Source organism: Epinephelus fuscoguttatus, linkage group LG5 (genome assembly GCF_011397635.1).
Source record: "Epinephelus fuscoguttatus linkage group LG5, E.fuscoguttatus.final_Chr_v1".
Lineage (NCBI taxonomy): Eukaryota > Metazoa > Chordata > Actinopteri > Perciformes > Serranidae > Epinephelus > Epinephelus fuscoguttatus.
The window spans coordinates 25,854,759-25,922,265 of NC_064756.1; the positions used below are offsets into that span (position 1 = coordinate 25,854,759).

General features: G+C 41.9%; 3 protein-coding genes and 1 pseudogene across 3 annotated transcripts; all 4 read left to right on the forward strand.

Annotated features, from left to right (window-relative positions):
- Positions 1–13,923: 13,923 nt before the first annotated feature.
- LOC125888226 (extracellular calcium-sensing receptor-like) lies at positions 13,924–18,185 on the forward strand. The gene is made up of 6 exons (XM_049575438.1): positions 13,924–14,117; positions 14,359–14,656; positions 15,415–16,209; positions 16,310–16,537; positions 16,717–16,840; positions 17,278–18,185. Exons 1-6 carry the CDS (start codon positions 14,086–14,088, stop codon positions 18,183–18,185), a joined length of 2,385 nt encoding a protein of 794 aa, XP_049431395.1. The 5' UTR covers positions 13,924–14,085.
- An 11,447-nt stretch (positions 18,186–29,632) lies between these two features.
- On the forward strand, positions 29,633–33,645 carry LOC125888222 (extracellular calcium-sensing receptor-like). Its single transcript, XM_049575434.1, has 6 exons — positions 29,633–29,826; positions 30,006–30,303; positions 30,971–31,768; positions 31,869–32,096; positions 32,280–32,403; positions 32,738–33,645. The coding sequence occupies exons 1-6, from the start codon at positions 29,795–29,797 to the stop codon at positions 33,643–33,645; spliced, it is 2,388 nt and encodes a 795-aa protein (XP_049431391.1). The 5' UTR covers positions 29,633–29,794.
- A 9,316-nt stretch (positions 33,646–42,961) lies between these two features.
- Positions 42,962–48,840, forward strand: LOC125888224 (extracellular calcium-sensing receptor-like). The gene is made up of 6 exons (XM_049575436.1): positions 42,962–43,155; positions 43,397–43,694; positions 44,474–45,268; positions 45,369–45,596; positions 45,768–45,891; positions 47,933–48,840. Exons 1-6 carry the CDS (start codon positions 43,124–43,126, stop codon positions 48,838–48,840), a joined length of 2,385 nt encoding a protein of 794 aa, XP_049431393.1. The 5' UTR covers positions 42,962–43,123.
- A 12,134-nt stretch (positions 48,841–60,974) lies between these two features.
- On the forward strand, positions 60,975–65,684 carry LOC125888227 (extracellular calcium-sensing receptor-like; annotated as a pseudogene).
- Positions 65,685–67,507: the final 1,823 nt, after the last annotated feature.

The following is a 67,507-nucleotide window of genomic DNA, read 5'->3' on the forward strand; positions in this document are numbered from 1 at the left end:
TCAACAACACCCCAGTCTAGGTTTGCAATTCTTCTCCACTACCAACAATAGCGTGAGCCAAACTTCTTAAGTGCTTCCTGAGTCATCAAAGGGTTTGCCAGAAATTCATTGAGGCCCACTAAAAGTTCATGTACTAAGCCTCTTCAAACTCTTTGTGCTGATCCCGGACCCTCTTTCTTTCTCCCAGGCTCTTCCTTTGGCGACTTCCATTGCTTTTGCACCCCAGTAATTTACTTGTCTGTTGCTTCAGGAGACCCCTAGACAACCAAGACCAGAGGACCTCTCCCTTTAGCTTGATGCCCTCCTTCACTTGCCCAGCAACAGTTTGCAAGTACCTGGTTAAAAAAGTAGAGCATTTAGAAACTGAAAAGATGTATGGGACCAAAACAGAGCTAAAGGGAGCTGGGGGAGATATAGGCAACAATACAGGTGTAGTGACATTTAATGCTCGACAAAACTAAAGATTAAAAGGTGACATGTCAATTTTTGAAATTATAGCCTTGTATTGTAATCTGATTTCAAAAACATGCCGTTTTTAACCAAACACAAAAAATCAGTATCATAATATAAAAAATTATTGCATCAAATATGCTAAACATATACTGACACATAATTCTGAAGTACACAACATAAATGTATGCACAATCTTTGAAAAGCATATCAAGGTTAAAGCCCCATTGTGAAAAAAATGTATTTACTTTGAGTGTATTTAAAATTGCTCCAATTTCATCGTTTATAGGAAAATGATAAATCCCTGGCAATATTGCAGTCAACTTGTTTTCACCCCATTCATTCTTATGTTTCTTTGGTTTTAGCCATGGAGGGAGAAGGGAGGGATTGTGGCATATACACTGAACAAAAATATAAACGCAACACTTTTGTTTTTGCTCCCATTTTTCATGAGCTGAACTCAAGGATCTAAAACATTTTCTATACACACAAAAGACCTCAAATATTGTTCACAAATCTATCTAAATCTGTGTTAGTGAGCACTTCTCCTTTTCCGAGATAATCCATCCCACCTCACAGGTGTGGCATGTCAAGATGCTGATTAGACAGCATTATTATTGCACAGGTGTGCCTTAGGCTGGCCACAATAAAAGGCCACTCTAAAATGTTCAGTTTTATCACACAGCACAATGCCACAGATGTTGCAAGTTTTGAGGGAGCGTGCATTTGGCATGCTGACTGCAGGAATGTCCACCAGAGCTGTTGCCCGTGAATTGAATGTTCATTTCTCTGCCATAAGCTGTCTCCAAAGGCGCTTCAGACAATTTGGCAGTACATCCAACCGGCCTCACAACCGTAGAGCACGTGTAACCACACCAACCCAGGAACTCCACATCCAGCATGTTCACCTCCAAGATCGTCTGACACCAGCCACCCGGACAGCTGCTGCAACAATCGGTTTGCATAACCAAAGAATTTCTGCACAAACTGTCAGTAACCGTCTCAGGGAAGCTCATCTGCATGCTTGTCGTCCTCATCGGGGTCTCGACCTGACTGCAGTTCGTCGTCGTAACCGACTTGAGTGGGCCAATGCTCACATTCGATGGCGTCTGGCACGTTGGAGAGGTGTTCTCTTCACGGATGAATTCCGGTTTTCACTGTTCAGGTGTGTGGGACATGTCACCCACTGAGCATGTCTGGAATGCTCTGGATTGGCGTATACGACAGCGTGTTCCAGTTCCTGCCAATATCCAGCAACTTCACACAGCCATTGAAGAGGAGTGGACCAACATTCCACAGGCCACAATCAACAACCTGATCAACTCTATGCGAAGGAGATGTGTTGCGTTGCGTGAGGCAAATGGCCACACCAGATACTGACTGGTTTTCTGACCCCCCAGATCCCCCCAATAAAGCAAAACTGAACATTTCAGAGTGGCCTTTTATTGTGGCCAGCCTAAGGCACACCTGTGCAATATTCATGCTGTCTAATCAGCATTTTGATATGTCACACCTGTGAGGTGGGATGGATTATCTCGGCAAAGGAGAAGTGCTCACTAACACAGATTTAGACAGATTTGTGAACAATATTTGAGGGAAATGGTCTTTTGTGTATATAGAAAATGTTTTAGATCTTTGAGTTCAGCTCAAAAATGGGAGCAAAAACAAAAGTGTTGCGTTTATATTTTTGTTCAGTGTGTATGTAACCAATACAAGTCACAAGGTCATAAATTATAAAAGGTTCTATATGCAACATTCTTGCTATAATATAGCATGCCACCATTTACTTTGGCAAGACATAGTGAAGTATTGGCATCCTGAGCAGAGAACAAAGTCACGCTACCTCTGTTTGTGTTTTAATTAGAGCCTCTCTGTGGTTTGTTGTGGAAAGCCAGTCTGTATGTGCATATTAGTGTATTTGTGTATCCCAGTAGCCTGTTCACTGCTGCTGCTTTGCACTGTGCACATATTATAGTTAGTGCTACTATCAGGATGGCGTCATAGTGGCAGCATAGTGCTTGGGTTAAGACTGTTAGCTCTGTCAGCAATGTTGATGTTGTCTAGTGCTGTTTATGGACTTAGCACTGCTAGCTGCTTGCCGTCCTGACAAGTCATACGCTCTGAAGTCTGCATAGAGCCACTTTAATTATGGTGGAAATTACAAAGTACTTTCTTAATTAAATATGTCAATATGGAACTGAACCTCAATAAAATGTAGGTAGGAGTGTTTTGTTTTATTTTTTGAGCTATTATTTTTCCTCTGAGATTCTCAGGTACACAATGTTATCACCTTAACTTTATAGATTTAAGATTCAAGGTTTTTATTGTCATTTTCACTGTGCATTTTCATACACAAGAGAACGAAATTATGTTTCTCAGTCAGTGACAACAGTGCAAAAATAAAAACATCAATAAAATCATAATAAAATATAGCATAATAAAATAATGAATATAAATAAAAACAATGTGTATAAATTGTATCTAGTTAAAAGAAGCAGTCCATTCTTTCAAAGTGCAGGTAGTGCATTCAGTCTCTTGACTTGGCAGGTGACTAGCTGTCAGGGATAAGAGTGTGTGGGTGTGTATGTGGGGATGCAGAGCAGTCCATTGATAAGTCTAATGGCCTGTGGAAAGAAGCTTTTCAGCTTCCTGCTGGTTTTGCAGCTGATGCTTCTGTACCTTCTCCCTGATGGCAAAAGGGAGAAGATGTGGTGGGAGGGGTGGAGTGGGTCCATGATGATGGAGGTGGCTCTGCTGATGCAGCACTGCTGGTATAGCTCCATCAGGCAGGGGAGTGGGGCACCAGTGATTTTGCTGGCTGTCTTGACCAGTCTGTTGAGCTGCATTTTTTTCCTGCGCACTGCAGCACCCGAACCAGGAGGTGAAGCCCTATGTCAGGATGCTTTCCACGGTGCCCCTGTAGAAGGTGGTGAGGTGTGTGGTGGGGAGGCCGCTGTTGAGCTTTTTTGATGACTGCTGTGGTGTTCGTGGTTGAAGTGAGGTCATCATCAATGTGAACCCCCAAGTACTTCACTGCTGACCTTCTTCACGGCAGCCCCGTCGATGTGTAGTGGTGCATGATCCTGTTTGCTGGCCCTCCTGAAATCTATAATAACCTCACTGGTCTTGTCCACATTGAGGAAGAGGTTCCTCAATGTGGCACTCAGCTGTTTCACTTCTTCCCTGTATGCAGACTCATTGTTGTCTTTAATGAGGCCCACCACTGTTGTGTCATCTGCGAACTTCAGGATGTGGTTGCTGCAGAATTTAGCAGTGCAGTTGTAGGTGAGCAGGCTGAAGAGCAGAGGGCTCAGGACGCAGCCCTGCGGAGAGCCTGTGCTCACTGTGATGGTCTTTGATGTGCGGCTGCCCACCCTGACTGTCTGCTGTCGCTGAGTCAGGAAGTTGTAGACCCAGTTGCAGATGCCGTTGTCTACTTTTAGCAGCTGCAACTTTTCCATCAGTTGCTGTGGGATGATGGTGTTGAAGGCACTGCTAAAATCTATGAACAGGAGCCTGGCGTAGGTGTTTTTCTGCTCAAGGTGAGACAGTGTGAGGTGGTGCATGGTGGAAATTGCATCTTCTGTGGATCTGTTGGTTCTGTAAGCAAATTGTAGAGGGTCCAGGTCAGCAGGGAGACCGTTTTTAATGTGCTGCATGACCAGGCATTCAAAAGACTTCATCACTAGGCGTGATGGCTACAGGGCGCAAATCAGAGAGGCCGGCGAGATTTGTTTTTTTCGGGACAGGAATGATAGTGGCACTTTTGAGGCAGGTGGGCACCACAGCCTGACAGAGCGAAATGTTAAAGATGTCTGTGAAAACATCCTTCAGCTGCTCAGCACAGTTTTTCAGAACACGTCAAGGGATGTTGTCTGGCCCTACAGCCTTGTGTGGATTGATGCTAGCCAGGGCCTTCTGTATTCTAGTTGTGGTGAGCTGTAATGTATGGCTGTTCGGTGCTGGCAGGAGTCTCTGTGCCTGCGTGGTGTTTTTGGCCTCAAAGCGCGCATAAAAGGTGTTCAGTTCATCTGGAAACAAGAGGTCAGAGAGGCACATCCGCGGGGAGGGGGGTTTGTAGTCAGTGATGTAATGAAATCCCTGCCACAAACGACGTGAGTCCTTAGCATCAGTGAAGTGGCTGTCCAGTCTTTGTACGTACTGCCTTTTTGTCCCTTTAATTTCCCTGGCCAGATTGCTTCTTGCAAGTGCATGTGCTGCAGAGTCCCCACCTTTGAATGCCTCGTCCCGTGCTCTGAGCAGTGAGTGCACTGTTCCCCTGTCAGCCATGGTTTCTGATTAGCATGCCTCTTGATGGTTCTGACTTCTGTTACATCCTCAATACACTTGTTGATGTAGCTGATGACAGTGTCTGTGTATTCCTGTAAATCTGTCTTCCCATCATGTGTTGCTGCGTCTCTTAAGATGTCCCAGTGTGTGGTGTCAAAACAGTCTTGTAGTGCTGCTGTTGCATCCTGTGGCCACCTTCTAACCTGATTGACCACTGGCCCGTCCCGCTTCACTCTGGGTCTGTATGCTGGTGTGAGTCTGACAATTATGTGGTCATTTTTTTTAATGTTTGTATAAGCCAAATGAGTGTTGTTCCCTCTGGTAGCAACATTCACATGTTGGTAGAATTTAGGCAGAACAGATGTGAGACTTGCCTGGTTCCAGTTGCTATGAAGAAAACGTCTGGGTGCTCCTGCTGCTTCTCACTGATGTTGTTGTAGAGCTCCGACATAGCTTTCTCCATGTTTGCTCTCGGTGGTACATAGACAGCCGTTATGAAGACAGCCGACAGCTCCCGCGGCAAGTAGAAAGGTCGACATTTCACAGTCAGTAGCTCTATATGTTGAGAGCAGTGAGTGAAAACCGTGTCAGAGTCCTGACACCACAACCTGTTGATGTAAACAGCCAGGCCGCCTCCTCTCCGCTTGGCAGTTAGCGCAGCTGATCGGTCTGCTCGGTGTAGCATTAGCCCCTCCAGCTGTACTGCAGCGTCTGTGATGTTGTGATTCAGCCAGGTTTCGGTGAAAACAGTAACACAGCAGTCTCTCACATCTCGTTGGGAGGCTTTCCACAGTCTGATTAAGGCCATTTTATTGTCGAGGGATCGGACGTTTGACAACAAAAGTGTGGGTATGGCTGGCTTGTGTGGAACAGCAGCTAGCCGAGCCCAGACCCCACCGCGCTTGCCCCACTTCCGCGTCCTGTCACACTGCTTACGGTGCCTCGCCCTCGGCTGTGCTCCCGGGGTGTGCCTGTGGCTCCTGTGGTGAAGCAAGCTGAGCTCGCCCAGTACACTCAGCAAGCGTTTGTCACAGCCACAGACTCTGTTGTTAATGTCCAGCAGAAGCTGATGCTCATACTGTCGCACAAACATACACTTAACATCCACACACTGCTCAATCACTCCATTCAATCCACTAACACTCGAAAGCACTGTATTTCCACTGAGAGAGGCCGCTGCAATCGCCAGTCGCGCCGCCATGTTGGCAGGAAGCAACCAAGCACCAAGGAGCCTCCATGCAAAATGAAAGAGGTGGGCAGCATTTCTGTTACTTGTATTTAAAATATGTTTTTCATTTACTTTGGATATTTCATAATCTGTAAATAATTTTAGAAGAAAATTCAAATGTAATTTGAAACAAGGCGCTTTAAAGTCCAGTCAGTAGTTTTGTATTTTCAAAATTCCCCCTAAAAAGTCTTTCTCAATTATTCATAAAACTAACAATAAAAAGTCTTGGTCAAAACCTAGTGTATTACTGGACTGTGTACGAAAGAATTCAAGGCTTTTGCTTAGAAGTAGTATTTCAACTTGAACCAGGAAGTGGCAGCATTCAGTCAGTCTCAGACTGATGGGCTTTCATTCTAGCATTAATGGTGCAGTCAAGCCCAAAAAATTCTAACTAAACTACACAATTAAAACTAAACATCATTCTGATCAAGCTTCTTTGTGCACGCTTTAACATAACCCTCTCTTCAGTAGCCATCGGTGATGTACATCCTGATGTGAACAAGCAGCAGCCTCCAGGGCTGAAAAATTAAGCCAGCACTGAGGTGCAAGAAACTGCATTTCCTTGAATGGCCACTTAAGGCTGGCTCCACATGCAAGTTAGTCCTCATAGACATCCATGTTACGACATTATATCAGTTCTTTGCACAGCAATACCATATTTGCAAAAATTACAAAGTCTGCCACAATGTTGCTGGGATTCACTGGACCACAGATGATTTGTCATTTGTTAAAGTCTAAACAGGACGTGAAAGCTTTTCTTCTCTGCAAGTTCTTTGTTCTTCAAACAAAGATGGCCATTTCGCCCTTTTCTCCACAGGATGCCATTCTTAGACCTCAGTGAGAGACCAGTCTTCAAACCTGATTGGACAGCACTTTTACAGTGTCATGTGACTCTGTGATGTCACCAGGCAAACTGTGAGAGAATTTCTGCTCTCTCACACAGTCTTCCTCTTCCTCCTGAGCTATTGACCAGCTCCTGTTACTCCTGGTCCCTTGACCGGCAAAGATGCCCTCCACTTCCTGAGCTGTCGACCAGCTCCGACTCCTGAAATTGCTCTACAGACTTTTCTCCTAAGACAATCTTGCCCTCGGTCACAGCAGGAGCAAAACCTTGGAATATGAGAAGATAGTGTGCTGAACACAAGGTTTGCAACTATCTTTCCAGCAACAAGGAAAACCAAGTTTAGTTAGCACCCTAACGTCTAACTCTGAAAGGACACCGAGCGACTGGCTTCCTCGGATCTGCACCTTCGGACACAACAGAGACTGCTTCTGAAACAACATCTCTTTCCAGCTTTCCTCTGCCGGCTAACAAAAGCAGCACACCACAAAGCGACTCTTTCTTCTATCCATTCCATGATTGGGAATGCAACAACTGGGCAAAGTGTTATTACAGTTTTACAGGTTAAGTAAGTCTGTTTAACTTTGCCAATTGTGATTTAATTCTGTTTATTGAGTTATTGTTGTGATTGTTTGCAGTTGGGTTATTAGTTAGTTGGCTTCGCTAAAGCTAAGTGAGGTTAGTTTGCCAATGGTTTTCACAGACAGAGTATGCAACTAAACAACCTCTGCACTAATCAAGATCCTTTGTGTCACACACACACACACACACACACACGCAAACAGACGACCAAACGCATGATTCACTCTGGGGTTGCACCTGGCAAAGATAACAAAAACATCAGTTAATGTAATGTTAACAAAACTGTACTGGGGTCATCCCTATGTTTCCTGGGTTCTATGTTCCCCACTTAACCCTGCAAAAAAAGCTTTTATGTTCCCCGCTTACACAAAAAGGGTGGGGCAACACAGAACCCGGGAAACATAGAACCCTGGAAACATAGAACCCTGGAAACATAGATACGCTCCCACTGTACTAACTTAGGGGCACACACACACACACACACACACACACACAGAGGCTTGTGTATATTAACCCTCTACTGCATAGCATTGCCCTCAGGCAACAAACCACATTTTCAGACCTCACACTGGCCCTTTAAAAGAAAACAAAATGTTTTTTTCAAATAATGTTACCAGACACATTTCTGGTTAATGAAATGATGAGTTGAAGGTGGTGTGCCATTCATTTGGGGGCGGGAAACCCCCTTTCAGGAAGCAGCACCACATGGGACAGATCGCCACTAGTAGGTAAGATAAATATCACTATTTTACATGTTTACATTGAAATAACTGTACATAAAAAAATACTTGCATGTGCATGAACATGTAAATAAGTATATTTGATTGTTTGAGTACTTATTTTGTTTTTATTTATACAGTAAAACTGTTTATTTTCATTCGTCGCCTCAAGGCAACACTGTGCAGTTAGCCCAATTTTTTTCAGGCAATATAATGCATTAGCATATGTGTGTAGAGATGTGTTTGTATGCATTTAAATGATCATAGTCAATGTTTTTTACTTTACAATCTACTGATACTTACAGGACATGGACATAAGAACATTTTACAGCAGAAAGCAGCAGGAATGTGCAGTTAGGGACATTCCCTCAGAGTGTGAGGACAGTGAGCTGTCTGACAGTGACAGTGAGGGAGTGGATCAGGAAGAATGGATCCCTGAGTCAGGTTTGAGGGACACTTAGGGGCTCAAGGGTCAGTTAGGGGTCAGTTGGTAAAATAATTGTGTGTGTGTGTGTGTGTGTGTGTGTGTGTGCGCGCGCGTGCGTGCGTGCAAGTGTTCCCGTTGCATTTACTTCTTTCTAATATGTGCTTCCTTTTTCTTCTTTTCAGGAGAAAACCAGCCTCAAGACAGCGAGTCTGAGACAGAGGAAGAGCAAGGAGATGAAGGTGAAGAGGAGGGTGAAGTGTCTCACCTCCCAAGATGGAGAAAAGTCCACAACGCCAGCATCAATGCCTACCCAGAGTGACAGGGCCAGCTGCCAACAGTTGATGTTGACATGAAATGTATGAAATGTTGACATATGAAATTTATGAAATGTTTACATTGTTTATTTGTTGTTTGTTTATTTGTTTATGCTTGTTCCATTAATAAAACTTATTATAGAAAACCTTGGTGTTTTATTACCCTCGTCGCACAATGTTGCCTTGAAGCAACAAACCAATATTTGTTTGGGGGGGGCTGGGGGGTCAAATTTTGTGATTGATGTATTATCAGGGACCCCAAAGCTCCCCCAAAATAGGGTGAAATATTTTTTTCCCAAAAAATTAAAAAGTCATGCAGTAGAGGGTTAAGTTCAGAGTTTGTGTGTTTTGTTGCTTTGCTTCCTTTATGAATACATATATTGAATGAATAGTCAACCTCTGCTATGTCAAGAACTCCAAACTCCTTCAGACTTTGTTATTAATTCCGTTATGGTTATTAATGTTATTATCAATCAAAATTCCAAATAGATAGTTCATTGCACTTTATGAGACTGATATCATTAACTGGCTATCAATTTTTCCAGTGCAGTTAACCCCCCCTCAGCATAAAAATGAGCCTTGTCACACCACAAAAACTGCTCAGGAATGGCCCGACGAACGTGACAACAAGCTAAAGTTACTTTGCCCATAGCAGTGTTTGGGTGGGTGGAGGGTGTCAAGTGGCATCCACATACATGCCATGACCAAAGGTCTCCTAGCAGAACATTGCACTGTGACAAAATGATCAATGTCTTCTCCTGTTAGGGGTTGCGGAAAGACTGGAGCCTGTCCCAGCTGGCATTGGGTCTCAGTCAATCACAGGGCTGACAAATAGAGACAGACAAGCCATTCACGCTCACACTCAATTTACAGTCACCGTCTTGGTCTGTGGGAGGAAATCAGAGTACCCATAATGCATTCACCAGTCATATATATATATACTGTATATATACTGTGTATACATGTATATATAATCGCCTCACACTTGGCTGCAACTCACCCCAGTGAGTGCTGGAGGTCACAGCCAGATGAAACCAAGAGCACCACACTGTCTACAAAGAGGAGAGTCGCATTCCGGAGGTCCTCGGACACTCTCTTGCCCTCAGTTGTGCCCTGAGATCCTATCCATCAACGTCACAAACACAGGTGGTTACAAGAGACAACCTACCAACAACCCACAGGAACCGTGTCTGATTTTGTACCAAGAGTAGTTTGGTTATATAAAAAAAACCTAATGGCGTGTAGCAAGGGTCCCAGTATCTTATACCCCTGCAGTACCCCCCACAGGACTGCCCTGGGGACACAGTCCTACGCCTTTTCTAAGTCCATAAAACACATGTTATACAGCCAAGAAAGAATGCACATTGCTCCTCATGGATCTGTGGTTTGCCATCAGACATAGCCTCATTTCCAGTACCCTGCAGTAATGTTTGTCATGAATGCTGAGCAGTGTGATTAAACCTGATGATTGGTGTACAATTATTGGTGTCCTTCTATAAAATTGAGAACCACCTTCCCGGTCTGCCACTGTGCTGGAACTGTCACGACCACCACGCAATACTACAGAGGTGTGTGAGACAATATCAATCCAGATCCCTCAGCATCTGAAGCTAATGTCAACCAAACCTGGGCCCTTGCCACTAAGGAGCTTCTTGACTATCTGATTTCTACCAGGAATATGTGTGAACTATCCACTAATCTTCAAACTCTGCCTTCTCTACAGAGGACATGTTGGTGGGGTTCAGGAGTTCTTTAAAGTGCTCTCTCCACCATTTGACAATCTCTTCAGTTTAGATACACACTTTTCATATCCTGCCAACAACAGCCATGTGTCAAGCCCTGTTTTCCTTTCCTAAGTCCTCTTATGGTGTGCCAGAACTCTCCTAAGGCCAACTGAAAGACCTTTCTTTATAGCCTCCCCAAACTCATCCCACACTTAGGTTTTTGTTCTGGCAACCATTGCCCACAATGGCAGCCCCTCTGGCCCCTCAGTACTTATCTGTTGCTTTATGAGACCCAGCCGAGGCCAAAAGGCCTCCTTTTTCTGCTTGACAGCCTCCTTCACCTGCCCAAGCACCAAATATCAGACAGGTAAAGTTAGCAACTACGTAGTGAACAAAGTCAAGCATTTGGCAGCTAAATAGTTGGTGGAGACCAAACAGAGCTAAAAGGAGGATCAATGTCAGACTTACATTGATCAGGTACAACAGCCATATCAGCTTTATAAGGTGATGATGTTCTGTGTAATGCTTGTTTCATTGCCCCCATCCATCCATCCATCCATTCATCCATTGTCATCCGCTTATCTGGGGCCAGGTCACTGGGGCAGCAGTCCAAGCAGAGCACTCCAGATGTCCCTCTCCACAGCAATGTTTTCCAGCACCTCCTGGAGGACCCCAAGGCGTTCCCAGGCCAGGTGAGATATGAAATTCCTCCAGCGTGTCCTGGGTCTGCCCCGGGGCTCCCTACCAACAGGACACGCCCAGGAGGCATCCTGGTCAGATGCCAGAACCACCTCAACTGACCCCCCTTCTATGGAAAGGAGCAGCAGCTCTACTCCGAGCTCCCTCCGGTTGAGCAAGCACCTTACCCCATCTCTAAGGCTGAGCCAAGCCACCCCATGGACAAAACCCATTTCTGCCGCTTGTATCTGCAATCTAGCACAGCGACCGGATTGCATGCTCCATTCTACCCTCACTCGGGAACAAGAACCCAAAATACTTGAACTCCCTCACTTTAGGCAGTAACTCTCTGCCAGCCTGGAGGGGGCAATCCACTGGCTTCTGGCAGAGAACCATGGCCTCGGATTTGGAGGTGCTGTCTCTTATCCCGACCACTTCACACTCAGTTGCAAACCGCCCCAGTGCATGCTTGAGGTCATGGTATGATGAAGCCAATGGAGCTACATCATCTGCAAAAAGCAGAGATACAATTCTGAGGTCCCCAAACTGATCCCCTTCCTCCCCCCAGCTGCACCTCGAGATCCTGTCTATGCATATCATAAACATGATCAGTAACAAAGGACAACCCTGGCAGAGGCCACACCCACTGAGAACGTGTTTGACTTTGCGCCAAGTAAGCAGACGCAGCTCTCACTTTGGTCATACAGGGACCAGATGTCTGGTAGCAACGAGCCCGGTACCCCATAGTCCCACAGTACCCCCCACAAGATCCCCACAGGGACGTGGTTGTAAGCCTTCTCCACAAAACACATGTAAACTGGATGGGCAAACTGCCATGACCCCTACAGTAACCTTGTAAGGGAAAAGAGGTGGTCCACTGTTCGACGGCCAGGACGGCAATCACATTGCTCCTCCTGAATCCAAACTTCGACAATCAGTCGGAGCCTCCTTTCCAGCACCCTGGAGTAAACTTTAACCGGGAGGCTTTGCAGTGTGATACCCCGATAATTGGAACACGCCATCCAGTCCCCTTTTTTAATATTGGGGAACCACCACTCCGGGCTGCAACAGTGCAGGCATCATACCCGACCTCCACGCGACACTGAAAAGGCATGTCAGCCAAGACAGCCAAACAGTGTCCAGAGCCTTCAGCATCTCAGGACGAATCTCATCCACACCTGGTGCCTTGCCGCTGGGGAGCTTTTTGACTACTGAAGCAACCTCTGCCAGGGGTATTGCCGAGAGTTTCCCCAAGTCTTCAGGCTCTGCCTCCTCCACTGTGGATGTGATGGCCGGGTTCAGGAGTTCCTGTAAGTGCTTCTTTCACTGCCCAATTTTATCCTCAGTTCGGGTCAGCAGTTCTCCTTCTCTGCCGAGCACAGCCTGAGACAAACCCAAGAGGTTTATAAGGTGATAATGTTGTATGTAACACTTATTTCACTGCCCCTGAGAGGCCCTTTAAACAAAACAAAACAAAACTTGAAAAGTGCACTCAGATGCAGGTCAAGGCTGATCGCTGCCACTCTAGATGATTGATGATTCCAACAGATGTGGTGTAGCATGTTTAAGAAGAGTCTAACAAGCTAAGAAAAATATGTAACTTGTTTATTTGTGACGAAGCTGTGGTGTGTTGCACAGAGCAATCTGAGTTCACTGTGTGTAATGTAATTATGAGGATGAATGCATTTTTAAAACACAGCCACAAATCTTTGATCCACGTCATTCATGACTGAACTTTTAACAGCATTAGCTTTATCTGTCAACTACAGTATGTTAAAGTAGAAAATAACAACAATGAACAAAATTAAAATAGACAAACATTAAAATGTTTAACTACTATTCACTTACTTTGGGTTGAAACACCATGTGGTGGATGTAACAAAACTGGGTCGCAGCCATGATGGCCAGATCACAGTGCAGTAGCGCTCGGTGGAATTGGCCCCACCCTGCTCCCTTACTGTCAAGATGGTGTCCAAAATGACAAAAAATTGACTTATTTATATGGTATCCTGCCTAACTTTAGTCGATTATAACATATCAGATATCAAAATAATTTGCAGATGCTCCGGTTCAAAATAAGACCAAACATTTATATGGATGTCAGTTTTTAAACCACACTTTAACCCACACACCACACTCACTCTGGCAAACATAACAAAAAACATTACAGTTAATGTAATGTTAACAGTACTGTTGTGGGGTATTTCAGTTTGCCTAAAGACTCTTATTTTCTAAATTTTTCATCACCTTTACCCTGCATTACTTTTCATTTTTTAAAATTATAATTATCAATTGTAAGTATAAATGCACCTCCATAATGTTCAAGGATTATGATACAAAAAAAGAAAGCCTCACATTATTGAGAGCACAACTGAATATTCTTATCCAATAAGATATACAGTAAAGTTATTCAGAATGGGCTATGGCCGAGAACTGTTCATTGTTTGGACACCTTCTTCTTGCCCCACCTTGTAGGTCCTCAGAGATAAATCATCACTGCACTGCTCTTATGTTCTATTTATTTATTTTTTTTGTAAAGGCTTCTCCAAAATGTATAAATACGAGTGTGAACTTTTAATTCACATTAAGGCACATATTAAGCCACCCCGTGGTTTAACTCTCTTAGACAATATGGTATCTGTGCAGAGGTGGCCAGAGAAGTGTTGGGCACTCTTACAACTGTTGCTGGTGGTGTCTGTCACTCAGGCTGAGGAGCTGGTTTGCAGACGGAGAGGGGATCCTGAGAACCCCCAGCTATCTAATGATGGAGACATTTTCTTAGGGGGAATCTTCTCTTTCCACAGAAGCTGGAAAACCAGACAGGACAACTACATGCACAAGCCACTGCCACTGCAATGCACCAGGTAAATAATACTGTTTAAATCTATTTAGGTTTTAATAACTTTGTGGAAGTTCGTAAAGATACAAATCAGGTACTACTGATGATATAATAAAATATAAAAGGTTTTCAAATTGAGTATTAAAATAAGGAACATTGCCTCTTGTATGTATTTATACCATGAATAGTTTTTATTTCCTGTGCTACTGTTGTATTCCAAGAATAAATTGTTTGCAGTTCCAATATTTATATCTATCAACATCTAGTTTGAATTTTAGAGCTTTCCAGTATGCCCAGGCCATGCGCTTTGCCATAGCGGAGATTAATAACAGGACAGACCTGTTGCCTGGCATCTCTCTGGGCTATAAGATCTATGATTCCTGTCGCTCCATGGCCAGAGCTGTGAGGGTTACCCTGGCTTTGGCTGATGGTAATGAGGTGTTATCTGCACCCTCAAAAGCACCTTGTACAAGACCAGCTCAAGTGCAGGCCATTATTGGAGAGACCTCCTCTTCTCCTTCCATGGCTATAGCCACTGTAATGGCAAGCTTTCATATTCCAGTGGTGGGTAAGATTGTTCAAAATTAATTAATGAGATTCACTTTAGTTATTTTTTTAGTTCAGTCATTTTAATGTAAACAGCAATTAATTGATAATTGAATATTGTTGGTTAATTATCAACACTGCAATATTTATGTTAATTTAACAGTTTATTGTTGCACATATTTAGTATTTCTTCAGATTTTAAATATTTAAAATTTAAGAAATTGTTTGAAAAAACATGATATTGATGGACCAGATATTTGTAACCCTTTGTTAATGTATATTGATTGGTTTGTTAACTGTTTAAAGCCGTTATTTGGATGTTTATTAGACAGTTGCAACTGATGATTTTAATACTTTGGAAAATGGTTAGTAAATATTGTGTAGGGCATCTACAAAATATGCAAGATTATATTGGACAACCATATAATGTTTACAGATGGTTTAAAAAACATTATTAACCATTAAGAAAGTGTTACGAATATCTAGTCTGATGTTATATATATATCAGTTCATCATCATTTTCATCATTTTCAGAGCATATATAGTGATAAAGTGTTAAAATAAATATTTATGGCATTGCTAATAGTAAGCATAATTATTTAATATTTCATTGTTTGTTAACAGTAACATTATTAAACTATTCACTGAATTACATAAACAATAAATTGACCTTTTATCAATAATGAGTATTATCGAGTGTTACCACATTGTAGTGTGCTGTGTACATTTTTTATATTTTAATTATTTATCTCAGGATATTGTTTTTTTTCTTCTAGATCAGCCCCTTTGCCACTTGTGCTTGTCTCAGTGATAAAACCAAGTACCCATCCTTCCTCAGGACAGTACCCAGTGACGACTACCAGAGCAGAGCCCTGGCACAGTTGGTCAAGCACTTTGGTTGGACTTGGGTTGGAGCTGTTAGAACAAATGATGATTATGGGAACAATGGCATGGCCACATTTATAGAAACAGCCCAGCAGCTGGGCATCTGTCTGGAGTACTCTGTGTCTTTCTTTAGAACAGATCCACCAGACAAAATGCAAAAGATAATTGACATTATCAAAGCTTCCACTTCCAAGGTGATTGTCACTTTCCTTGCCCTCGCGGATATTGTCATGCTAATGCATGCAATGTCTCACTACAACTTGACGAGGTACCAGTGGGTCGGTAGTGAGAGCTGGATCTTTGATCCCCAAACTGCAGCCATAGATAAGCATCACATTCTGGATGGTGCCATAGGCCTGTCTATCCCCAAAGCACATGTCAGTGGCATGAGAGAGTTCATGTTGGATGTGAAGCCTCTCAATTCATCAAGTAATGAATTGTTTACAGAGTTTTGGGAGAAATTATTCAGCTGTAAATTCAAGCAGTCAAAGTCGTCCACAGAGAATTTGAGAGGATGTACTGGACATGAAAATCTGACTGGAGTGCAGAACAGCTTCACTGATATGTCGCTCATGCCTATCTTAAACAACATCTATAAAGGAGTGTATGCTGTGGCCCACGCACTTCACAGCATTCTTAGTTGTAACAAAACATGTAACATGAAGGTACAGCTAGATCCATATACGGTGAGTTCATAAATAAATTACAAGACTATCATGGTGTATCTCCACCAGTCCTACAAGCTGTTTGTCAGATAATGATCTACATTGATTCATGTCTTTTTAGATTTTACAGCACATAAAAAGGATTCATTTCAAAACAAAGGAAGGAGAGGAAGTTTACTTTAATGAGAATGGAGACCCAGCAGCAAAGTATGAAATTATAAACTGGCAGCCAACAGAAAATGGCATTGTGGACTTTGTCATAGTTGGTTTTTATGATGCATCTTTACCTGCAGACAAACAGCTGAATCTACAAAATAAGTCTTTAATTTGGGCAAACAATTCACAACAAGTAAGCTCATGTAATGTTTATATAGTCTATTTTAAATGTTTAAAAGTGGATATGTTACAAGATGTTGTATCATAATGCTTGTTTAAGATGCATCAAACTGCATAACAGAACCTAAAAATAACAGCAACTTGTCAAAGTTGATGACAGCATATTTTGTCATCGTCATTTTGTTTTTGCAGGTGCCTGTGTCAGTTTGCAGTGAGAAGTGTCATCCAGGAACTCGCAAGGTACTCCAAAAAGGAAAGCCTGTCTGCTGCTATGACTGCTTAAGATGTGCAAATGGAGAGATAAGCAACATTACAGGTATAGTATCTCTCTTTCTGAAACTGTAATGAATGAGAGTGGGTGAAATTGTGAAATAAAACAAAGCAAATACAACCAAAATAAAACTGTCATACGGCTATCCATTTATTATATGGTAATTATGTACTGTATGTCTTCTATGCATGGAAACATGTCTGTGGATATTCTCATTTATTCAGGTCATAGTTATCTCAAGGCAATTGATTATAAAGCAACTGGAATTAGTTTTGTCTGACCTAGCCAGACTTGTTCCAGCCTAGTCTGACAAGCATGAACTAATGGAGCCTCTTGGATAAGAGGTGAAACGTCTTCTAAGACAAAACTTAGTCCAGTCGATTCAATTGCCTTGAGATATGCATGGAAAATAAGCAATATTGAGACAAGAACCATCAAATGTACTGAGCAAGTCTGACACCTGCTTTAAAATCATTTTTCAGATTCTATCACCTGTGTGCGATGCAACCCTGAGTTCTGGTCAAATGAGAGAAGAGATGCCTGTGTAAAGAAGGAGGTAGAGTTTCTATCATATGAAGAGATAATGGGAGCATTGCTCACTGCAGCGTCCTTGCTGGGAACATGCATCACTGCTGTTGTGGCATTCATTTTCTTCACATACAGGAAAACTCCTATTGTTAGGGCCAACAACTCTGAGCTGAGCTTCCTGTTGCTTTTCTCCTTGACTCTGTGTTTCCTGTGTTCTCTGACCTTTATCGGCCGGCCCTCTGAATGGTCCTGCATGCTGCGACACACAGCATTTGGGATCACCTTTGTTCTCTGTATCTCATGTGTTCTGGGGAAAACTATAGTGGTCTTAATGGCCTTCAGGGCAACACTTCCTGGTAGTAATGTGATGAAATGGTTTGGGCCTGCACAGCAGAGGCTCAGTGTTCTGGCATTCACTTTTGTACAAGTAATCATATGTATCCTCTGGTTAACAATTTCACCTCCTTTTCCATTCAAGAATTTTAAACAATTTAAAGACAGAATCATTTTAGAGTGCACTCTGGGTTCAGCTGTAGGCTTTTGGGCAGTTCTTGGGTACATCGGACTTCTGGCCATGTTCTGTTTTATTCTTGCTTTTCTGGCTCGGAAACTGCCTGATAATTTCAATGAAACCAAATTTATCACTTTTAGCATGCTAATATTCTGTGCAGTATGGATCACCTTTATTCCAGCATATGTCAGCTCCCCTGGGAAGTTCAGTGTTGCTGTGGAGATATTTGCTATTCTGGCCTCCAGTTTTGGACTGCTCATTTGTATATTTTTTCCAAAATGTTATATTATCTTACTGAAACCTGAGAAGAATACAAAAAAGGAGATGATGGGGAAGGGGGCACCAAAATAAAAAAATCATCATAGAAAATGCAATTAAAATTTTGACATAAGAATTAGAGATAACAGCTTTGAATACAACATGATCAAAAATTATATTAACTGATATGGTTTGAACTATATATTTCATTTTTATGTGTGTCTGTGTGTGTTTATGTGTGTATATTTTGTACTATATTTACACTTTAAAGAAGTTGTAGGCAACATTCAGAGCATTGACGTAGCAGCAAACAACTATTCGTTTTAAAAAGATACAGTAGAGTAACAGCGTCTCAAGCAGAGATTGAAGTTACGCCCCCTCTGTGTGTGCTGTAAACTGAGCTTCTTTGTTCATAGTCATGGTGGCTGGTCTGGCTGTACGTGTATCTTAGTCCATTTGTCTGTGTTCCACTGGCATTATTGTCATTATTTTCCAAGCGTGTACTGCCTCATCTGAAATTTGCTTGGGGACGAAAAATGTTGCATCCCTCTGGCTCTGGGCAAACTGCAACTGCTCTGTACGTCACTTTCACCATCAACCTTTTATATCCCTTTTTTTTTTCAACTGTGTGCCACATGGTGGCAGCAGGCGAAGGAAGGCTGTCCATGCGTCCCTTTTTAGGCAACAATTTCTAGTGTTCCCAGGTAAGATGAGATATGTACTCACTCCAGCATGTTCCGGGTCTTCGCCAGGGTCTCCTACCAGTTGGACATGCCTGGAAAACATCAAAAGAAAGCATTGGCTTGACTCTTAGCTTCCTCTAAATGTCTGAGTTCTTCACCCAGTCTCGAAGAGTGAGCCCAGCCATCCTATAGCGGAAACTCATTTCAGCCACTTCACAATCTCATTCTTTCATTCACTGCCTAAAGTTCATGACCATCGGTAAGGGCTGAAACGTAAACTACTTGTTATTTCCAAAGCTTTGCCTTACAGCTCAGCTCCCTTTTGACCACGATATTGCAATGGCTCCATCATGCTGCACCAATCCGCCTTTCTATCCCACGCTCCATTTTACCCTCAGTGCTCTTTCATTTGGGGCCATAAATTCTAACCCAGGGGAAAAAATCCACCATCTTTCAGCAGCAAACCATGGCCTCAGACCTAGAGGTGCTGACTAATTCCAATCACTTAGCACTTAGCTCAGCAGTCTCGTGAATCCAAAGGAAAAAACATCATCTAAATCAACAGAAACACAACTTGGAGGACCCCTGACTGCACACTCTGCTTCTATTGGCTGCGCCTTGAAATCCTGTCCATTAAAGTCACAAACAAATTTAGCAAAGAGGAACAACTCTGGCAGAGGCTAAAACCTAGGAAAACCTGGTTGACGTTGTGTACTGTCCCAGACCTCCATGCAAAACTAAAGAGACATGTCAGTCAAGACAGCCCAACAATGTCCATATCCTTCAACATCTCAGGGCAAATCTCATCCACACTTTGTGCTTTGCCATCATGGAACTTCTTGACTACCTGGGGACAACTTTCAAAGATATGTTTCAAAGATAAGTTTTGAACTCTGCCTCCTTCACAAACAACATGCTGGTTGAGTTCAGCAGGTCCTCAAAATGCTCTTTACACAATTCAGAGTAAGTCCACGTTTGCAATTCTTCTCCACTGCCAAAAAAAGCTATGCCAGACTTCTTGAGCTCTTCCTGAGTAGTCCAAGTAGTTTGCCAGATATTCATTGAGGCCCACTAAAAGTCTATCTACGAAGCCTCTTCAAACTTTTTCTATACCCAGGCTTGTGCTTTGGCAACTTCCATCACTTTTGCATCCCGGTATTTGACTTGTCTGTTGCTTCAGAAGACCTCTAGACAACCAAGACCAGAAGACCTCTCCTTTTAGCTTGATGCGTTGCTGGTTAAAAAAGTAGAGCATTTAGCAACTGAAAAGATGTTTAAGACCAAAACAAAGCTAAAAGGAGTGCTGGGGGAGATATAGGCAAGACTACAGGTGTTGTGACATTTAATGCTCGACAAAACTAAAGATTACAAGGTAACATGTCAATTTTTGAAATTATAGCCTTGTATTGTAATCTGATTTCAAAAGCATGCCGTTATTAACCAAACACAAAAAAACCCAGTATCATTATATCAAAAATAATTTCATCAAATATCCTAAACATATATTGATACATATTTCCAAAGTATGCTACATAAATGTATGCACAATCTTTGAAAAGCATATCAAGGTTAAAGCCCCAGTGAGAAAAAAATGTATTTAATTTGAGTGTATTTAAAATTGCTCCAATTTCATTGTTTATGGGAAAATGATAAATCCCTGGTAATATTGCAATCATCTTGTTTTCAGCCCATTCATTCTGAGACTTATTTGGTCACAGTCACAGAGGGAGAAGGGAGGGATTGAGGCATATATATGCAACAAATACAAGTCACAAGGTCAGAAATTGCAAAAGGTACTGTATGCAACATTCATGCTATAATGCAGCATGCCACCATTTGCCATGGCAAAATATAGTGAAGTATTGGCATCCTGAGCAGAGAACACAGTCACACTACTTCTGTGTGTGTTTTAGTTAGAGCCTCTCCGTGGTTTGTTGTGGAAAGCCAGTCTGTATGTGCATATTAGTGTATTTGTGTATCCCAGTGGCCTGTTCACTGCTGCTGCTTTGCACTGCGCACATATGACAGTTGGTGCTACTATCAGATGGCGTCACAGTGGAAGCATAGTGCTTGGGTTTGCTCTGTCAGCACTGTTGATGTTGTCTAGTGCTGTTTATGGACTTAGCACTGCTAGCTGCTAGCCGTCCTGACAAGTCATACGCTCTGAAGTTTGCATAGAGCCACTCTAATTATAATGGAAATTACAAAGTACTTTCTTAATTAAATATGTCAATATGGTACTGAACCTCAATAAAATGTAGATAGGAGTGTTTTTTATTTTTTGAGCTATTATTTTTCCTCTGAGATTCTCAGGTACACAGTGTTATCACCTTAACTTTATATATAGAGCCTCCATGCAAAATGAAAGAGGTGGGCAGCATTTCTGTTACTTGTAATCGAAATATGTTTTTCATTTGCTTTGGATGTTTTATAATTGGTAATTTTAGGGAAAAAAAAATACATGTAATTTGAAACAAGGCACTTTGAAGCCCAGTGATTTTGTATTTTCAAAATTCCCCCCAAAAAGTCTTTCTCAATTATTCATTAAACAACAAAAAATCTTGGTCAAAACCTAGTGTATTACTGGACTGTGTATGAAAGAAGTCAAGGCTTTTACTTTGAAATGAGGAGTATTTCAACTTGCACCAGGAAGTGGCAGCATCACTCAGTCTCAGACTGATGGGCTTTCATTCTAGCATTAATGGTGCAGTCAAGCCCAAAAAATTCTAACTAAACTACACAAATAAAACTCAACATCACTCTCACACAACAAATGGTACCTGCTTTCCCTGGAGCTGTACCCACTGATCAAGATTCTTTGTGCACGCTCTAATATAACCCTTTCCTCTTCAGCAGCGATCGGTGATGTACATCCTGATGTGACCAAGCAGCAGTCTCCACGGCTGAAAAATTAAGCCAGCACTGAAGTGCCAAAAACTGCATTTCCTTGATTGGCCACTTAAGGCTGGCTCCACACGCAAGTCAATCCTCATAGACATCCATGTTAAAATGCGCAAATTTACAGAAGAAATAAACATGTTACAGTAAGAGGTGTAAATCAGTTTCATCCCGTTACGACATTATATCAGTTCTTTGCGCAACAATACCATATTTACCAAAATTACAAAGTCTGCCACAATGTTGCTGGGATTCACCGGACCGCAGATGATTTGTCATTTGTTAAAATCTAAACAGGACGTGAAGGCTTTTCCTCTCTGCAAGTTCTTTGTTCTTCAAACAAAGACGGCCATTTTGCCCTTTTCTCCACAGGATGCCATTCTTAGACCTCAGTGAGAGACCAGTCTTCAAACCTGACTGGACAGCACTTTTAAAGTGTCATGTGACTCTTTGATGTCACCAGGCAAACTGTGAGAGAATTTCTGCTCTCTCACACAGTCTTCCTCTTCCTCCTGAGCTATTGACCAGCTCAGATGCTTGTTCCTTCCGGGCCCTTGACTGGCACATATGCCCTCCACTTCCTGAGCTGTCGACCAGCTCAGACTCCTGCAATTGCTCTCTCGACTTTGGTTCTTTTTCTCCAATCTTGCCCTCGGTCACAGCAGGAGCAAAACCTTGGAAGCAGAGAAGTTAGTGTGCTGAACACAAGGTTTGCAACTATCTTTCCAACAAAAAGGAAAACCAAGTTTAGTTAGCACCCTAACGTCTAACTCTGAAAGGACACGAGCGACTGGCTTCCTCGGATCTGCACCTTCGGACACAACAGAGACTGCTTCTGGCACAACACCTCATTCCAGCTTTCCTCTGCCGGCTAACAAAAGCAGCACACCACAAAGCGACTCTTTCTTCTAGCCATTCAAGGATTGGTAATGCAACAACTGGGAAAAGCGTTATTATAGTTGTACAGGCTAAGTAAGTCTGTTTAATGTTGCCAATTGTGATTTAATGCTGTTTATTGAGTCATTGTTGTGATTGTTTGCAGTCAGGTTATCGGTTAGTTGGCTTCGCTAAAGCTAAGTGAGGTTAGTTTGCCAATGCTTTTCACAGACAGAGTCTTGTATGCAACTAAACAACCTCTGCACTAATCCGGGCCCTTTGGGCCACCCACACAGACAACTAAACACACACACAAAGATCAGTTAATGTAATGTTAACAAAACTGTACTCACTTACAAATTGGCCTTCAACAGAACTACACCCAAAGAGGCAACTCAACTCAACTTTGTCTTTTTCTTGACCACACGGTCAGGCAACCCTCCCCAGATCTGAAGCCGGTTTTGATTCGGCCATCTTGTAGAGCCTTTGGGTCTCTCTCACACACACACACACACACACACACACACACACACACACACACAGAGGCTTGTGTATATTAAGTTCAGAGTTTGTGTGTTTTGATGCTTTGCTTCCTTTATGAATACATATATTAAATGAATAGTCAACCTCTGCTATGTCAAGAACTCCGAACTCCTTCAGGCTTTGTTATTAATTCGGTTATGGTTATCAATGGTATTATCAATCAAAATTCCAAATAGATAGTTCATTGCACTTTATGAGACTGATATCATTAACTGGCTATCAATTTTTCCAGTGCAGTTAACCCCCCTTGGGAATGGCCCAAGGAACGTGACAAAAAGCTAAAGGCATCAACCAGGCCTCCAGTTTTCCCTGGAATCAAATCTGATCAAGCATCCGTGGGATGTACTGGTACCTCAGAGGTACCCCTAATCCATGGTGGGGCCTTCCTGGATAGGTCTTGTCTCTGACATGTCAAGGCATGGACACATAATCTCTGGAAGATGTGTTGTGGTGTTTGGCACCGGGGTGCTAGCTTCATTTGAGACCAGTCAGTTGTGAGGTGGGGTACCAGCACTTCCAAAGATGCTCAATCAGATTGGGGTGTGGGAGATTTGGAGGCCAGGTCGACACCTTGAGCTTTTTGTCCTTTTTTTTTTGGTTCCTCAGGCCATTCCTGAGCAGTTGTTGTGGTGTGGCATGGCTCATTTTTTTGCTGGGGGGCCACTGCCATTGGGGAGTACCATTGCCATGAGGGGGGTTACTTTGTCCACAGCTGTGTTTGGGTGGGTGGAGCGTGTCAAGTGGCGTCTACATGAATGCCATGACCAAAGTCTCCCAGCAGAACATTGCACTGTGACAAAATGATCAATGTTACTCACTTCACCCGCCACAAGTTTTAATGATTTGGCTGATCGGTGTATGTATGTATATATATGCATATATATTATTCATTACATTCATTCATTATATACATTCAATCCTTCATTGATTTATTTTCCGAAACCACTTTTCCTGTTATGAGTTGCTGGACTGGAGCCTGTCCCAGCTGGTATTGGGTGAGACTATCATAGGGCTGACAAATAGAGACAGACAAACCATTCACTCTCACACTCAAACCTACCATCTCAGACTGTGGGAGTACCCATTATTCATTCACCCATCAAATTGTCCATCGGGGACAATAAAGACTTTCTAATCTAATTTAATATTATATATATATATACAGTACAGGCCAAAAGTTTGGACACACCTTCTCATTCAATGCCTTTTCTTTATTTTCATGACTATTTACATTGTAGATTCTCACTGAAGGCATCAAAACTATGAATGAACACATGTGGAGTTATGTACTTAACAAAAAAAGGTGAAATAACTGAAAACATGTTTTATATTCTAGTTTCTTCAAAATAGCCACCCTTTGCTCTGATTACTGCTTTGCACACTCTTGGCATTCTCTCGATGAGCTTCAAGAGGTAGTCACCTGAAATGGTTTCCACTTCACGGGTGTGCCTTATCAGGGTTAATTAGTGGAATTTCTTGCTTTATCAATGGGGTTGGGACCATCAGTTGTGTTGTGCAGAAGTCAGGTTAATACACAGCCGACAGCCCTATTGGACAACTGTTAAAATTCATATTATGGCAAGAACCAATCAGCTAACTAAAGAAAAACGAGTGGCCATCATTACTTTAAGAAATGAAGGTCAGTCAGTCCGAAAATTGCAAAAACTTTAAATGTGTCCCCAAGTGGAGTCGCAAAACCATCAAGCGCTACAACGAACCGGCACACATGAGGACCAGGAAAGGAAGACCAAGAGTCACCTCTGCTTCTGAGGATAAGTTCATCCGAGTCACCAGCCTCAGAAATCGCAAGTTAACAGCAGCTCAGATCAGAGACCAGATGAATGCCACACAGAGTTCTAGCAGCAGACCCATCTCTAGAACAACTGTTAAGAGGAGACTGAATCAGGCCTTCATGGTCAAATAGCTGCTAGGAAACCACTGCTAAGGAGAGGCAACAAGCAGAAGAGATTTGTTTGGGCCAAGAAACACAAGGAATGGACATTAGACCAGTGGAAATCTGTGCTTTGGTCTGATGAGTCCAAATTTGAGTGTCTTTGTGAGACGCAGAAAAGGTGAACGGATGGATTCCACATGCCTGGTTCCCACTGTGAAGCATGGAGGAGGAGGTGTGATGGTGTGGGGGTGTTTTGCTGGTGACACTGTTGGGGATTTATTCAAAATTGAAGGCACACTGAACCAGCATGGCTACCACAGCATTCTGCAGCGACATGCCATCCCATCCGGTTTGCGTTTAGTTGGACGATCATTTATTTTTCAACAGGACAATGACCCCAAACACACCTCCAGGCTGTGTAAGGGCTATTTGACCAAGAAGGAGAGTGATGGAGTGCTGTGGCAGATGACCTGGCCTCCACAGTCACTGGACCTGAACCCATTCGAGATGGTTTGGGGTGAGCTGGACCGCAGAGTGAAGGCAAAGGGGCCAACAAGTGCTAAACACCTCTGGGAACTCCTTCAAGACTGTTGGAAAACCATTTCAGATGACTACCTCTTGAAGCTCATCAAGAGAATGCCAAGAGTGTGCAAAGCAGTAATCAGAGCAAAGGGTGGCTATTTTGAAGAAACTAGAATATAAAACATGTTTTCAGTTATTTCACCTTTTTTTGTTAAGTACATAACTCCACATGTGTTCATTCATAGTTTTGATGCCTTCAGTGAGAATCTACAATGTAAATAGTGATGAAAATAAAGAAAAGGCATTGAATGAGAAGGTGTGTCCAAACTTTTGGCCTGTACTGTATATATATATATGTGTGTGTGTGTGTGTGTGTGTGTATAACGGTTGGTTACAAGAGACAAGTCCAGATCCTTCAGCATTTCAAGCTAATGTCAACCAAACCTGGGCCCTTGCCACTGAGGAGCTTCTTGACGATCTGATTCTGATTCTACCAGGGACATGAACTATCCACTAATCTTCAAACTCTGCCTTCTCTACAGAGGACATGTTGGTTGGGTTCAGGAGTTCGTTAAAGTGCTCTCTCCGCCATTTGACAGTCTCTTCAGTTTAGATACACACTCACACCCTGCCAACAACAGCCACGTGCTAAGCACTGTTTTCCCTTCCTGAGGTCTCTTATGGAGTACAGAACTTTCCTGAGGCCAACTGAAAGACCTTTCTTTATCGCCTCCCCGAACTCCTACCACACTCAGGTTTTTGTTCTGGCAACCATGCTTCATGAGGCCCTGGGAACAGCCAAGGGCAAAAGGCTTCCTTTTTCTGCTTGACAGCCTCCTTCACCTGCCCAAGCACCAAATATCAGACAGGTAAAGTTAGCAACTACGTAGTGAACAAAGTCAAGCATTTGGCAGCTAAATAGTTGGTGGAGACCAAAACAGAGCTAAAGGAAGAATCAATGTCGGACTTACATTGATCAGGTACAACAGCCATATCAACTTTATAAGGTGATGATGTTCTATGTAATGCTTGTTTCCATGCCCCCATCCATCCATCCATCCATCCATCCAGCCATTATCATCCACTTATCTGGAGAGGCAGCAATCCAAGCAGAGCACCCCAGATGTCCCTCTCCCCAGCAACATTTTCCAGCAACTCCTGGAGGACCCCAAGGCGTTCCCAGGCCAGATGAGATATGAAATCCCTCCAGCATGTGCTGGGTCTGCCCCGGGGCTCCCTACCAGTGGGACGTGCCTGGAACACCTCCAACAGATGCCCAGGAGACATCCTGATCAGATGTCAAAACCACCTCAACTGACCCCTTTCTATGCAAAAGAGCAGCAGCTCTACTCCGAGCTCCTTCCGGATGTGTGAGCACCTTATCCTGTTTCTACAGCTGAGCCAAGCCACCCCATGGAGAAAATGTATTTCTGCCATTTGTCTCTGCAATCTAGCACAACGCCCGCATCAATTGCAGAAGCCCTACCAAACTGCCAATTAATCTCATGCTCCATTCTACCCTCACTCAGGAACAAGAACCCAGAATACTTGAACTCCCTCACTTTGGGCAGTAAATCTCTGCCAACCTGGAGGGGGCAGAGAACCATGGCCTCAGATTTGGAGGTGCTGACTCATATCCCGACCACTTCACACTCAGCTGCAAACCGCCTCAGTGCATGCTTGAGGTCATGGTATGATGAAGCCAATGGAACCACATCATCTGCAAAAAGCAGAGTTACAATTCTGAGGTCCCCAAATTGAACCCCTTCCTTCCCCCAGCTGCACCTTGAGATCCTGTCAATGCATATCACAAACATGATCAATGACAAGGGACAACCCTGGCAAAGGCCACACCCACTGAGAACATGTGCATATGCAGACGCAGCTCTCACTTTAGTCATACAGGGACCGGATGCCTGGTAGCAACGAGTCTGGTACCCCATAGTCCCACAGTACCCCCCCACAAGATCCCCAAACGCACGTGGTCATAAGCCGTTTCTAAGTCCACAAAACACATGTAGACTTGGATGGGCAAACTCCCATGACCCCTACAGCAACCTTGCAAGGGAAAAGAGCTGGACCACTGTTCGATGGCCAGGACAGAAACCACATTGCTCCTCCTGAATCCAAAGTTCCACAATCAGTCGGAGCCTCCTTTCCAGCACCCTGGAGTAAACTTTAACCGAGAGGCTTTGCAGTGTGATACCCTGATGGTTGGAACACACCCTCCGGTCCCCTTTTTTTGATAATGGGGACCAGCACCCCGGGCTGCAACAGTGCAGGCATCATACCCGACCTCCATGCGGCATGTCAGCCAAGACAGCCAAACAGTGTCCAGAGCCTTCAGCATCTCAGGACGAATCTCATCTACACCTGGTGCCTTACCGCTGGGGAGCTTTTTGACTACTGAAGCAACCTCTGCCAGGGGTATTGCCGGGAGTTTCCCCGAGTCTTCAGGCTCTGCCGCCTCCATGGTGGATGTGATGGCCAGTTCAGGAGTTCCTTCAAGTTCTCCTTCCACAACCCAATGATATCCTCACTTCGGGTCAGCAGTTCTCCTTCTCTGCTGAGCACAACCTGAGACAAACCCAAGAGGTTTATAAGGTGATAATTATGTATGGAACACTTATTTCACTGCCCCGAAGAGGCCCTAAAAACAAAATAAAACAAAACTAGAAAAGTGCACTCAGATGCAGATCAAGGCTGATCGTTGCCACTCAAGACGATTGATGATTCCAGCAGATGTGGCGGAGCACGTTCCAGAAGAGTCTAACAAGCTAATATAAATATGTAACTTGTTTATTTTGACAAAGCTGTGGTGTGTTGCACAGAGCAGACTGAGTTCACTGTATGTAAAATATAGATACAATATAATTATGAGGATGAATGCATTTTTAAAACACAGACACAAATCTTTGATCCATGTCATTCATGACTGAACTTTTAACAGCATTAGCTTTATCTGTAGGCTACAGTACATCAAAGTAGGAAAAACAACAATGAACAAAATTAAAATTGACAAAAATTAAAATGTTTAACTACATAGCCTACTCATTTACTTTGGGTTGAAGCACCATGTGGTGGATGTAACAAAACTGGGTCGTAGCCATGGTGGCCAGATCACAGTGCAGTAGCGCTCGGTGGAATTGGCCCCAGCCTGCTCCCTTACTGTCAAGATGGTGTCCAAAATGACAAAAAAAAAGGACTGATTTATATAGAATTCTGCCTAACTCTAATGGATCGTAATATATCAGATATTAAATTAATCTGCAGATGCTCTGGTTCAAAATAAGACCAAACATTTCTATGGATGTCAGTTTTTTAACTATGATAAAGGCTTAAGTGTGGCCTACAACAGACTGACTAAGGCTTTTTGTTTGTTTTTTGTTTTCTGTTTTTCCGAAAATTTGCACCATCCAGCTGCTTAAGAGGAGTGAGGAGTCAGTGATGGTTTATAGGTACAGTATTTCAGATTAGCTGCAGACAGAAAGATCCATACACTCTCACAGAGACACACAGACACAGACACACAGACACACACACACACACACACACACGCATATACACAAACGACTAAACACATGATCCACTCCAGGCTTGTGCCTGACAAAGATAACAAAAAACATGACAGTTAATGTAATGTTAACAATACTGTTGTGGGGCATTTCATTTTCCCTAATGACTCTTATTTTCTAAATATGTCATCACCTTTAGCCTGCATTATTTTCAGTTTTTAAAATTACAATTATCAATTCAAGTATAAATGCACCTCTATAATGTTGAAGGATTATTATAAAAAAAAAAAAGGCCCACATTATCGAGAACACAACTGAATATTCTTATCCAATAAGATATACAGTTAAGTTATTCAGAATGGGCTATGGCCGAAAACTGTTCGTTGTTTGGACACCTTCTTCTTGCCCCACCTTGTGGGTCCTCAGAGATAAATCATCACTGCTCTTGTATTTTATTTATTCATTTTTTCTTATAAAGGCTGCTCCAAAATGTATAAATACCAGTGCAAACTTTTAATTCACATTAAGGCACATATTAAGCTACCCCGTGGTTTAACTCTCTTAGACAATATGGTGTCTGTGCAGAGGTGGCCAGAGAAGTGTTGGGCACTCTTACAATTGTTGCTGGTGGCGTCTGTCACTCAGGCTGAGGAGCAGGTTTGCAGACGGAGAGGGGATCCTGAGAACCCTCAGCTATCTCATGATGGAGACATTTTCTTAGGGGGAATCTTCTCTTTCCACAGAAGCTGGAAAACCAGACAGGACAACTACATGCACAAGCCACTGCCACTGCAATGCATCAGGTAAATACTACCACTGATAATATTGTAATATATAAAAGGTTTTCAAATTGAGTATTCAAATAAGAAATATTGCCTTTTGCATGTATTTATACCATTAAAGGCTTTGATTTCCTGTGCTACTGTTGTATTCCAAGAATAAATTGTTTGCAATTCCAATACTTATTTCTATCAACATCTAGTTTGAATTTTAGAGAAATCCAGTTTGCCCAGGCTATGCGCTTTGCCATAGTGGAGATTAATAACAGGACAGACCTGCTGCCTGGCATCTCTCTGGGCTATAAGATCTATGATTCCTGCCGCTCCATGGCCAGAGCTGTGAGGGTTACCCTGGCTTTGACTAATGGGAATGAGGTGTTATCTGCACCCTCGAAAGCACCTTGTGCCAGACCAGCCCAAGTGCAGGCCATTATTGGAGAGACCTCTTCCTCTCCATCCATGGCTATAGCTACTGTAATCGGAAACTTTCATATCCCAGTGGTGGGTAAGATTGGTGAAAATGAAATAATGACATGAACTTCAGTTAACAGTCATTTTAATGTTAACAATAGTAATTGATAATTGAATATTGTTTGCTAACGATTAACACTGCAATACGTTTATTGTTGCACATATTTAGTATTTCTTCAGATTTTAAATATTTAACATTTAAGGAAATGCTTGTCAATATTGATGGACCAGATATTTGTAATGCTTATTGATTGGTTTGTAAACTTTTTCTTTAAAAACCCGTCATTTGGATGTTTATTATACAGTTGCAACTGATGATTTTAATACTTTGTAAATTGGTTAATAAATATTGTGTAGGGCATCTACAAAAAGTGCAGCATTATACTGGACAAACATATAATATTTATAGATGGTTTAAAAAACAATTATTAATCATTAACAAAGTTTTACAAATGTCTAGTCTGATGTTATATATTTTTTTACGAACAATTTCTTTAAGGTTTACAAATGAGTTCATCATCATTTTCAGATAAGCAACAAGGCATATAAAGTGATAAAGTGTTAAAATAAATATTTATGGCACTGCCAATAGTTGTAAGTAGTAATTATTCAATATATCATTGTTTGTTAACAGTAAAATTATTAAACTATTCACTGAAGTTTATTTACAATACATTTACCATTTTTTTCCTTCTAGATCAGCCCCTTTGCCACTTGTGCTTGTCTCAGTGATAAAACCAAGTACCCATCCTTCCTCAGGACAATACCCAGTGACGACTACCAGAGCAGAGCCCTGGCACAGTTGGTCAAGCACTTTGGTTGGACTTGGGTTGGAGCAATTAGAACAAATGATGATTATGGGAACAATGGCATGGCCACATTTACAGAAACAGCCCAGCAGCTGGGCATCTGTCTGGAGTACTCTGTGTCTTTCTTTAGAACAGATCCACCAGACAAAATACAAAAGATAATTGACATTATCAAAGCTTCCACTTCCAAGGTGATTGTCACTTTCCTCGCCTTTGCGGATATCAACATGCTAATACATGAGATGTCTCACTACAACTTGACTGGGTACCAGTGGGTCGGTAGTGAAAGCTGGATCTTTGATCCCCAAACTGCAGCCATAGATAAGCATCACATTCTGGATGGTGCCATAGGCCTGTCCATCCCCAAAGCACATGTCAGTGGCATGACAGAGTTCATATTGGATGTGAAGCCACTCAATTCATCTGGTAATGAACTATTTACAGAGTTTTGGGAGAAATTATTCAGCTGTAAGTTCAAGCAGTCAACGTCGTCCTCAGCAGAGAATCAGAGAGAATGTACTGGACATGAGGATCTGACTGGAGTGCAGAACAGCTTCACTGATATGTCGCTCATGCCTATCTTAAACAACATCTATAAAGGAGTGTATGCTGTGGCCCACGCACTTCACAGTATTCTTAGTTGTAACAAAACATGTAACAACAAAGTGCAGCTAGATCCATATACGGTGAGTTCATAAATAAATCACAAGACTATCATGGTATATCACCACAAGGCCTACAAGCTGTGTGTCAGATAATGATCTACATTGAATCATGTGTTTTTAGATTTTACAGCACATAAAGGGCATTCATTTCAAAACAAAGGAAGGAGAGGAGGTTTACTTTAATGAGAATGGAGACCCAGCAGCAAAGTATGAAATTATAAACTGGCAGCCAACAGAAAATGGCATTGTGGACTTTGTCACAGTTGGTTTTTATGATGCATCTTTACCTGCAGACAAACAGCTGAATCTGCAAAATAAGTCTTTAATTTGGGCAAACAACTCACAAGAGGTAAGCTGTTGTAATGTTTATATACTGTAGTCTATTTTTAAAGTTAAAATTGGATATGTTACAAGATGTTGTATCATAATGCTTGTTTAAGATGCATCAAACTGCATAACAGAACCTAAAAAAGTTAGTACCTTGTTAATGTGAATACCAGCATATTTTCTCTTAATCATTTTGTTAATGTAGGTGCCTGTGTCAGTTTGCAGTGTGAAGTGTCGTCCAGGAACTCGCAAGGTTCTCCAGAAAGGAAAGCCTGTCTGCTGCTATGACTGTTTAAGATGTGCAGAGGGAGAAATAAGCAACATTACAGGTGTAGTATTATTTTGTCATTAGAAAAAAAATAAATATATATTTATCTGCTGAGATTTTGACATCTCTCTTTCTGAAACTGGAATTAATGAGAGTGGATGAAATTGTCTTTGCAACTGGATTGAAAATTGTAATTTAAAAAAGTTACAAGGCTTAACTATTATGAAATAAAACAAAGCAAATACAACCAAAATAAAACTGTCATGTAGCTTTCTATTTATTATACGGTAATTTTGTGCTTGTATGTCTTGTATGCATGTAAAATAAACAATATAGAGACAAAAACATCAAATGTACCGAACAAGTCTAACACCTGCTTCAAAATAATTTTTCAGATTCTATCACCTGTGTGAGATGCCACCCTGAGTTCTGGTCAAATGACAGAAGAGATGCCTGTGTAAAGAAGGAGGTAGAGTTTCTATCATATGAAGAGATAATGGGAGCACTGCTCACTGCAGCGTCCTTGCTGGGAACATGCATCACTGCTGTTGTGGCATTCATTTTCTTCACATACAGGAAAACTCCTATTGTTCGGGCCAACAACTCTGAGCTGAGCTTCCTGCTGCTTTTCTCCTTGACTCTGTGTTTCTTGTGTTCTCTGACTTTCATCGGCCGGCCCTCTGAATGGTCCTGCATGCTGCGACACACAGCATTTGGCATCACCTTTGTCCTCTGTATCTCATGTGTTCTGGGGAAAACTATAGTGGTGTTAATGGCCTTCAGGGCAACACTTCCTGGTAGTAATGTGATGAAATGGTTTGGGCCTGCACAGCAGAGGCTCAGTGTTCTGGCATTCACTTTTGTACAAGTAATCATATGTATCCTCTGGTTAACAATTTCACCTCCTTTTCCATTCAAGAATTTGAAACAATTTAAAGACAGAATCATCTTAGAGTGCACTCTGGGTTCAGCTGTAGGCTTTTGGGCTGTTCTTGGGTACATCGGACTTCTGGCCATGTTATGTTTTATTCTTGCTTTTCTGGCTCGGAAACTGCCTGATAATTTCAATGAGGCCAAATTTATCACTTTTAGCATGCTGATATTCTGTGCAGTATGGATCACCTTTATTCCAGCATATGTCAGCTCCCCTGGGAAGTTCAGTGTTGCTGTGGAGATATTTGCTATTCTGGCCTCCAGTTTTGGACTGCTCATTTGTATATTTTTTCCAAAATGTTATATTATCTTACTGAAACCTGAGAAGAATACAAAAAAGGAGATGATGGGGAAGGGGGCACCAAAATAAAAAATCATCATAGAAAATGCCATTAAAATTTTGACATAAGATTAGAGATAACAGCTTTGAATACAATTTCATCAACAATTATATAAACTGTTATGGTTTGAACTATATATTTTAATTTGTGTGTGTGTGTGTGTGTGTGTGTGTGTGTGTATGTGTGTGTATTGTACTATACAGTTTAAAGAAGTTGTAGGCAACATTCAGAGCATTGATGTAAAAGCAAACAACTATTTGTTTTCTAAAGATACAGTAGAGTAACAGCATCTCAAGCAGAGATTAAGTTACGCCCCCTCTGTGTGTGCTGTAAACTAAGCTTCTTTGTTCATAGTCATGGTGGCAGGTCTAGCTGTACGTGTATCTTAGTCCATTTGTCTGTGTTCCACTGGCATTATTATTATTGTCATTATTGTCGAGGTGTGTACTGCCTTGTTTGAAACATTCTTGGGGACAAAAAATGATTCATCCCTCAGGCTATGGGCAAACTGCAACTGCGCTGTACTGTACTTTCACCATCAACCTTTTATATCCCTTTTTTTTTTTTTTTTTAACTGTGTGCCACATCATGGTGGCAGCAGGTGAAGGAAGGCTGTCCATGCGTCCCTTTTTAGGCAACCTTTTCTAGTGATTATAGGTGAGAAGACATGTACTCACTCCAGCATGTTCCGGGTCTTCGCCAGGGTCTCCTACCAGTTGGACATGCCTGGAAAACATCAAAAGAAAGCATTGGCTTGACTCTTAGCTCCCTCTAAATGTCTGAGTTCTTCACCCAGTTTCTAAGAGTGAGCCCAGCCATCCTATAGCGGAAACTAATTTCAGCCACTTTTATTCACAATCTCATTCTTCCATTCACTACCCAAAGTTCATGACCATCAGTAAGGGCTGAAACGTAGACTACTTGCTAAGTCCAAAGCTTTGCCTTACAGCTCAGCTCCCTTTTGACCACAATATTGCAATGCCCCCATCATGCTGCACCTATCCGCCTTTCTGTCCCACGCTCCATTTTACCCTCACTGGTGAACAAGTCCCCAAGTGCTCTTTCATTTGGGGCCACAAATTCTAACACAGGGGAAAAAAATCCACGATCTTTCAGCAGAAAACCATGGCCTCAGACCTAGAGGTGCTGACTAATTCCAATCGCTTAGCACTTAGCTCAGCAGTCTTGTAAATCCAAAGGAAAAAACATCATCTAAAACAACAGAAACACAACTCCAGACTCTGCTTCCATTGGCTGTGCCTTGAAATCCTGTCCATGAAAATCACAAACAGATCTGGCAAAGAGGAACAACTCTGGCAGAGGCTATAACCTAGGGAAATTTGTTTGACTTTGTGTACTGTCCCAGACCTCCATGCAACACTAAAGAGACATGTCAGTCAAGACAGCCCAACAATGTCCATATCCTTCAACATCTCAGGGCAAATCTCATCCACACTTTGTGCTTTGCCATCAGGGAACTTCTTGACTACCTGGGGGCAACTTTGAAAGATATGTTTGAGGTTATTTCTGAGTCTTGAACTCTGCCTCCTTCACAAACAACATGCTGGTTGAGTTCAGCAGGTCCTCAAAATGCTCTTTCCACAACTCAACACATCCACAGTCCATGTTTGCAATTCTTCTCCACTGCCAAAAAAAGCTATGCCAGACTTCTTGAGCTCTTCCTGAGTAGTCCAAGTAGTTTGCCAGATATTCATTGAGGCCCACTAAAAGTCCATCTACGAAGCCTCTTCAAACTCTTTCTGTACCCAGGCTTGTGCTTTCGCAACTTCCATCGCTTTTGCACCCCAGTACTTGACATGCCCGTTGCTACAGGAGACCCCTAGACAACCAAGACCAGAAGACCTCTCCTTTTAGCTTGATGCCCCCCTTCAACTGCCCAGCAACAGTTAGCAACTACCTGGTTAAAAAAGTAGAGCATTTAGCAAATGAAAAGATGTGGGAGATATAGGCAACAATACAGGTGTACTGAGCTTTAATGCTACACAAAACTAAGGCTTAAAAGGTGACATGTCAATTTTAGAAATGATAGCCTTGTATTGTAATCTGATTTCAAAAGCATGCCATTTTTAACCAAACACAAAAAAAACAATATTATTATTTAAAAATTCATTGCATCAAATATGCCAAACGTATTCTGACACATAATTCTGAAGTACGCTTCATAAATGTATGCACAATCTTTGAAAAGCATATCAAGGTTAAAGCCCCAGTGTGGAAAAAATGTATTTAATTTGAGTGAATTTGAAATTGCTCCAAATTCATTGGGTATAGGGAAATAAGAAATCCCTGGAAATATTGCAGTCATCTTGTTTTCAGTCTATTCATTCTGAGGCTTCTTTGGTAACAGTCAGGAGGGAGAACAGAGAGATTGAGGCATTTATATGCAGCCAATGCAAATCACAAGGTCAGAAATTATAAAAGGTTCTGTATGCAACATTCATGCTATAATATAGCATGCCACCATTTGCTATGGCAAAATATAGTCTATTGGCATTGTATTGGCATCCTGAGCAGAGAACACAGTCACACTACCTCTTGTGTGTGTTTTAATTAGAGCTTCTCTGTGGTTTGTTGTGGAAAGCCAGTTCGTGTGTGCATGTTAGTGTATTTGTGTATCCCAGTGGCCTGTTCATCGTTGCTGCATTGCATTGGTCACATATGACAGTTGGTGCTACTATCGGGATGGCGTCATCGTGGAAGCATAGTGTCAGCCCTCTGTGTCTGGGTCTTGGGTTCAGACTGTTAGCTCTGTCAGCAATGTTGGTGTTGTCTAGTGCTGTTCATGGAGTTAGCACTGCTAGCTGCAAGCTGTCCTGACGTCATACGTTCTGAAGTTTGCATAGAGCCACTCTAATTATGATGGAAATTACAAAGTACTTTCTTAATTAAATATGTAAATCTGGAACTGAACCTTAAATCCTAACAAATGTAGGTAGGAGTGATTTATTTTTCGCTAGTATTTTTCCTCTGAGAGTCATCACCTTAACTTTGTGTATAGAGCCTCCGAGCAAAATGAAAGTAAGAGAGAGCTTCTTTGTGCATGCTCTAACACAACCCTCCCCTCTTCAGCACCGATCGGTGATGTAATGCATTTCCTTTAATGGCCACTTAAGGCTGGCTCCACAAACAAGTCATCCCCAAAAGATATCCATGTTAAAATTTGCAACTTTACAGCAGAAATAAATGTTACAGTGAGGGGTGTGCATCACTGTCATCATGTAACGACATCACATCAATTCTTTGCACAACAATACACTATTTGCCAATATTACAAAGTCTGCCATGATGTCATTTCAATTTCAACTCTCCCCAGTGAGTACTGGAGGTCACAGCCTGATGAAGCCAATAGAACCACACTGTCTGAAGAGAGGAGACTCGCATTCAGGAGGTCCTGGGACACTCCCTTGTCCTCAGCTGTATCCTTAAATCCTGTCCATTAATATCACAAACACAGTTGATTAGAGGAAACAAACCACCAGCAACCCCACAAAAAAGTGTTTGATTTGTAGAGTACTGTGGATATATAAAAAATCCTAATGGCATGTAGCAAGGATCCTAGTACCCTATACTCCTGCAGCACCCTCACAGGACTGCCCTGGGGACACAGTCCTAAGCCTTTTCCAAGCCCATAAAACACATGTTACATGGCCAAACCAGAATGCACATTGCTCCCCATGGATATCAGTCAGTCAGAGCCTTGTTTCCAGCACCCTGCAATGTTTGTCATGAATGCTCAGTAGTGTGATTAAACCTGATAATTGGAGCACAGTTACTGGTCTCTTTCTATAAAATTGGGAACAACCTTCCTGGTCTGCACTGTTCCGATCTCCATGCAATACTACAGAGGTGTGTGAGCCAATATCAGTCCAGATCCTTCATCATCTCAGGCTAATGTCAACCAAACCTGGCCCCTTGCCACTGAGGAGCTTCTTGACTATCTGATTTCTGCCAGGGATATGTGTGAAGTGTTCCTCTAATCTTCAAAGTGTGCCTTCTCCACAGAGGACATGTTGGTTGGGTTCAGGAGTTATTTAAAGTGCTCTCTCCACCATTTGATAATCTCTTCAGTTTAGATCCACACTTCTCATGCCGACAACAGCAATGTGAACAGCCCGGTTTTCCCTTCCTGAGTTCTCTAATGGTTTGCCAGAACTTTCCTGAGGCTGACCGAAAGCCCTTCTATCTAGCCTCCCCGAACTCCTCCCACACTCTGATTTTTGTTCTGGCAGTCATTGTGGGGGCAGCCCCTCTGGCCTCCCAGTACTTCTCTGTTGCTTCATGACACCCCGGGACTAGCAAAGGCCCAAAGGCCTCCTTTTTCCGCTTGACAGCCTCCTTCACCTGCCCAAGCACCAAAACAGAACTACAAGGAGAATCAATGTCGGACTTACATTGATCAGGTACAATAGCCATATCAACTTTATAAGGTGATAATGTTCTATGTAATGCTTGTTTCCCTGCTCCCATCCATCCATTGTCATCCACTTATCTGGGGCCGGGTCATGGAGGCAGCAGTCCAAGCAGAGCACCCCAGATGTCCCTCTCCTCAGCAACATTTTCCAGCACCTCCTGGAGGACCCCAAGGCATTCCCAGGCCAGATGAGATATGAAATCCTTCCAGCGTGTCCTGGGTCTGCCCCGGGGCTCCCTACCAGTGGGACGTGCCTGGAACACCTCCAATGGGAGATGCCCAGGAGACATCCTGATCAGATGCCTGAACCACCTCAACTGACCCCTTTCTATGCGACGGAGCAGCAGCTCTACTTCGAGCTCCTTCTGGATGTGCGAGCACCTTACCCCATCTCTAAGGCTGAGCCAAGCCACCCCATGGAGAAAATGTATTTCCGCCACTTGTATCTGCAATCTAGCACAGCACCCACATCACTGCAGAAGCCCTACCAAACTGCCAATACATCTCATTCTCCATTCTACCCTAATTCGGCAACAAGAGCCCAAAATACTTGAACTACCTCATTTTAGGCAGTATCTCTCTGCCAACCTGGAGGGGGCAATCCACCGATTTCTGGCAGAGAACCATGGCCTCAGATTTGGAGGTGCTGACTCTTATCCCGACCACTTCACACTCAGCTGCAAACTGCCCCAGTGCATGCTGGAGGTCATGGAGTGATGAAGCCAATGGAACCACATCATCTGCAAAAAGCAGAGATACAATTCTGAGGTCCCCAAACTGAACCCCTTCCTCCCCCCAGCTGCACCTTGAGATCCTGTCTATGGATATCACAAACATGTTCTATGACAAGGGACAACCCTGACAGAGGCCAACACCCACTGAGAACGTGTGTGACTTTGCGCTGAGTATGCAGACGCAGCTCTCACTTTGGTCATACAGGGACTGGATGTCTGGTAGCAACGAGCCTGGTACCCCGTAGTCCCACAGTACCCCCCCCATTAGATCAAGGCTGATCACTGGGACTCTAGACGATTGATGATTCCAGCAGATGCAGTGTAGCATGTTTCAGAAGAGTCTGACAAGCTAAGAAAAATATGTAATTAGTTTATTTGTGACCAAGCTGTGGTGTGTTGCACAGAGCAGACTGAGTTCACTGTATGTAAAATATAGATACAATGTAATTATGAGGATAAGATAAGATAAGATCTTATGCATAAGATAAGATATGGATGAATGCATTTTTAAAACACAGCCACAAATCTTAGATCCATATCATTCATGACTGAACTTTTAACAGCATTAGCTCTGTCTGTAGGGTACAGTACATCAAAGTAGGAAATAACTACAATGAACAAAATTAATGTGACTAGGGCCTCTGACTAGACCCAGCCTACATGAACCTGACAATGCCACTCTGGGAATTTCACCCAGAGAATATACACTCAGTATATGCACACAAGTTCCGAGGTGAACATAGAGGAGTAGAGACGTATATTTTAAGCCCAATAAGAAATTACTTATTTAAAATGCAGAAGCAATTAATTTAGGATTTATTTTCTATTAAAAAGGAAGACTTTTACTCAATATTCTTTCTTTCTTACAAAAATAGATCTCAAAATTGTAGAGGGGTTCGTTACCAGTAGAGGGGGGAAGGGTGCCAGAGAAACTCACAGGTTGAGGGGAGTGAGGAGAGAGGGTTAGGGTGTTTCACCACCACCATCAGCGTGTCATGCGACTGCTCACACTACAAGAGAAAGGCACACAGGGTTAGCAGTGCACAGCAAAATAGCATGCAGTGAACACACGGAAACTCACACTCAGGATTAGTAAATTTGACACACAGGTTAGATACACATTAGATTACATGCAAGGTGAATCTGGAGGAAAAGGTGAAATCCCCACCTGGCAATCCACCACCCGTAGGACCCAGCACCCCAACCAGCCTGCTACCAGCATGAACGCCAACAACATAAACTTTCGCCCACGGCCATTGGTTTAGCAAACAGAGAGGTCACTCCTTACAATCACAGCCCATACATAAACTAAATAAAACTAAAGGAAGTTTCTTCATGCAAACAATAATCAAAATCACATGAAAATAGCAGAAAATAACCACTGGCAATCATAAACAAATTATACAAGAAGAAGAAAAAAAATAATAACTACGGGACAAAAACAGCAGTGGCAACAGAGCTCCTCCTAGTAAAAGCAAAAACATGAAATTAACTTGAAATCTTTGCAACAATAGTCATATCGCTTTACCTCACACAAATACAGCAAAGCTAAACCACCCGGACGGCATCATCATGCTGCTTCGCTCCTATTTTGAGAAGCGCACATCAGTATTTATCAGATACATGTGAATCACTGCCATGTTATAAAAGGAATACCTTTAAGCTGCAAGTTAAGAGTGCTCATCTGGGCATATAAACCTGCCACACACGCCAGCTTGCGAGTGTGCTATTGTATTGGAGAGGGCTAAAGCTACCACCCGGCAACTGATATGCTTGTAAACAGCACCTGCGTGAGGGGTGAGTGAAATTCTGTTTACTCAACATGCATTAGTAATTCTACACAGAACACAAGACGGGGAAACAGCGTACCTTAGTCTGATGTGCACACAGCCATAACAAGATCAGGAACAGTGAAGAAACCCCCTACCTAGCTGACTACAGCGCCTTTTAAAGGGATAGTGCACCCAGAAATGAAAATTCAGCCATTATCTACTCGCCCTCATGCTGAGGAACGCTCTGATGAAGTTTTAGAGTCCTCACATCCCTTTCGGAGATCGGCGGGGGGAGCGGCTAGCACACCTAATGGCTGACAGCGCCCCAGACTAACGTCCAAGAACACAAAATTGAATCCACAAAGTATCTTCATACTGCTCATCCGGAGTGATCCAAGTGTCCTGAAAAACGTCATTTGAACTCTGTTTTTAGCCTCACTGTAGCCTTTAGCTCTAACTGCTTCTCTGTGCTCCGCGCTCACGTGTGCGCGCTTGCGCGAGACCAGCGAAAGCATGAGCTTTGCTTACCCGTGTTTACATCACATTACACGTGCACCGCAGGGAGAGACAACAGTAACCACAGTAGCTAAAAGATAATTTGCACTACGGTCTTTTAGCAAAGGACAGCCCAACATGTCTGAAGACTTTACAATTGAGGAGGAACAGCATTTCTTTGTTGAGCCATATTTGTTTGAGCCCGAGTATACGGACACGGAACTCAGGCTACTGGATGAAGCAGCCGCCGCAGCTCATGAGCCTAACTCTCAGCCAGCCGCAGAATACCAGAGTCGAGCACTGGAAACCTGGTGGTGTAGTTGTTTCAAATGCAAAGCAATGCCAACGATCTTTGCTGCTCAGACTGGGAATTGGCGATGCCTGCACTTGAGAATCTGGACATCAGTACTGACGAGACTGCTGCTCTTCAGAGCATCACTGATCACCCTGAGCACGCACACATGAGCACGGAGCACAGAGAAGCAGTCAGAGCTACAGGCTACAGTGAGGCTAAAAACAGAGTTCAAATGACGTTTTTCAAAACAACTTTTTATGTCAGGGCTTCAGGACACTTGGATCACTACAGATGAGCATGTTGGAGATACTTTGTGGATTCAATTTTGTGCTCTTGGATGTTAGTCTGGGGCACCGTCAGCCATTAGGTGTGCTAGCCGCTACCCCCGCCGATCTCTGCAAGGGATGTGAGGACTCTAAAACTTCACCAGGGCCTCCATCGGCATATTGGTGAGTAGATAATGGCTGAATTTTCATTTTTCAGTGCACTATCCCTTTAAGGGGAGACTAGATTACAAACAGCTGATGTTTACTTCTGGTCAATGATTATGGGATGGGACAAACAGGAGGAAGCTCCACTCTTTACATTAAAATAGACAAAAATGAAAACTCCATAGCCTATTCACTTACTTTGGGTCGAAGCACCATGTGGTGGATGTAACAAAACTGGGTTGCAGCTACGGTGGCCAGAACACAGTGCAGTAGCGCTCAGTGGAATTGGCCCCACCCTGTTCACTTACCATCAAGATGGCGTCAAAAATAACAAAAAAAATTGACTTATTCATATGGTATCCTGCCTAACTTTAGTGGATCTTAACATATCAGATATAAAATTACTCTGCAGCTGCTCTGGTTCAAAATAAGACCAAACAATCCTATGGATGTCAGTTTTTTAACTACAATAAAGGCTTAAGTGTGGCCTACAACAGCCTACAACTTGTTCTAAGGCAAGTTTTGGTTTTCCAGAAAATTTGCAGCACCTACCAGCTGCTTAAGAGAAATGAGGAGTGAGGAGTCAGTGATGGTTTAGAGGAGTCAATGAAACAGTTTTCCAACAATTTTGAATCATGGTACAGTATTTGAGATTATCTGCAGACAGAAAGATCCATACACTCTCTCTCTTTCACACAAACAAACAAACACACACACACACGCACACAACACACGCCTAATGACTCTTATTTTCTCAATTTTTCATCACCTTCATCCTGCATTATTTTTCAATTTTTTGAATGACAATTATCAATTAGAGTATAAATGCACCTCCGTAATGTTAAAGGATTATTATAATAAAAAAAAGGGCACACATTATTGAGAGCACAATTGAATATTCCTATCCGTTAAGATATACAGTTAAGTTCATTAGAATAGGCTATGGCCGAAAACTCTTCGTTGTTTGGGTACCTTCTTCTTGCCCCACCTTGTAGGTCCTCAGAGATAAATCATCTCTACTCTTGTATTTTATTTATTTATTTTTTCTTATAAATGCTGCTCCAAAATGTATAAATACCAGTGCAAACTTTTAATTCACATTAAGGTATATATTAAGCCACCCCGTGGTTTAACTCTCTTAGACAATATGGTGTCTGTGCAGAGGTGGCCAGAGAAGTGTTGGGCACTCTTACAACTGTTGCTGGTGGCGTCTGTCACTCAGGCTGAGGATCTGGTGTGTAGACATAGAGGGGATCCTGAGAACCCTCAGCTATCTAATGATGGAGACATTTTCTTAGGGGGAATCTTCTCTTTCCACAGCAGCTGGAAAACCAGACAGGACAACTACATGCACAAGCCACTGCCACTGCAATGCACCAGGTAAGTTATACTGAAGAAATCTTCTTCGAATTTAATATATATGTGGAAGTTCGTAAAGATATGAAACGGGTACAAATACTACTACTAATAATATAATAATATATAAAAGGTTTTCAAATTGAGTATTAAAATAAGAAATATTGCCTCTTGTATGTATTTATACCATTAGAGGCTTTGATTTCCTGTGCTACTGTTGTATAAATTGTTTGCAATTCCAATATTTGTATCTCTCAACATATAGTTTGAATTTTAGAGCTTTCCAGTTTGCCCAGGCTATGCGCTTTGCCATAGTGGAGATTAATAACAGGACAGACCTGCTGCCTGGCATCTCTCTGGGCTATAAGATATATGATTCCTGTCGCTCCATGGCCAGAGCTGTGAGGGTTACACTGGCTTTGACTAATGGTAATGAGGTGTTATCTGCACCCTCGAAAGCACCTTGTGCCAGACCAGCCCAAGTGCAGGCCATTATTGGAGAGACCTCTTCCTCTCCTTCCATGGCTATAGCTACTGTAATCGGAAGCTTTCATATCCCAGTGGTGGGTAAGATTGGTCAAAACGAAATTATGACATTAACTTCAGTTAACAGTCATTTTAATGTTAACAATAGTAATTGATAATTGAATACTGTTTGCTAACTATTAACATTGCAATACGTTTATTGTTGAACATATTTAGTATTTCTTCAGATTTTAAACATTTAACATTGAAGAAAATGTTTTAAAACTACATTATATTGTTTAACCAGATATTTGTAACACTTTGTTAATGCTTATTTATTGGTTTTTAAACTTTTTTTTAAAAAAAACTGTCATTTGCATGTTTATTATACAGCTGCAACTGATAATCTTAATACTTTGTAAATTGGTTAATAAATATTGTGTAGGGCATCTACAAAAAGTGCAGCATTATACTGGACAACCATATAATGTTTATAGATGGTTTAAAAACAATTATTAACCATTAACAAAATTTTACAAATATCTGGTTTGATGTTATAATTTTTTACGAACAATTTCTTTAAGGTTTACAAATGTGTTCATCATCATTTTCAGATAGGCAAGAAGTATATAAAATGATAAGGTGTTCAAATAAATATTTATGGTATTGCCAGTAGTTATAAGTAGCAATTATTTAATATTTCATTGTTTGCTCACAGTAAAATTATCAATAATTACTATTCACTGAAGTTTATTTACAATAAATTTACCATTTATCAATGATGCGTAATATTGAATGTTTCCACATTGTAGTGTGCTGTGTAAATGTTTTCCATTTCAAATATTTATCTCAGGGTATTGTTTTCTTTTTCTCCTAGATCAGCCCCTTTGCCACTTGTGCTTGTCTCAGTGATAAAACCAAGTACCCATCCTTCCTCAGGACAATACCCAGTGACTACTACCAGAGCAGAGCCCTGGCACATTTGGTCAAGCACTTTGGTTGGACTTGGGTTGGTGCTATTAGAACAAATGATGATTATGGGAACAATGGCATGGCCACATTTACAGAAACAGCCCAGCAGCTGGGTATCTGTCTGGAGTACTCTGTGTCTTTCTTTAGAACAGATCCACCAGACAAAATACAAAAGATAATTGACATTATCAGAGCTTCCACTTCCAAGGTGATTGTCACTTTCCTTGCCCTTGCGGATATCGACATGCTAATACATGAGATGTCTCACTACAACCTGACTAGGTACCAGTGGGTTGGTAGTGAAAGCTGGATCTTTGATCCTGAAACTGCAGCCATAGATAAGCATCACATTCTGGATGGTGCCATAGGCCTGTCCATCCACAAAGCACATGTCAGTGGCATGAGAGAGTTCATATTGGATGCGAAGCCACTCAATTCATCTGGTAATGAACTATTTACAGAGTTTTGGGAGACATTATTCAGCTGTGAGTTTAAGCAGTCAAAGTCATCCGCAGAGAATCACAGAGAATGTACTGGACATGAGGATCTGACTGGAGTGCAGAACAGCTTCACTGATATGTCGCTCATGCCTATCTTAAACAACATCTATAAAGGAGTGTATGCTGTGGCCCACGCACTTCACAGTATTCTTAGTTGTAACAAAACATGTAATATGAAGGTGCAGCTAGATCCATATACGGTGAGTTCATAAATAAATCACAAGACTATCATGGTATATCACCACAAGGCCTACAAACTGTGTGTCACATAATGATCTACATTGATTCATGTCTTTTTAGATTTTACAGCACATAAAGGGCATTCATTTCAAAACAAAGGAAGGAGAGGAGGTTTACTTTAATGAGAATGGAGACCCAGCAGCAAAGTATGAAATTATAAATTGGCAGCCAACAGAAAATGGCATTGTGGACTTTGTCACAGTTGGTTTTTATGATGCGTCTTTACCTGCAGACAAACAGCTGAATCTGCAAAATAAGTCTTTAATTTGGGCAAACAACTCACAACAGGTAAGCTATTGTAATGTTTATATACTGAAGTCTATTTTAAAAGTTAAAAATTGGATATGTTACAAGATGTTGTATCATAATGCATGTTTAAGATACATCAAACTGCATAACAGAACCTAAAAAAGACAGCACCTGCCAGCATATTTTCTCTTAATCATTTTGTTTATGCAGGTGCCTGTGTCAGTTTGCAGTGTGAAGTGTCGTCCAGGAACTCACAAGGTTCTCCAGAAAGGAAAGCCTGTCTGCTGCTATGACTGTTTAAGATGTGCAGAGGGAGAAATAAGCAACATGACAGGTGTTGTATTATTTTGTCATTAGAAAAAGAAAAAGTGTGTGTGTGTATATATACATATATATACATATATATATATGTGTGTGCTGAGATTTTGACATCTCTCTTTCTGAAACTGGAATTAATTAGAGTGGATGAAATTGTCAAGTCAAGTCAAGTCAAAATTTATTTATATAGCACATTTAAAAACAACCTCGGTTGACCAAAGTGCTGTACAGTTCATCCAAAGAGTGAGTGAATAGCAAAAACCACAAAAATTATCAATAAGATCAACAATAGGCTTAGACAATAAAACATCAACACTAGAGTACAGGTTAAATACAAATAAAAGCTGTAAAAGACATATCTGTCTCAACTAGAGGTGAAAGCAAGCGAAAAGAGGTAGGTTTTTAAAAGAGATTTAAAATGTTCCAAAGTTCGGGCTGCCCTTATATGGAATGGTAAAGTATTCCATAAATTTGGCGCCACAACGGAAAAGGCTCTGTCACCCTTGTTTTTAAGTTTAATTCTGGGACAGGCCAGCAGCAGCTGGTTACTTGATCTCAGTGCTCTGGCTGTCGTGTGAAGCTGAACAAGCTCAGATAGATAGGATGGGGCTAAGCCATTTAGGCTTTTAAAAACAAATAATACAATTTTAAATTGAACTCTAAACTGGACAGGGAGCCAGTGCAAGGAGGCCAGTATTGGGGTGATATGATCACGTCTTTTCTTTCCTGTCAGCAGTCTGGCTGCTGCATTCTGGACAGCCTGCAGGCGTTTCAGTGACTGCTGGTCCAATCCAGCATAAAGAGAATTACAATAGTCCAGACGACAGGTAATGAAAGCGTGAACTGCCCTCTCAAAATCAAGTGGGGGGAGGTAGGGCTTTGCCTTACTAAGTAGCCTTAATTGAAAGAAGCTTGATTTGACTACTGAACTAATCTGTTTTTTAAATTTAAAGGCACAGTCAAAAATTACTCCTAGGTTCCTTGCAGCAGGGAGACAGTAGGAAGCCAATGGACCAATGGCACTGTCATAGCCATCTAAAAGGTCAGACTGGCCAAATAAAATAATTTCAGTTTTGGATTTGTTTAGGTTCAAGAAATTTGAAGCCATCCATGTGTGAACATCATTGAGACAGTTCCGCAGAGCTTGAATGGAGGCAGAGCTGTTTGTTTGAAGAGGAAGGTAGATCTGTAAGTCATCTGCAAAGCAATGAAATGTTATATTGTACTTTCTAAATAAAGCACCCAGGGAAGCATATAAATGGAGAAGAGAATGGGGCCCAAGATGGAACCTTGAGGCACCCCACAATTGAGTGAGGATGCAGCAGATCTATACTGGCCCATGTGAACAGAGAAACTCCTTTCTGATAAATAGGATTCAAACCATTTGAGCGCTGTACCTTTAATACCTACACACAGGTCAAGATGTGATAAAAGAATCTTATGATCTACTGTGTCGAAAGCTGCAGTCAAGTCTAAGAGTACCAGAACAGCAGTGTTACCAGAATCAACAATTAAAAGCAGATCATTAAAAACTCTTAAAAGCGCTGTTTCTGTGCTATGGCGAGCTTTAAAGCCCGACTGGAACTTTTCAGAAATGCCATTTAAGTCCAGATACAACTGCAGTTGTTCATACACTACCTTTTCTAAGACTTTGGACAAAAAAGGGAGCTTAGAAATAGGTCTGTAGTTCGACAAAACTGAAGGGTCAAGATTATTCTTCTTGATGAGGGGCTGCACCACAGCATGTTTGAAAGCAGCGGGGACACAGCCAGACATCAAGGAAGAATTTATAAGGTCGACAATACAAGGCCCCAGCCCCATTCAAAATTGTGTTTGCAATTGGACTGAAAATTGCAATTTAAAAAAGTTACAAGGCTTAGCTATTATGAAATAAAACAAAGCAAAGACAACCAAAATAAAACTGTCATACAGCTTTCTATTTATTATTCAGTAATTATGTGCTGTACGTCTTGTATGCACGTAAAATAAACAATATAGAGACAAAAACATCAAATGTACCAAAAAAGGCTAACGCCTGTTTTAAAATCAATTTTCAGATTCTATCACCTGTGTGAGATGCCACCCTGAGTTCTGGTCAAATGAGAGAAGAGATGCCTGTGTCAAGAAGGAGAAAGAGTTTCTATCATTTGAAGAGATAATGGGAGCACTGCTCACTGCAGCGTCCTTGCTGGGAACATGCATCACTGCTGTTGTGGCATTCATTTTCTTCAGATACAGGAAAACTCCTATTGTTAGGGCCAACAACTCTGAGCTGAGCTTCCTGCTGCTCTTCTCCTTGATTCTTTGTTTCCTGTGTTCTCTGACCTTCATCGGCCGGCCCTCTGAGTGGTCCTGCATGCTACGACACACAGCATTTGGCATCACCTTTGTCCTCTGTATCTCATGTGTTCTGGGGAAAACTATAGTGGTGTTAATGGCCTTCAGGGCAACACTTCCTGGTAGTAATGTGATGAAATGGTTTGGGCCTGCACAGCAGAGGCTCACTGTTCTGGCTTTCACTTTTGTAGAAGTCATCATATGTATACTCTGGTTAATAATTTCACCTCCTTTTCCATTCAAGAACTTTCAACAATTTAACGACAGAATCATCTTAGAGTGCACTCTGGGTTCAGCTGTAGGCTTTTGGGCTGTTCTTGGGTACATTGGACTTCTGGCCATGTTATGTTTTATTCTTGCTTTCCTGGCTCGGAAACTACCTGATAATTTCAATGAGGCCAAATTTATCACGTTTAGCATGCTGATATTCTGTGCAGTATGGATCACCTTTATTCCAGCATATGTCAGCTCCCCTGGGAAGTTCAGTGTTGCTGTGGAGATATTTGCTATTCTGGCCTCCAGTTTTGGACTGCTCATTTGTATATTTTTTCCAAAATGTTATATTATCTTACTGAAACCTGAGAAGAATACAAAAAAGGAGATGATGGGGAAGGGGGCACCAAAATAAAATATCATTATGAACAATGCCATTAAAATTGTGACATAGAAATTAGAGATAACAACTTTAAATACAACTTGATCAACAATTATATAAACCGTTATGGTTTGAACTATATATATTTTAATTTCTGTGTGTGTGTGTGTGTGTGTGTGTGTGTGTTTTGTACCAGATTTACACTTTAAAGAAGTTGTAGGCAACATTCAGAGCATTGATGTAGCAGCAAGCAACTATTCGTTTTATAAAGATACAGTAGAGTAACAGCGTCTCCAGCAGAGATTAAGTTACTTCCCCTCTGTGTGTGCTGTAAACTAAGCTTCTTTGTTCACAGTCATGGTGGCTGGTCTGGCTGTACGTGTATCTTAGTCCATTTGTCTGTGTTCCACTGGCATTATTAGGGGGCCAAGCCCAAGGGGCTGAGGGAACGCATATGCAAGCAGATGCGTTTCCTGGGACCAGCAGCGCTAGGAACCCTATTGTTTTTGTAAAGATTTTTATTTTTATTCTTCCGTAGGTAAAAGTGGTGCTGCAGGCTAAACCGTGCAAGGGAGGGTGGTGCAATTTGGAGGGGTGGTCCAGACCCCTGCACGTACCTGAGATGCAAAAAACTATGTATATCTGCCTGCAGGGGGCGCTATAACCTCGGCCAATGCATTTTTGCCTCTAGCTCCCACACTGTATGTCGCACATTCAAAAATCTTGTATCCCCAGCTTCCCTGAATAGAGCTGAATCACTTTGCCATAAGCCACGCCCACTTGCGTTTGGAAGTTTTTTCGCAAAATCGCGAAAACTGGAAAACCTACTTTTTCAAACTTCTCCTTGGGATTTTGTCCAATCTGCGTGAAACTTGACATATACCCTCTTCTGTTGGACCTGATCTAAAGTTATCAAAGGAATTTTATTCGGTCAAAAAATGCGCAAATTATTAACAAACAAACTTCTATAGCTAGCTATAAAAATGCAAACTGTTGGATATCTCGGTCAAACTAAATGCTATTAACACCAAATTTGAGATCATTGGTTGGCATAAGACTGTGAGGGTATGAGCCGAATTTGGTGAATTTTGGCAACTAGGGGACGCCACAAATATGGTAAGTTTATATCTCTTGAACGTTCTGCACCGATTTCTACAAAATTTGGTTGGTAAGATGTAGGGCCAATTCTGAGGTCATATCTTGAAGGTGGTCATGACTGGTCAATGTGGGCGTGGCTTATTACAAGATAAACAACCAACATTAATTTCAGCCAAACTATTATGCTGAGGGCTTTGGAATTTTAAGGGTACATATAGAATAGGACACAGATCTTCCGTACCAAAAATTGCACATGTACTCCACTAGGTGGCGCTATAACGGATGCAAACGCGTTTTTGCCTGCAACTAACACATTTTAAATGACACTTTCACAAACATTATATCCATGTGTTCCCTGGATAGAACTGGGTTTTCTGACACAGGCCCCACCCACTTCTGCTGCACATTCTCTTTACTAATTCGCCACATGTTCAAAACCTACTTTTTCGAACTCTTCCTACATTTTAAGTGCCACCTGCTTGAAACTTTGCACATAGCATCTCCGGATGTGTCTGATGTTATCAAAAGAATTTTGGCACTCCAAAAAATGCGCTTGTTACAACCAAACAATCTTTTTTGCTAGCTAAAAAACACACGTTTCATATTTCGCTCAAAGTAGATGCTTTCAACATCAAACTTAAGTCACTCTTTCCTGAGGTCATCCAGAGGCTTTGTGCCAAATTCGTCGCAAATCGGTCTATAGGTGGTGCTATAACGGATGTAAAGGCAGTTTTGCCTGGAACTTCCACATTTTAAATGACACATTCATAAACATGCGCTCGCCCGGAGCCCGTCGTCCTTCGGGGACAATTTCCATGGGCTCCGCGGGACGCAGGGACCGAGTTGCACGGGGGGGCTTGGCCCCCGTTCATAACTGCTTGCAGTTCTAGTTATTATTGTCATTATTTTTCAAGCAGTACTGCCTTGTTTGAAACATTCTTGGGGACAAAAAATGTTGCATCCCCCTGGCTATGGGCAAACTGCAACTTTCTTCACTTTCACCATCACCTTTTTATATTCCTTTTTTTTTTAACCTTGTGCCACATCATGGTGGCAGCAGGCGAAGGAAGGCTGTCCATGCATCCCTTTTTACGCAACCTTTTCTAGTGTTCCCCGGTGAGATGAGATGTGTACTCACTCCAGCATGTTCCGGGTCTTCCCCAGGGTCTCCTATCAGTTGGACATGCTTGGAAAACATACAAATGTAAGAGCATACAGCCGACTAAACTCTCCAGATTCTGGACTACAAGTAAATAAATAATGGGAAGGCCACAAGCGAGGGTCAAATGTTTATTACCCTGCCCCCGAGCTTACTCCGGTCAGGAGGGATGCGTCCTCCAGACATCCGGGTTCCCAAAGGGGGTGTAAAGATTTAATTTGAGGTGCTTCAAATGCTTTTTAAGTTATTATTATTATATATTCCAACTATAGGTTAGTCTAGAGTGTGTGTATTTGAAGTAGCCTAGTTTATATGGTACTCCGCTTATATATATATATATACGCATAATAATTGTATTTGGATTTAATGTTAATTTGTATTTTTAATTGGATATTAAGAATCAATGTTGACCACAATGGGAAGAGTATGTGTCCATCGTGCGTAACGTATCAAAGTATATGATCTCATATAAGAAAAGCATTAAGTTTCCTCCAAAATAAAATAACAGGCTTATACTTTGTTTTTTTCACTAAGGGGCCACCTTTTCAGTCCCGCCCACTTTGGCCGATTAAAAACGTGCGCTCTGGTGCGCTCTGGCCTCTTGTATTTTCTGTCCTTGTAATTTCTGCTTCTTGTATTCTCTTGCTAGTTTTCTGTTACTCTCTTGTTGTGCTCTTCTTCATTTTAGCCTCTTGCTTTTATGTTTTGCTTACACTCTTTTGTTTTTCATTATCTATTTGCTTTTGCGTATCTTATTTTTTTAACCAGTTATGTTTGGTTTCTACGTAACTCTTTTGTGCTCACGATCAATTTTAAACTCAGTTTTTTAAACTTTTAAATTTTGCTTATCCAGTTTTGTTTTATCTCCAGTGTTTTCGACATTTTTTCGCATCAATAATAATTTTGACAACAATATCGAACGGCCAACAATAGTGTTTTCACCATTATTATAAGCGAGTAATCATAACAAAGTAAACCAGCAAATGCCGACTGACCTCTTCGCCCCAGATTCATCAGAACCAGCAGCTGCCAGCCACTCATCACCATGGTTCTTGCGCCAAACCCAAAGACTCTGCAACGCAAGGGAAACAACGTTTGGGGCCACCTGCAGGACATCACAGACTCAACCACTCCCACACTGCTGTGGGACAATAATAATAATAATAGTAATAATAATAATAATAATAATAATAATAATAATAATAGGGCGGCACGGTGGTGTGGTGGTTAGCACTCTCGCCTCACAGCAAGAGGGTTGCCGGTTCGATCCCGGGTGTGGGAGCCCTTCTGTGTGGAGTTTGCATGTTCTCCCCATGTCAGCGTGGGTTCTCTCCGGGCACTCCGGCTTCCTCCCACAGTCCAAAGACATGCAGATTGGGGACTAGGTTAATTGATAACTCTAAATTGTCCGTAGGTGTGAATGTGAGCGTGAATGGTTGTCTGTCTCTATGTGTCAGCCCTGCGATAGTCTGGCGACCTGTCGCCCGATGTCAGCTGGGATAGGCTCCAGCCCCCCCGCGACCCTCAAGAGGATGAAGCGGTTAGAAGATGAATGAATGAATGAATGAATGAATAATAATAATAATAACAAGACCAGGGGTCTGTTGTTCGAAAGTAGAATTAACCAATCCAGGATAAGTGGAAAAGCAAGGCTGGACAAATTCCCCAAAGTCCACCCTGGCTTAATTGGTTATTTGAACGCCAAGCCAGGCTGAGGAGGCGCGGCTTTGTCAAGCCAGGTGTAACTCATTCGGATGAGTGCGCATCGTTGGCTTTCTTAAATAGACCCCAAGATCGATCACAGATTCACCGATGCAGCAATGGAGAGGACACGTGCTGCATACTTCTCACCCAGTGAGCAGCATCTCATCATGGACACTTATGAAGAGGTAAAACATATAATCACGAAGAAAGGAAACACTGCAGCGATAATAAAGCAGAGAGAGAGAGTGCGTGGCAAACAACTGCGGACCGACTGAATGTGTAAGCAATTTTTTCCACAAATTTACAGTTGTACACTTCACCTTAAAGGTGAGCAGTGGAAGTTAATATTACTCAGGAAATGTACCATGAGGGGGCACCAACTGCTGATTTCACACCAGCGGAAGAGCTCGCCCTGGATCAGAACCGAGGCAGGCAGGGGATACAGGGGGGGATAGCTTCAGACTCTGTCCCACCCACAGAAACGGCCCTCTTCATACAAGGTACATTATTCCAGTATACTGTACATGGAATCAATCTTTTTATTCATTCATTAATCAACCATTGGTGTTATGTGGACTGTCTGACTTTGGATTGTCTTGCAGTGTCAGGTGACACACTGACCCTTCTGGAGCCACCGGAAGATGATCCAGTGAGTGTTATTCATTAGAGCCATTTGCTTGACATGTCTTGCAAGTTTACATTAGGTCAATACAAATTCTATTTAATGTGGCAGGGTGAAGGCACATCTGCAGCAGTGGATGCAGCAGATGAGGAGGAGACACTTTATCTGAACTCCAGAAGGTTTGAGGTAACCTGCCAGTCTTGTGGAGATAATTTAGTCCTTAATGTATAAGAAGTCAGTGATGTGGTGCTCATAGAAAATATATTTGTAACAGAACAGATGAACAGCCTGACAGCCTGCATGGAAATGTAGTGAGTATTGCCTGAAGGACATCCATGGTGTCCACAATTGCTGTGCTAATAGATATGTGTTTTACAGAATTCACAAACTGTCAGAGAGCTATATGCTACTCATCTGAGGAAGCAAATAGCCCTGGCAGATGTCAAGCTCCAGTGTGAAAAGAGAAAGCTTTAGGACATGGAGCTTGAAAGACAAATTAAAAGAAAGACCTTAAGGAAACTGGACTTAGAAATTAAGAAACTACAGAAAGAAGTAAGTGATTTTAATGCACATTGTAAGCATGACTGTGATGCAATGTATTAATCAATATTATTCCTCTCTTTCTCTCCACAGCTCAAATCAGACAGTGACTGATTTTAGTATTTTTCATTTAAATAAAATAAGGTTAAAGAATATTGTGGTTTCATCTTCATGTTTTCATTCATTGATGTAAAGTACACTGGAGTTATTGGTCCATTTAACTAGGAATATAATTTGGGAAGGTCATACAGTTATGACACCTAATAACCACTAATTGTGTTAATGCCAAATACACCTACTTGTATGTTTATTCCAACAATTAATCATTTTTTTATTGGTAAGGATATGTGCATGTCAAAGTATGCTTGGGCAAGATGCTGAACCCCAGATTGCTCCCAATATTATATGCACCCTGTATGCACCTGATGATGCTTATTGATTGATTGATTGATTCTTTTAATGACCACACAGCCAGGCTGGTGGAATTTGTTTCCAGTACAGCTCATTGATACAGGTTCCAACATAAAGGACATTGAACATAAAACATAGATATACAGACAAACATATTATCACACGGATAATTAGGCTGTGACAAAAAGAATGCTTTAAATGTTAAATGTTTTTTTTTTTTTTTTATTATTATAGGCTTAATGTGTTTTGTTCAAAAATGAGGCAAATATGTACATAAGAACATGAAATGACATAAAACACATTGATTTCCGATCGCATTGACAACTGACTGGACAGACGGGACCAGGCTAAACTAAACCTGGTTGTTAGCCTGGTCGGGACCAGGCTAAGTGCACAGAATAAATCTCCATGGCAACATATGTGCCTCTGCTTTTGAACAACCGAATCAACGCTAAATTAAGCCAAGATAACCAACTTATCCCGACTTAATCCCTCATCTAGGTTTCGAACAACAGGGCTCAAGTCAAAACCTAGTATATTACTTGACTGTGTATGAAACAAGTCAGGGCTTTTACTTTGAAATGAGGAATTTTAACTTGATCCAGGAAGTGACAGCACTCAGTCAGTCTCAGACTGATGGCGTTTCATTCTAGCATTAATGATGCAGTCAAGCCCAAAAATGTCTCACTAAATTACACAATTTAAACCAAACATCATTCTCACACAGCAAAAGAGACCTGCTTTCCCTTGAGCTGTACCCACTGATCAAGCTTCTTTGTGCATGCTCTAACACAACACTCCCCTCTTCAGCACTGATCGGTGATGTAATACATTTCCTTGAATGGCCACTCAAGGCTGGCTCCACAAGCAAGTCAGGCCCCAAAGACATCCATGTTAAAATGTGTAACTTTACAGCAGAAATACGTAAGTGTTACAGTGAGGGGTGTGCATCACTGTCGTCACATGACGACATTACATCAATTTCTTGCACAGCAATACGCTATTTGCCAATATTACAAAGTCTGCCATGATATGATTTCAATTTGACATATATATACATATATATTCAATCGCCTCACACTTGGCCGCAACTCACCCCAGTGAGTGCTGGAGGTCACAGTCTGATGAAACCAATAGAATCACACTGTCTAGGACACTCCCTTGCCCTCAGCTGTGCCCTGAGATTCTGTCCATTAATATCACAAACACAGCTGATTAGAGGAGAGAAACCACCAACAACCCCACAAAAAAGTGTTTGATTTGTAGAGTACTTTGGTTATATAACAAACCTAATGGCTTGTAGCAAGAGTCCTAGTACTCTATACTCCTGCAGTACCCCCACAGGACTGCCCTGGGGACACAGTCTTAAGCCTTTTCCAAGTCTATAAAACACGTTACACCGCCAAGACAGAGTGCACATTGGTCCCCATGGATATCAGTCAGTCAGAGCCTTGTTTCCAGCACCCTGCAATAATGATTGTCATGAATGCTGAGCAGTGTGATTAAACCTGATTATTGGAGCACAATTACTGGTCTCTTTCTATGAAATTGGGAACCACCTTCCCGGTCTGCCAATGTGCAAGCACTGTCCCGACCTCCATGCAATACTAGAGAGATGTGTGAGCCAATATCAGTCCAGATCCTTCAGCATCTCAGGCTAATGTCAACCAAACCTGGCCCCTTGCCACTGAGGAGCTTCTTGACTATCTGATTTCTGCCAGGGATATGTGTGAAGTGTTCCCCTAATCTTCAAAGTGTGCCTTCTCCACAGAGGACATGTTGGTTGGGTTCAGGAGTTATTTAAAGTGCTCTCTCCACCATTTAACAATCTCTTCAGTTTAGATCCACACTTCTCATACCCAGCCAACAACAGCAATGTGTGAAGCCCTGTTTACCCTTCCGGAGATCTCTAACGGTTTGCCAGAACTTTCCTGAGGCTGACCGAAAGCCCTTCTCTCTAGCCTCCCCGAACTCCTCCCACACTCAGATTTTTGTTCTGGCAATCATTGTGGGGGCAGCCCCTCTTGCCCCCCAGTACTTGTCTGTTGCTTCATGAGACCCAGCCAAGCTCAAAAGGCCTCCTTTTTCCGCTTGACAGCCTCCTTCACCTGACCAAGCACCAAATGTCAGACAGGTAAAGTTAGCAACTACGTAGTGAACAAAGTCAAGCATTTGGCAGCTAAATAGTTGGTGGAGACCAAAACAGAGCTGAAGGAAGAATCAATGTCGGAGTTACATTGATCAGGTGCAATAGCCATATCAACTTTATAAGGTGATGATGTTCCATGTAATGCTTGTTTCCCTGCTCCCATCCATCCATTCATCCATCCATTGTCATCCACTTATCTGGAGCCAGGTCACGGAGGCAGCAGTCCAAGCAGAGCACCCTAGATGTCCCTCTCCCCAGCAACATTTTCCAGCACCTCCTGGAGGACCCCAAGGCGTTCTCAGGCCAGATAAGATATGAAATCCCTCCAGCGTGTCCTGGGTCTTCCCGGGAGCTCCCTACCAGTGGCACATGCCTGGAACACCTTCAACGGGAGATGCCCAGGAGACATCCTGATCAGATGCCCGAACCACCTCAACTGACCCCTTTCTATGCGAAAGAGCGGCAGCTCTACTCCAAGCTCCTTCTGGATGTGCGAGCACCTTACCCCATCTCTAAGGCTGAGCCAAGCCACCCCATGGATAAAATGTATTTCCGCCGCTTGAATCTGCAATCTAGCACAGCACCCACATCACTGCAGAAGCCCTAACAAACTGCCAATACATCTCATTCTCCATTCTACCCTAACTTGGGAACAAGAACCCCAAATACTTGAACAACCACACTTTAGGCAGTATATATCTGCCAAACTGGAGGGGGCAATCCACTGGATTCTGGCAGAGAACCATGGCACTGCAGGTGCTGGCTCTTATCCCGACCACTTCACACTCAGCTGCAAACTGCCCCAGTGCATGCTGGGGGTCATGGTGTGATGAAGCCAATGGAACCACATCATCTGCAAAAAGCAGAGATACAATTCCGAGGTCCCCAAACTGAACCCCTTCCTCTCCCCGACTGCGCCTTGAGATCCTGTCTATGAATATCATACACATGGTCTATGACAAGGGACAACCCTGGCAGAGGCCAACACCCACTAAGAACGTGTGTGACTTTGTGCTGAGTATGCAGACGCAGCTCTCACTTTGGTCATACAGGGACTGGATGCCAATCGGAGCCTCCTTTCCAGCACCCTGGAATAAACTTTAACCAGGAGGCTTAGCAGTGTGATACCCCAATAGTTGGAACACAACCTCCGGTCCCCATGTTTAATAACAGGGACCACCACCCCGGGCTGCAAAGGTGCAGGCATCATACCTGACCTCCACGCGACACTGGAAAGGCATGTCAGCCACGACAGCCAAACAGGGTCCAGAGCCTTCAGCATCTCAGGGCGAATCTCATCCACACCTGGCGCCTTGCCGCTGGAGAGTCTTCAAACTCTGCCTCCTCCACAGTGGATGTAACAGCCAAGTTCAGGAGTTCCTCAAAGTATGCCTTTCATTGCCCAGCGATATCCTCAGTTCAGATCAGCAGTTCTCCCTCTCTGCTGAGCACAACCTGAGACAAACCCAAGAGGTTTATAAGGTGATAATGCTGTATGTAACACTTCTTTCACTGCCCCCAAGAGGCCCTTTAAACAAGTCAAAACAAAATTAGAAAAGTGCACTCAGATGCAGATCAAGGCTGATCGCTGCCATGCTAGATGATTAATGATTCCAGAGTCTAACATGCTAAGAAAAATATGTAACTAATTTATTTTTGATGAAGCTGTGGTGTGTTGCACAAAGCAGACTGAGTTCACTGTATGTAAAATATAGACACAATATAATTATGAGGATGAATGCATTTTTAAAACACAGCCACAAATCTTTGATCCATGTCATTCATGACTGAACTTTTAACAGCATTAGCTTTGTTTGTAGGCCACGGTACATCAAAGTAGGAAATAACAACAATGAAAAAATTAAAACAGACAAAAATGGAAATGTTTAACTACATAGCCTATTCACTTACTTTGGGTTGAAGCACCATGTGGTGGATGTAACAAAACTGGGTTGCAGCCATGGTGGCTGGAACACAGTGCAGTAGCACTCAGTGGAATTGGCCCCACCCTGTTCACTTACCGTGAAGAAAGGGGTCCAAAATTCAGGAGGCATGGCATCAGCTTTCATAGTTATGCTGATGATACGCAACTGTACATTGCTGTGTCTCCTGATGACGCAGGGCCAATTGATGCCCTTTTTAACTGCATTTTAGACATAAAGTCATGGATGGCAGCGAATTTCCTACAGCTCAACCAGGACAAAACAGAGGTTTTAGTCATTGGTCCTGAAGGCCAGAGAGAGAAACTTTTACCAAAACTACAGGATTTTAAACCAACACAATCTGTAAAAAATCTGGGTGTGATTTTTGACTCTGAGCTCTGTTTTATTCTACATATTAAAAACATAACAAAGGCAGGTTTCTACCACCTTAAGAATATAGCCAGAGTCCGCCCGTTTCTCTCTCAGGCCAGCACAGAGGTGCTGATGCATGCTTTTATCTCCTGTAGGTTAGATTATTGTAATGCCCTGCTCTCTGATCTTCCCCAAAAGAGTATCTCAAATCTTCAATTATTACAGAATTCATCTGCATGAGTGCTGACAAGGACCAGAGGGCAGGAGCACATTACAGTAGTTTTAAAATTGCTGCATTGGCTCCCTGTGCGCTTCAGGATCGATTTTAAGATTCTTTTATTAGTTTTTAAATGTCTTAACAGTCTTGGGCCTTCTTATTTATCTGACCTGCTTTTACCATATCAACCCTCACGGACTCTGAGGTCCTCCGGCACCAGCCTTTTATCCATACCACAAGTTAGGACTAAAGCACACGGGGAGGCAGCATTTAGTTATTATGGCCCCCGATTGTGGAACAGCCTGCCGGAGAACCTCAGGGCTGCAGAGACTGGTGATGTTTTTAAAAAGAAGCTCAAGACTCATCTTTTTAATCAGGCTTTTAACTGATCTCTTTATGTATCTATTTTAAATTGCTTTTATAACCAATTTATCTATCTATTATCTATTTTTTAATGTTCTTACCTTTCCTCTTTTTAAATTCTTATCTCATTTAATCTTTATCATTTGTTATTTTAGTTATAGGTTTTAGTTTTGATGCGTTTTATGTCAGAGAGATCATTCTTACCTGGCTAGATCATTCTTACCTAGCTATTAACTTAATTTTATGAGCTAAATAGCTTTTTGTTTATTTGGTTCATTTTATACCTTTTATCCTATCCTACTGTTTTAGTCCCTCAGTTTTTAGCTCCAGTGTTTCCTCATGGGGGCCTACCACACTGATAGTTGTTCCTGGTCTACCGATGGGGGTGCCGTCAGGAGACCGCTGACCTGGGTAGCTGAAGGGCACTGCACCTCAGTGTGGAGCCTCCTGTCTGCCCGGGTCGGGGAGGTCTCTACGGCGCCACTCCCTGTGACCGTAGACCGTGGGCCCTCTCAGTGTGTGTGTGTGTGTGTGTGTGTGTGCGTTTGTGTATATTTATGTATCTCTATGGGGGTGGGAGGGTTGGGTTCTCTCTTTTCTTTTTATTTTCTGTTTTGGATCTTTGTTGTTTTTAACCTCTGTGAGGTACTTTGTGTTACTGTCGTATGAAAAGTGCCATATAAATGAAGTTGATTTGATTTGATTTGATTTGATTTGAAAAATGACCAAAAAATGACTTATTCATATGGTATCCTGCCTAACTTTAGTGGATCGTAACATATAAGATATAAAATTAATCTGCAGATGCTCTAGTTCAAAATAAGACCAAACATTCCTGTGGATGTCAGTTTTTTAACTACAATAGAGGCCAAAGTGTGGCCTACAACAGACTAAGTTAGGCTTTTTGTTTGGAGGTAAGTTCAAGTTCTTCAGAAACTTTGCAACACCAAGCAGCTGCTGAAGAGGAGTGCGGAGTCAATGATGGTTTAAATGAGTCAATGAAACAGTTTTTCCAACAATTTTGAATGACGGTACAGTATTTGAGATTAGTTGCAGACAGAAAGATCCATACACTCTCACACAGACACACACAGACACACAGACACACTGACACAGACACAGACACACACAGTACTGTTGTGGGGCATTTCAGTTTCCCTAATGATCCTTTTTTTCTAAATTTTTCATCACCTTTACCCTGCATTATTTTTAAATTTTTACAATTACAATTATCAAGTATCAATGCATCTCCATAATGTTAAAGGATTTTTTTTTTTTTTAAAAAAAAGGCCCACATTGTTGAGAGCACATCTGATGTTCTTATCTGATAAGACATACAGTAAAGTTATTCAGAATAGGCTATGGCCAGAAATTGTTCATTGTTTGGGTACCTTCTTCTTGCCCCACCTTGTAGGTCCTCAGAGATAAATCATCACTGCTCTTATGTTCTATTTATTTATTTTTTTTGTAAATGCTGCTCCAAAATGTATAAATACGGGTGCAAATTTTTAATTCACATTAAGGCACATATAAACTCACCCTGTGGTTTAACTCTCTTAGACAATATGGTGTCTGTGCAGAGGTGGCCAGAGAAGTGTTGGACACTCTTACAACTGTTGCTGATGGTGTCTGCCTCTCAGTGTGAGGAGCTGGTGTGCAGGCAGAGAGGGGATCCTGAGAACCCCCAGCTATCTAATGATGGAGACATTTTCTTAGGGGGAATCCTCTCTTTCCACAACAGCTGGAGAACCAGACAGGACAACTACATGCACAAACCACTGCCACTGCAATGCACCCGGTAAATTATACTGTAGAAATCGATTTTGATTTTGATTTATATGTGGAAGTTCCTAAAGTTACAAAACAGGTACAAATACTGTTAATAACATAATAATATATATCAAATTGAATATTAAAATGAGAAATATTACCTCTTTTGTGTAATACCATTAAAGGCTTTGATTTCCTGTACTACTGTTTGAATTCCAAGAATAAATTGTATGCCATTCCAATATTTATATCTGTCAACATCTAGTTTGAATTTAAGAGCTTTCCAGCTTGCCCAGGCTATGCGCTTTGCCATAATGGAGATTAATAACAGGACAGACCTGCTGCCTGGCATCTCTCTGGGCTATAAGATATATGATGCCTGTCAGTCCATGGTCAGAGCTGTGAGAGTTACACTGGCTTTGACTAATGGTAATGAGGTGTTATCTGCACCCTCGAAAGCACCTTGTGCCAGACCAGCCCAAGTGCAGGCCATTATTGGAGAGGCCTCTTCCTCTCCTTCCGTGGCTATAGCTACTGTAATCGGATCCTTTCATATCCCAGTGGTGAGTAAGATTTGTCAAAATGAATGAATGACATTAACTTTAGTCATTTTAATATTAACAACAATGAATTGATATTCAAATACTGTTTACTAATTATTAATAACGCTAATATTTATGCTCATTAAACCGTTTATTGTTACAGACATTATGAATTTTTTATACATCATATTCAGTATTTCTTCAGGATTTAACTATTTAACATTTAAGAAATTATTTGCAAAAAAAATTATATTGATGGACCAGATATTTGTAACACGTTGTCAATTGGTTTTTAAAGTGCTTATACCCATCATTTGTATGTTTTTTATACAGTTGCAACTGATGATTTTACTTTGTGAAATGGTTAATAAATATTGTGTAGGGCATCTACAAAAAGTGCACCATTATACTGGACAACCATATAATGTTTATAGATGGTTTAAAAAACAATTATTAACCATTAACAAAGTCTTATGACTATCTTGTCTGATGTTATATTTTTTCAACAAACAATTTATTTAAGATTTACAAATAAGTTGATCATCATTTTCAGATAGACAAAAAAGGACATGAAGTGATAAAGTTGTGAAATAAATATTTCTGGCATTGCCAGTTGTTGTAAGTAGTAATTATTTAATATCATTGTTTTACAGTGAAGTTATTAAACTATTCACTAACCATTATTAATAATAAATTTAATTATGTCAATAATGATTATTTCTGAGTGTTTCCACATTGTAGAGTGTTGTGTGAATGTATTATATTTCAAATATTTATCTCAGGATATAGTTTTTATATTTATATTTTTCTCCTAGATCAGCCCCTTCTCCACTTGTGCTTGTCTCAGTGATAAAACCAAGTACCCATCCTTCCTCAGGACAATACCCAGTGACTACTACCAGAGCAGAGCCCTGGCACAGTTGGTCAAGCACTTTGGTTGGACTTGGGTTGGAGCTATTAGAACAAATAATGATTATGGGAACAATGGCATGGCCACATTTATAGAAACAGCCCAGCAGCTGGGCATCTGTCTGGAGTACTCTGTGTCTTTCTTTAGAACAGATCCACCAGACAAATTACAAAACATAATAGACATCATCAAGGCTTCCACTTCCAAGGTGATTGTCACTTTCCTCGCCCTTGCCGATATTGACATTCTAATACGTGAGATGTCTCACCACAACTTGACTGGGTACCAATGGGTAGGTAGCGAAAGCTGGATCTTTGATCCCCAAACTGCAGCCATAGATAAGCATCACATTCTGGATGGTGCCATAGGCCTGTCCATCCCCAAAGCACATGTCAGTGGCATGAGAGAGTTCATATTGGATGTGAAGCCACTCAATTCATCTGGTAATGAACTATTTACAGAGTTTTGGGAGACATTATTCAGCTGTAAGTTCAAGCAGTCAAAGTCATCCACAGAGAATCAGAGAGAATGTACTGGACATGAGGATCTGACTGGAGTGCAGAACAGCTTCACTGATATGTCGCTCATGCCTATCTTTAACAATGTCTATAAAGGAGTGTATGCTGTGGCCCACGCACTACATAGTATTCTTAGTTGTAACAAAACATGTAACATGAAGGTACAGCTAGATCCATATACGGTGAGTTCATAAATAAATCACGATCATGGTGTATTGCCACCAGGCATACAAGCTCTTTGTCAGATAATGATCTATATTGATTCATGTCTTTTTAGATTTTACAACACATAAAAAGGATTCATTTCAAAACAAAGGAAGGAGAGGAGGTTTACTTTAATAAGAATGGAGACCCAGCAGCAAAGTATGAAATAATAAACTGGCAGCCAACAGAAAATGGCATTGTGGACTTTGTCACAGTTGGTTTTTATGATGCATCTTTACCTGCAGACAAACAGCTGAATCTTCAAAATGAGTCTTTAATTTGGGCAAATAACTCACAACAAGTAAGCTACTGTAATGTTCATATAGTCTAATTTAAAAGTTAATTATTATATATGTCACTCGGTGTTGTGTCATAATAATAATAATAAGATGCATCAAACTGCTTAACAGAACCTAAAAAAGACAGTACCTTGTCACCTAATCATTTTGTTTTTGCAGGTGCCTGTGTCAGTTTGCAGTGAGAAGTGTCGTCCAGGAACTCACAAGGTTCTCCAGAAAGGAAAGCCTGTCTGCTGCTATGACTGTTTAAGATGTGCAGAGGGAGAGATAAGCAACATTACAGGTGTAGTATTATTTTGTCCTTTTAAAATTATATTTAAAAAAAAAAAGGTTTACACACACACACACACACACACACACACACACACACACATATATATATATATATATATACATATATGCCTGCTGAGGCATATATATATATAAGGAAGGATCTCTCCTTCTAAAATTGCAATTATTGAGATTGGGTGAAATTGTGATTGCAATTGGACTGAAAATTGAAATTGTAAAAAAATATTCCAGTGCTTAGTTGTTAAGACATAAAACATAGCAAATACAACCAAAAATAAAACTGTCATAAGGCTTTCCATTTATTTAATGGGAATTATGTGATGTATGTCTTATAGAGAGAAAAACATCAAATGTGCCTGACAAGGCTTGCACCTGTTTCAAAATAATTTTTCAGATGCTATCATATGTGTGAGATGCCACCCTGAGTTCTGGACAAATGAGAGAAGAGATGCCTGTGTAAAGAAGGAGGCAGAGTTTCTAACATATGAAGAGGTTATGGGAGCACTGCTCACTGCAGCGTCCTTGCTGGGAACATGCATCACTGCTGTTGTGGCATTCATTTTCTTCAGATACAGGAAAACTCCTATTGTTAGGGCCAACAACTCTGAGCTGAGCTTCATGCTGCTCTTCTCCTCGACTCTTTGTTTCCTGTGTTCTCTGACCTTCATCGGCCGGCCCTCTGAGTGGTCCTGCATGCTGCGACACACAGCATTTGGCATCACATTTGTTCTCTGTATCTCATGTTTGCTGGGGAAAACTATAGTGGTGTTAATGGCCTTCAGGGCAACACTTCCTGGTAGTGATGTGATGAAATGGTTTGGGCCTGCACAGCAGAGGCTCAGTGTTCTGGCATTCACTTTTGTACAAGTTAACATATGTATCCTCTGGTTAACAATTTCACCTCCTTTTCCATTCAAGAACTTTCAACAATTTAACGACAGAATCATCTTAGAGTGCACTCTGGGTTCAGCTGTAGGCTTTTGGGCTGTTCTTGGGTACATTGGACTTCTGGCTATGTTATGTTTTATTCTTGCTTTCCTGGCTCGGAAACTGCCTGATAATTTCAATGAGGCCAAATTTATCACGTTTAGCATGCTGATATTCTGTGCAGTATGGATCACGTTTATTCCAGCATATGTCAGCTCCCGGGGCGTCGGTGGCTTGGTGGTAGAGCAGGCGGCCCATGTACAAGGCTGTTGCCACAGCGGCCCAGGTTCGAATCCAGCCTGTGGCCCTTTGCTGGGCGGCACGGTGGTGTGGTGGTTAGCACTCTCGCCTCACAGCAAGAGGGTTGCCGGTTCGATCCCGGGCGTGGGAGCCCTTCTGTGCGGAGTTTGCATGTTCTCCCCGTGTCAGCGTGGGTTCTCTCCGGGCACTCCGGCTTCCTTCCACAGTCCAAAGACATGCAGATTGGGGACTAGGTTAACTGATAACTCTAAATTGTCCGTAGGTGTGAATGTGAGCGTGAATGGTTGTTTGTCTCTATGTGTCAGCCCTGCGATAGTCTGGCGACCTGTCCAGGGTGTACCCTGCCTCTCGCCCGATGTAGCTGGGATAGGCTCCAGCCCCCCCGCGACCCTCAAGAGGATGAAGCGGTTAGAAGATGAATGAATGAATGAATGTCAGCTCCCCTGGGAAGTTCAGTGTTGCTGTGGAGATATTTGCTATTCTGGCCTCCAGTTTTGGACTGCTCATTTGTATATTTTTTCCAAAATGTTATATTATCTTATTGAAACCTGGGAAGAATACAAAAAAGGAGATGATGGGGAAGGGGGCATCAAAATAAAATATCATTGTAGACAATGCTTTTAAAATTTTGACATAGGAATTAGAGATAACAGCTTTAAATACAACTTGCTCAATTATTATACAAAATGTTATGATTTGAACTATATATTTTAATTTGTGTGTGTGTGAGTGTGTGTGTGTGTGTGTGTGTGTGTGTGTATTTTGCACTATACAGTTTAAAGAAGTTGTAGGCAACATTCAGAGCATTGATGTAAAAGCAAACAACGATTCGTTTTCCAAAGATACAGTCGAGTAACAGCATCTCAAGCAGAGATTAAGTTACGCCCCCTCTGTGTGTGCTGTGAACTAAGCTTCTTTGTTCATATAATGGTGTACTGCCTTGTTTGAAACATTCTTGGGGACAAAAAATCTTGCATCCCTCTGGCTACGGGCAAACTGCAACTTCACTGTACTTCACTTTCACCATTAACCTTTTATATCCCTTTTTTTAACTGTGTGCCACATCATGGTGGCAGCCGGCGAAGGAAGGCTGTCCATGCGTCCCTTTTTTAGACAACCTTTTCGAGTGTTCCCAGGTGAGATGAGATATGTACTCACTCCAGCATGTTCCGGGTCTTCCCCAGGGTCTCCTACCAGTTGGACATGCCTGGAAAACATCAAAAGAAAGCATTGGCTTGACTCTTAGCTCCCTCTAAATGTCTGAGTTCTTCACCCAGTCTCGAAGAGTGAGACCAGCCATCCTATAGCAGAAACTCATTTCAGCCACTTGTATTCACAATCTCATTCTTTCACTCACTACCCAAAGTTCATGACCATCAGTAAGGGCTGAAACGTAGACTGCTGGCTAAGCTAAATCCACCATCTTTCAGCAGTAAACCATGGCCTCAGACCTAGAGGTGCAGACTAATTCCAATCGCTTAGCCCTTAGCTCAGCAGTCTTGTAAATCCAAAGGAAAAAACATCATCTAAAACAACAGAAACACAACTCCAGACTCTGCTTCCATTGGCTGTGCCTTGAAATCCTGTCCATGAAAATCACAAACAAATTTGGCAAAGAGGTAGAGGCTAAAACCTAGGGGAATTTGTATGACTTTGTGTACTGTCCCAGACCTTCATGCAACACTAAAGAGGCATGTCAGTCAAGACAGCCCAACAATGTCCATATCCTTCAACATCTCAGGGCAAATCTCATCCACACTTTGCACTTTGCCATCAGGGAGCTTCTTGACTACCTGGGATACAGCTCTCAAAGATATGTTTGAGGTTATTTCTGAGTCTTGAACTCTGCCTCCTTCACAAACAACATGCTGGTTGAGTTCAGCAGGTCCTCAAAATGCTCTTTGCACCATTCAACAACATCCCCAGTCCAGGTTTGCAATTCTTCTCCTCTGCCAAAAATAGCCAGAGCCAAACTTCTTGAGCTCTTCCTGAGTAGTCCAAGTAGTTTGCCAGATATTCATTGAGGCCCACTAAAAGTCCATCTAACAAAGCCTCTTCAAACTCTTTCTATACCCAGGCTTGTGCTTTGGCAACTTCCATTGCTTTTGCACCCCAGTACTTGACATGTCTGTTGCTACAGGAGACCCCCAGACAACCAAGACCAGAAGACCTCTCCTTTTAGCTTGATGCCCCCCTTCAACTGCCCAGCAACAGTTAGCAACTATCTGCTTAAAAAAGTAGAGCATTTAGCAACTGAAAAGATGTGGGAGATATAGGCAACAATACAAGTGTAGTGACATTCAATGCTACACAAAACTAAGGCCTAAAAGGTGACATGTCAATTTTAGAAATGATAGCCTTGTATTTAATCTGATTTCAAAAGCATGCCATTTTTAACCAAACACAAAAAACAATATTATT

Bases quoted from the DNA above. Each gene is read 5' to 3' on its own strand.
- LOC125888226 (XM_049575438.1), top strand. From the start codon at position 14,086: ATGCACAAGCCACTGCCACTGCAATGCACCAG. The intron at 14,657-15,414 runs GTGGGTAAGATT...TTTTTCTTCTAG, and splicing joins CAAGCTTTCATATTCCAGTG to ATCAGCCCCTTTGCCACTTG. The intron at 16,210-16,309 runs GTGAGTTCATAA...ATGTCTTTTTAG, and splicing joins TACAGCTAGATCCATATACG to ATTTTACAGCACATAAAAAG.
- LOC125888222 (XM_049575434.1), top strand. From the start codon at position 29,795: ATGCACAAGCCACTGCCACTGCAATGCATCAG. The intron at 31,769-31,868 runs GTGAGTTCATAA...ATGTGTTTTTAG, and splicing joins TGCAGCTAGATCCATATACG to ATTTTACAGCACATAAAGGG. The intron at 32,404-32,737 runs GTGTAGTATTAT...ATAATTTTTCAG, and splicing joins AGAAATAAGCAACATTACAG to ATTCTATCACCTGTGTGAGA.
- LOC125888224 (XM_049575436.1), top strand. From the start codon at position 43,124: ATGCACAAGCCACTGCCACTGCAATGCACCAG. The intron at 43,156-43,396 runs GTAAGTTATACT...CTCAACATATAG, and splicing joins CTGCCACTGCAATGCACCAG to TTTGAATTTTAGAGCTTTCC. The intron at 45,269-45,368 runs GTGAGTTCATAA...ATGTCTTTTTAG, and splicing joins TGCAGCTAGATCCATATACG to ATTTTACAGCACATAAAGGG.